General features: G+C 37.2%; 6 protein-coding genes across 12 annotated transcripts; 3 read left to right on the top strand and 3 right to left on the bottom strand.

Annotated features, from left to right (window-relative positions):
- Positions 1-10,488: 10,488 nt before the first annotated feature.
- Positions 10,489-11,784, bottom strand: LOC132104985 (forkhead box protein B1-like). Its single transcript, XM_059510415.1, has one exon. The coding sequence runs from the start codon at positions 11,450-11,452 to the stop codon at positions 10,571-10,573; it is 882 nt and encodes a 293-aa protein (XP_059366398.1). The 5' UTR covers positions 11,453-11,784; the 3' UTR covers positions 10,489-10,570.
- A 16,812-nt stretch (positions 11,785-28,596) lies between these two features.
- On the top strand, positions 28,597-30,179 carry LOC132097295 (transcription initiation factor IIA subunit 2). The gene is made up of 4 exons (XM_059502927.1): positions 28,597-28,806; positions 29,405-29,509; positions 29,628-29,754; positions 29,853-30,179. Exons 1-4 carry the CDS (start codon positions 28,735-28,737, stop codon positions 29,876-29,878), a joined length of 330 nt encoding a protein of 109 aa, XP_059358910.1. The 5' UTR covers positions 28,597-28,734; the 3' UTR covers positions 29,879-30,179.
- A 167-nt stretch (positions 30,180-30,346) lies between these two features.
- On the top strand, positions 30,347-48,475 carry LOC132104964 (transient receptor potential cation channel subfamily M member 1-like). 2 transcript variants are annotated; one of them, XM_059510414.1, is made up of 27 exons: positions 30,353-31,201; positions 34,224-34,300; positions 34,817-35,015; positions 35,156-35,369; positions 35,527-35,651; positions 35,790-35,961; positions 36,317-36,491; positions 36,739-36,862; positions 38,231-38,303; positions 38,515-38,615; positions 38,760-38,933; positions 39,105-39,239; positions 39,553-39,603; positions 39,849-39,989; positions 40,373-40,402; positions 40,500-40,792; positions 41,490-41,718; positions 41,809-41,940; positions 42,464-42,601; positions 42,703-42,831; positions 42,920-43,171; positions 43,275-43,449; positions 44,328-44,348; positions 44,448-44,592; positions 44,694-44,896; positions 44,985-45,117; positions 46,993-48,475. In XM_059510414.1, the coding sequence occupies exons 1-27, from the start codon at positions 31,112-31,114 to the stop codon at positions 48,194-48,196; spliced, it is 4,935 nt and encodes a 1,644-aa protein (XP_059366397.1). In that variant the 5' UTR covers positions 30,353-31,111; the 3' UTR covers positions 48,197-48,475. The 2 variants fall into 2 exon arrangements, 1 of the variants encoding a protein (XP_059366397.1); XR_009423695.1 differs by lacking the exons at positions 44,694-44,896; positions 44,985-45,117; positions 46,993-48,475 and adding an exon at positions 43,549-43,668 and having other exon boundaries at positions 30,347-31,201; positions 44,448-44,564.
- A 106-nt stretch (positions 48,476-48,581) lies between these two features.
- On the bottom strand, positions 48,582-54,255 carry LOC132105001 (ras-related protein Rab-8B-like). The gene is made up of 8 exons (XM_059510416.1): positions 54,005-54,255; positions 52,215-52,275; positions 51,897-51,957; positions 51,722-51,799; positions 51,541-51,630; positions 51,337-51,402; positions 51,154-51,204; positions 48,582-50,887 (listed from the first exon to the last, which is right to left on the bottom strand). Exons 1-8 carry the CDS (start codon positions 54,126-54,128, stop codon positions 50,795-50,797), a joined length of 624 nt encoding a protein of 207 aa, XP_059366399.1. The 5' UTR covers positions 54,129-54,255; the 3' UTR covers positions 48,582-50,794.
- Positions 54,256-56,435: 2,180 nt separating this feature from the next.
- Positions 56,436-59,346, bottom strand: LOC132097285 (uncharacterized). The gene is made up of 6 exons (XM_059502917.1): positions 59,104-59,346; positions 58,838-58,927; positions 58,438-58,627; positions 57,848-58,039; positions 57,059-57,712; positions 56,436-56,970 (listed from the first exon to the last, which is right to left on the bottom strand). Exons 1-6 carry the CDS (start codon positions 59,328-59,330, stop codon positions 56,926-56,928), a joined length of 1,398 nt encoding a protein of 465 aa, XP_059358900.1. The 5' UTR covers positions 59,331-59,346; the 3' UTR covers positions 56,436-56,925.
- A 3,220-nt stretch (positions 59,347-62,566) lies between these two features.
- On the top strand, positions 62,567-67,180 carry LOC132104898 (death-associated protein kinase 3-like). 6 transcript variants are annotated; one of them, XM_059510409.1, is made up of 12 exons: positions 62,567-62,803; positions 62,947-63,086; positions 63,240-63,270; positions 63,499-63,566; positions 63,850-64,071; positions 64,209-64,347; positions 64,523-64,652; positions 65,692-65,740; positions 65,845-65,871; positions 65,974-66,126; positions 66,258-66,303; positions 66,424-67,180. In XM_059510409.1, exons 4-12 carry the CDS (start codon positions 63,505-63,507, stop codon positions 67,048-67,050), a joined length of 1,455 nt encoding a protein of 484 aa, XP_059366392.1. In that variant the 5' UTR covers positions 62,567-62,803; positions 62,947-63,086; positions 63,240-63,270; positions 63,499-63,504; the 3' UTR covers positions 67,051-67,180. The 6 variants fall into 6 exon arrangements, with proteins under 6 accessions (XP_059366392.1, XP_059366393.1, XP_059366391.1 ...); XM_059510410.1 differs by having other exon boundaries at positions 63,240-63,301; XM_059510408.1 differs by lacking the exon at positions 62,947-63,086 and having other exon boundaries at positions 63,240-63,301.
- Positions 67,181-70,954: the final 3,774 nt, after the last annotated feature.

Genomic DNA, 70,954 nt, shown 5'->3' with positions numbered 1-70,954 from the left:
TGTATGGATAAATAAAACACTGAGACATTTTTCAAAATATCTTCTTGTGTGTTCCACAAAAGTAGGAAATTCATACAGGTTTGGTCTGGGCGAGCAAATAATGACAATTATTGAGTGAACTTTCACTTTAGGTTCATCAGATATGCTTATATGACATAAAATGAAGGCTCTATTAACCTTCATATATAGCAATATAAAGATAAATATTAGATAACTCATAATTTTACAATATTAACTCATGAATCTTAATTAACATTCCATACAATTAAATCATAATAAATGAACCTCTTCCACGCTTTCTTTTTCTTATTTTGGCTTAGTTTTGGTCACTCATTAACCCATTAAGTATTAATAAATATGCTTTATCACATTATGCAATTAGAATAGTTTTACATGATAATGGGCTTCAGCCTCATTCTGTTCAGAGGATAATGCTGACTTGCATTTTTCGCTTTGAGCATCTTTAATTAATTATAGAATTTCTTTCATGGATGGTACAATGTTCACCTAAGCATTTCCTGAGATGTTATTCTGTTTGTTGTGGCAATACTGTTCTGTAAAAAAAAAAACAAAGGATGAAAAAGTAATTAAGTTCAGTAATAAAATCTCAAGCATCCACGCAACATTAAATGCCCATCCAACTCCATCAATTACTCCAAGTGCTCTCTCTTTCTCTCTCTCTCTCTCTCTCTCTCTCTCTCTCTCTCACACACACACACACACACACACACACACACACACACGCTTTATCCACCTGAGATCAGCGCAGGCTTTGTGTGGATATGAGGAGTCATCTCACTCGTATAGTCAGCACTGTTTTAATACACAATATCATTCAATAAAATTCTATAAGCATTACCAACAGTACCTTAAAATATCATCCTAGTTTTAAACATGCAGTTGGAGTTCATGAAAACTAAAAAATTATGAAAGCATCAAGACATGTCTAAATCTAAAATTTGCATAATATTCTGTCTGCTGAGACAGCTCCATATGCCCAATTTTTGAAGGAAGAATAGATGTATCCCTTTTTCTATTCATAAAAGAATCCAGAGAAAAAAATCTATCACTGTTATTTGTTAACCAAGCAAGTGCTAAAATAGAAATGCTGGATACATATCCAAATGCTAATGATATATAAAATAGGGCTGAGACTATCTTACAAATAAAAAAGCTTATTGTTTTTTTTTTTTTTCTTATTTAAAAAATGTGATAAAAAAAATGTGATTTTTTTTTTAAACAATGCAATTTAGCGTAATCTACAGTGTAACCAGCAATCATTAACTTTAAGTAACCTATTGTAATCGAGCTGATTTAGTGATTTAGTTTAATTCAAATCTGTTCATTTTATTTTTAGGTTACCTGACAAATGGTTTTTACAGGGTAAATGGTAAGAAAAATTAATAAAACTATATGTATCACATGTGTATAGGCTATATGTATTTGTATTCATTGTAGAATGTTGAGTGTCTAATGAATGCAGTCCCAGAGCAGTTCAGTGTGAGCTTTACAGCCGACAGTAAAACATTTCAGTGCTGAAGAAATTTGGCTCTTTTTGAAATACTGGCCCCGTGTTGTCATGGATGACATACGGTTATTTTTCGTGAGGCTGAGACATATTTTATCATAATCAGTATATGACGCGAGAGTGGGGCCTTGCACACATCATTGGCTTTTCTTGCTTAGTTAGATGGTGAAGGTCAGAGTTCTTAGCCTTTATGGTTGTTTAACTTTAAAGAATTATGGTATGTAATGAACACACCCCATTTATTTTCTCCTCAGTTGAAGGTTAGTTTCTCGTAAGTACAAAGGGGTTTACTTTACAACAAAAATAGAATACTTTCACATTTAAGAAAATATTAAATGTGAGTCTTTATTTAATTATTTTCAGTCAATTTATATCCTTATGACATTTACTTACATATTAACTTGATCAAAAACATAACATTTAATAATGATGATACCCAGAAAATCAAATATCATTGACAGAATGTGTTTAAATATTTTATATATTCATATTAATGCATCAGTGGTTTATAAAATAAGACCCAGCAGTCTGCTTGTTCTGGCTCAGCTGCAGGAAATAGTTTACCTTCTTTGTTATGCTCCCTTACTTCGTTGTAACATGACATCTGTAAACCATTGATCATCAGTTTTGCATAGATTACTGAAAAAAACATAGTTTATTGGTAAATGAACACAAGCTCAGATAGTCTAATCTGATTCCAGAGAAGATCATTTGTGTCAAGTCACAAAGCAGGGATACACAAAGTTTATCATATTCTAAATGTATGCAAACACATTTTTATCATACATTTCTGTAAAGACTGAGAAACCTTTACTACTTTGCTTTTGATCCACACTTAAACTCCAACATACAGCTGGTAAAAGATAGTTATAAGGAATTTACATACTTGTATACTTCAAAGCTACCTGTGAATAAAAGCTACCCGTTGTTCCTTTCAAACGCAAACTTGGGAAATTAAAAGTGCTTCTCAAGCACATTAGACCACCAAGCTCTGAATTACCACTCCAACACACAATGTGATGTTGACACCGCCCCTTCTTCAGTCCTGTGGAGCTCTAGGGTGTTGAAGACTTTCTCTTTCTCAGTAAGAGGCTTTACTCCCGTCTTATCTTACCCTTGTAACTGTCTCTTGTTGTTCTGAGTTGGGGTCTTTCTGGGTGTTTTAATGAGTCAGGACTGGGCACCGTAGCCCTGAAGAAAAAAATCTGACATTTCAGGTTGATGACCACAGTACAGTGTACGGAAATAAATATTCAACATGCTTACAGTACCTAAAATACAAGGGGCTAAAATTATGGTTCTTTTGGACTGATTTTCAACTGTCTATTATTGAGTTTTTAATAGCCAAAAAAAAGGTATCTTTGGGGAGACAGTATTTTATGATTTTAAATATAGTCTCAGAACGTATTTAGATACCTAAACTACTCTTTAAAATGTTTGAATGTTATGCATTCGCTATCAAAATATCAAGTGGTGTTTATTTTAAATAAATAGAAATAGCATGTGCGCACTTTTAAAGCGTGTGTGTTTATTCTGTTACTCTTCTCTGTCAGTTGATGTGAACTGACTTTAAACATCCACTAAATTACCTTTGGGATCGGTTGCTGAAATATACATTGAAAAATAGCTCTGAGAAAAGCTATTGCATTTATTTTATTTTTTTATCTAATGCAACAACTTTCAGGACAAAATTGTTCCACAGTGGAAATAAATTCACAAAAATGCAAGATATTCTTTTAACAGGGCAATTGTTAAAAAAATGAATGCAATTTATTTTTAAACTGAGAATTGATCAATGGCCAGACTTCCCACTAATGATCAGAAATGTAAACTTTAAAAGTCCTATGACATGAAAATTTCACTTTCTGCGGTTTTTTAACATTAATATGACTTCCCTTAGCATGTATGTGGTCCCCAAGTTTCTAAAAATTTTAATCGGTGTAAATCGAGATTTTACTATCTTTCTCTGCCTTTGAGAAAACAGAAGCTCAAACGGTCTGATCTGGAATCTCCTCTTTGTGACGTTGTAAAGAGAAATGTTACCTCCCCTTTCTCTGCTTTGCCCGCCCAAATATTTACATATAATTCAGTCTCAATGTCAGGACAGGCGTTACAAACAGACTTTTATGATATGGATTCGACAGCACCGGCACAAACAGTGAGTAACAGTGTTCATTAATGCCTGATCTGTGATCAGTGATTTCTGATGTGTAGTTAATCATTCAAGTTCACACAGACTTTCTTTCTAAATCGTTTAATACTGTTTATGCATCAGTGAATCAAGCCAGTGACTAAACGATCAACTTCACGTTGTTTCTCTTAGTAGCATGAAACAAATCTGTTATTTAAATTGTGATTTAACTACAGAGAGCGATCAAAGAACGCTCCCTTTTTTTCGGAGCTCTCACACATCGCGAGTATATCTGCACACTTGCCCAAACTGCCGTTACAATGAATGACGCTGTTATGCTGCACAACAAAGCTCTTACTGTATTCATGTGCTTGCTGTTAGTTGTGGTGAAAGCATTTTGTGAGAGAAAACGTGTTGCAATAATGACGAGATGACTGCATTCACGCGATAAACAGACTCTGTCTACTCAATGCTCATCACTGCAGCCTTTCATGTGATGGGAAAAGATCGAAAAAATTATTATATAATCAACAAATCCACGATTTGTTAATCTCGACAGCTGTAGTATATATATTTGAGAGGGGTCCACATGTAATACGCATTTCAAATGCAAAGATGTCAGCCAATCACAACAGTTGTCGTTTCCTCGGAGTCTCACAGCAGACACGCCCCTTAAAAACAGAGCATTGAAGCCAGAGGGCTAATATCAGGATATAAAAAAATGCTTTTTATTTCTAAATTTTAAATGTAAAAATCATACTAACAATATAAGTACACCTAAGGAAACATTAAAAAGCATTTAAAGAAAAGGAAATAAGTCATGGGACCTTTAATAATGAACGTGTAATTAAATCGCCAGAACTATATTCAAACACTGTGCCATGAATCAGACGGGTTATGAGTTCTGAGAGCTTTGTTTGTTGTAATGGAACTTTACCAGGAGGGAATCTGTTGTCACAGCAATCAGCTGCCATGGCTTGAATAAATCATTCTATTCAGCTACAGCCCGTTCTGTTTGATTTGCTTTGACTTAAATATTACAGCACACATCGAGGTACAGTTGCCCTTTGTGTGGATCCATCTGTACGTCTCAGAATTTCTAGGAAAAAATTAAGTCTGGTGTTTGTTTGAGTTAAAAAATCGGTCCTAGACTCCAAATGTATATCTTGCTGTCAGGAATTGCTAACAATAGTTGTTAATTTAACAGTTAAATAAAAATCTACAGAATTTATTATTTAAATGTGAAATTTGTTTATTTAAATGTATATTTATTAAAATAGTGAAATAAGACTGAAATAAGAATAAAGACTCAACCAGACATTGAATATTAATGAATATTTCACATAATTTTTGCATATATTTCTAACATGATTAACATGATTTTGCATGTCTGCTAAATGAAATAAACACATTCTGCTCTTTAACTAGTTATTAGTGTGATATTGACTAGTTCTCTTTTTTGCTCTTGTAAAAACCAAGTCGGTTTCCCTCATCCACTGTGTGATAATTGGCTGAAGGGTAAAAGGGAGCAATCAAATTGACCCTTATTTAGAAAGAGTGCTTTTATGGAGGCTTGAGTAATTCACTCTCACAGACTAACTGTTTTCTACATAATCAGCCCACCCTCTTTCTTGAGGCCACACACCTGTGGAAGACCACACCGGTCCCTGGCCATCCAGGTGTCAGTCACATTATCATTAGGGTTCTGCGTGTTCAAGTACCATCTCATGTATGAGGTAAAGTCAGATCACCACATTTACAGAGACATAACGTTTGCATTTTGAAGACTTAAAAGTTAACACAACATTTAGTGTCTTCTGTATAGACGGTGTCAGCATCATTTTAAGCCAACAATCAGCACAGGTTAGCTAAAAATGGAAGTAATAGTTGTCTTTGCAATTGTTCCAAAGAACCAGAAAGGATATGAAATGCGAGTAATTTCATGGTAGTTCAAAGTACACTATTCATTACTAATTATCTTCTCATTGATTTTGAAAATAAACTGACAATAAAACAAAGTTAACATGAACAAAACACAGCGGAGTTAATTAAAGGTTTGGGGTTCGATTCCCTGGGAACACATGATATGTAAAAAATTGATATCCTGAATACACTGTAAGTCACTTTGGATAAAAGCGTCCGCTAAATGCATAAATTTAATCCCAATTACAAAAGGTCAGTTATTAGCTCCTGACATTGGGAAGGACTTAACACAGATCAAAGAAGTGTAGAAGTGTAGAAGAAAAAAGTACTCTTCCTTCTTGTTAATACAACATTAGGAGAAGATTTTGTAGGAACCATTTCATAGCTGAAAGTAATTTGCTGCCTTGTTTACATATCTAATTTAAGATTTTGTTATTTGCAAGGTTGTATTATAATCATCTGAGTCTAAATTAAGTTTCATAATCTGATAGGTTTAGAAATAACTTTGGCCACCTTGTACTGAAAAAGGCTTTTAATACTCATAAAATCATAATTTGTGATAGACATGGTTGTGTTTCTTCTGGGATTCCTTAAAAATGTGACTGGAAGCTGGAAGCAGCACCTGACCCCAGCCCTCTATCTGTCCATCTCGCTCTGTGCACAGAAACATGCTGCCCTTTGTCACCTCAGGCGTGACTGCCCCTTTGAAGTGGCGTAGAGGTGTTAGTTTATGAGAAACAAGGAAGATTTCTCGGCCTAAATCAAGCTGTCAGTCAGCGGCTGCAGGGGAAACAGCAGAGCTCAGTCTGTCATTAGACACACATTTAAAACAACACAGCACCTGAGAGCTGGAGATGCCTTAGAGCTTTAGATAAGAAGCGCAGTTAAGGTGGGGTGTTAATCATTGCATTGTTTTCGTGAAACTGTGAACTGGTTGTTAGGAAAAAGTGACATCCTCAAGCTTTATCATGTCAAATTAGCCATCTGTTTATCCCCTTGCTAATAGTTGATTATTATACTGCCGATAATAGTTTCAGTGGAAAAGCAGACTGATATGGTATATTAATATTTCATAGAATTTTATTGTTGCATGATTCTTTCAGCATATATGTTCTCAGCATTGCACAAGAGCAGCAGCTGGTGGCCCCGTCATCTTCAGGGGGCTGTCATTCATCTGCTGTTATGAAGGTATGGCTCATTGGCGCCACCTTATCAGATCAGAATCTGACTTTGTATTAGTGAGTGTTCTGACACCAAACTCCTTGAGGGATTCTTCTTATTACAAGCTTCTTCTTTTCTAGCATGACCCAATAATGTGCACACCATTCAAAAGTTTGCGGTATGTAAGTTTTTTAATGGTTTTGAACGAGGAAATATTACTACAGTTTAAAATGACTATTGAAATATATGTTTAGTTTATTCCTGTGATGGGTAGGCTGAACTTTCAGCAGCCATTACTCCAGGCTTCAGTATCGCATGATCCTTCAGAAATAATTCTATCATGCTGATTTGGTGCTCAAAAAAAGAAAAAAAGAAAAAAAAAAAAAAAAAAAATATATATATATATATATATATATATATATATATATATATATATATATATATATATATTCTTATTATCAGTGTTACCTAGCAGTTTTAAGGAAACCATGATATATTTTGTAATCTTTGATGAATAGAAAGTTTAAAATAACAAGATTTATTTGAAAATTAATTTTTTGTAACAATGTAAAAGTTATTAATAAAGGTCTTTCCTTTTTGATCAATGTCATTCAATTTAATGTATAATCCTTACTAAATAAAAGTATTAAAGAAAAATCTTACTGACCCCAAACCTTTTAACTTTGCAGACTGCAAATTTAATGTGTTAAAAGTGAAGATTGAGTTTCAGGTTATTGTTCACTTGCCCGGTACTATTAATGATTATTCCTCTGAAAGAGGCATAAACTCTCAACTATTGTACTTTTTTAGTGTTTTTGGCATTGGGCATTCATCAACCACTTTTACATTGTGTGTTGTAAACTAAAAAACTTGCACACACAAAAAACTGCTGTTCCTCTCACTGGAGGTCTCTTGGTGAGACAAAGCAAACGCATTTACCCACTCACAACAGCAAATGCACAGACATGCAGGAGATTGATCACTTAGACCAGCATCGCTGTGTCAGCGCATCCAGTCGCCTGGCAACATGTTGAAAGGCCTGAAGTGCATTGACGGGACACAATAGTCCTGACCAGTGTTTGCTGGCTGATGTTTTATGGCTGACCAAACCGTCCTTGAAAGCTTGAGAATGTTTACTCACAGTACTTTCTTTGAAATCATTTTGTGATTAGTCATCTCTTCAGATGATGTAAGCAGAATGATTTAAGTCTACAAACATTGATAACAAAACTCAGTGTTTTATTCAACCTTTATAAGTTAATGAAATGTTGTAGATGAGTTTGACAGTATTTACTTTTAGTATTAGTATAAGTCCAGAAAAATCTTAAGTCCAGGGGTCATTGGATGACCATTTAGCTGTTGTCATTTGAGCTATTGACAGCCCCAGTGGTGTCATTTGTCTCACAGTCTCTGCTTAGTAGCATGAATTAAAAGTTGACACGGTGATTTCATGCACACACAGTCTTTTGGCTGGGTCTTCCTTGCACTTGTGGCTGCTTGGCTTGGCTCGAATAATCTTGCACTGTGCATCCTGAACAAGAATCATTGTCAGGAGAGAAATCAGGCACACAACGGTGCTGTATTTTTTCATGCTCATTCATTTTTATTTACATAACTTATATTTAAAAGATTCTTGCAATCTATACATTTCGGATAAATAAGGAAGTTATTGAAGGGTGGTAACCGTCATTTTGGTTAAACAGGTCTTCAAAGACTTATAAATAGTCTGTTTATGTTGCGTGTGTGTGTGTGTTTGATTTTCACTCTCCAGGCTCCACAGCTTGTTGATTTATGGCCATATAAATATCCCTGCCATCCCCTGCCTGAGCATGTTCAGGTATTTTACTCATAAATATGTACGCCCCAAATTAATAACATAACAGAGAGAAATAAATAAGGCTATTAAGCTTACTGCATGTAAAATTTCCCTCCAAATAAGTTCTGTGAGTTGATGTCAAGCTTAAAGACATTGTTTTTTCTAAAGTTATTATGAATAACAGGTTCCCGTCCATTCCATCTTTTGTGTTCTGGGTTAAGGCTGCCTCATTACTCAGGACACTACCCACATGCATTAAGAAATGGATAAATTACACATGCAAATTACCTTGGATGTTTCACTATTTTAATGCATTATTTGAATTTAAATTGTGAATTAAATTATATATACTGAACAAACAACCTACTAACATTTAGTTTGTGAATGTTGTCTGAAATTTTTAATCAGCTTATTGATTAATTGAAATTATTAAAATAAATGTATAGAATAATAGCTGCTTTTTATTTTGATGGATACAAGTTCAAGTAAAAGTAAAAAATGCACGGTAAGTGAATGAAGATCTCTTGACATTTTGTATTTACAGTTCATAGATCATAAATAAAATTTATGTGGGCTCAAAATATTTGGAAACTTAAACCACACTTCAAAATGTAAAAAAATTATAAAAATTATATAATTATAAAAATTATATAAACTGCAAAAATATCAAACCAAGAAGCAACAAAGAAATAATTCTAAGTTAAGCTGTAGCCAGATTGTCATATTTTTGTGGATGAATGAAGTCAGTTCTCTTCAACTTCACGCTGGTGTCCTAGCAGAGTAACATTTATTTTGTGAAATGTTTTTCTTTTCTATTTTTCTTAAGGCACTTCTTAAATGCCACTTGGTCTGATATTTTGATATAATATTTGTTTGTATAATATATATATATATATATATATATATATATATATATATATATATATATATATATATATATATATATATATATATATATATATATATATATATATATATATAATTTAATTATATTTTTTATTACATTATTAATTGAGGAAATGTGCAAGAGCAGCTTTGTTAATATTGCACATCACTTACTTAAAATATGAATCTCGATTCAAAATTAAAATAAAGTTCTTCCTTTCATCTCTAACCAAAGACCTTGATTGGGCCCAACATGTTCCTTTCAATTTACAATTTCCTTTAATGTTGTTATTATGTGGTTGGTTTATTTTTTTCCATACATTGAAACGCATATCTTAACCTGTAATATTAACAATAGCCTACAGTAGCCTATCTAGCAACTCCATTATACAATTTAAAATGACATACAGTAAGTCTCAAGATATTTTAATGAGGTTTGATGACAAAGTTTATAATTTATTTCAGGTATACGTAAAAAGCAGCATGCAACATGTCAACATTATACAGAAAACTTTTATACAACAGCTTTGACTATATTTTCAACAAAGCGGCTAAATTAGACTTAGCATTGTTCACGGAACAACATCTCTTGCAGTAACGTCACACCAAAAGTGCATTCGAAGTATTTCAGTTTTTATATTTCTTCACTGCCACACGGAAAGGCGGCAGCATCTGTGCTTGTACAAGCGATTCTCATTCTTTTTCTGTTTCTTTACTGGTGTCGATGAGTCTTAACAGCTTTAAAATAGCCCAAAATTTTAAGTTACAAGTGAAATGATATACATGGAGAATGACCGTATTTTAATTCTGTTTAAAAAAAACTTTACTGTCCAAAAATCTTCACGCTCGTTCTTACATTTTCTGTGCATATTTCAATATGGATTCTTGACCTTTAATAATATGAGGTAGCTTAAATTCCTGACATATGCGACATAGACAAATTGAGCTATAAACAAACTTAACAGATTATTTATTTCCACTGTATTTTGAAATATTCGCTTTCTATCGTTTCACAGGTTTCTGATAAGATGTCAGATTTGTGTCTTGTCTTATAGGCTATAGTCAGTGCCAGTGAATCAGCGTGGATGTGTGTGTATCGGGAAAGTTTCAAATCCCTCTTAAAGTTTTAAGTGACCTCTTGACAGCGCACGGCGAGCGAATGGAGCAGCGAGGTCGGGCTCGGTGTGGCGGGGCTGCTCTGGCCGGGAGACGTCGGACTCAGGGACTGTGGAGAGCCGGAGAGGAACGCTGGAAGGTGCGCGTGCAGCGCCGGGATGGACGCTACCGAAGCTGGAGCGGGTTTGATTGGCACAGGGATCGCCGGTAAACTTTGCGCTCCATGACTCAGGGATTTGAGTGGTACTCCATAGGCGGTATACTCAGCGTCTATCACATTATTACTGTTATATATGTGGGGCCAAGCTGTGGTCAACTGATTGTGTATATTATAACCCGTGGATATGGACTGCATGGTGGAGAAAGCAAGGCTTCCTGGCATTTTGTAATCTCTGGCAATGATGTTTTCGATGGCAAAGGGGTGTTTGAAGGTGGAGGGCTGAGACACACTTAAGTTGTAGCTGGTCATCTGAGGTATAGAGGTCATTCTGAGTTTTGCTTGTTGCTGGAGGAAATGCGTCGCGTCAGAGCGTTTTTGCATGTGCTCGGAGGTGATCATCACTTTGAATCTCTTGCGGCGCCTCAAGAAGCTCCCGTTTTCAAACATTTCACCGCAGTTGGGATGGAGAGCCCAGAAGCTGCCTTTGCCCGGCTGGTCCGGTCTCCGTGGGATCTTGATGAAGCAGTCGTTGAAGGAAAGATTGTGGCGAAGGGAGTTTTGCCAGCGCTGCGTGTTTTCCCGATAATAAGGAAACCTGTCCATGATGAACTTGTATATTTCGCTGAGAGGGAGCATCTTCTCGGGGCAACTTTGAATGGCCATCGCGGTCAGCGAAATATACGAATACGACGGCTTCTGGTCGCTGTACGTGTTTCTTCCAGGACGAGGCATTTTCCCGAGTGAATTAGCCTACCTCGAGTTCACAGAGTCAGTGGATGAATAGCCTACGTTCAAAACACTTCGAGTTTGATGAAAATCGAACAATGATCCGAAGTGAAAAATCAGACATATTAAATATAGCCTAGCCTAAAACAGATGCTTCAGCTGACACTCACTTAATATCCATTCTTGTAAAAGGTTTTGAGCAAGTTAGGCCTATGCTGTGCGTTTCATTCGTTTGTTTTAGGAGTTTGTGATTTGCTGTCCATTATAAAGCCAATAAACTTCAGCACAGAATCAAAATCTCGAAGTCTTCTCTCATGGTCTCACCCGAAGTTCTCTGTCTGTGAGCGTCTGTTCCCCCTTTTCCCGTCTCTTCAAGAGCTCGCTGTGTTGTCACATGACAATCTTCCTCAGAAGGAGGGTCTTCTAAACTGTTTTCATTTACACCTCTTTCACGCGACCCGCTGAACCAATACTATTCATCTCTGCCTGAGAATAGAGCGCTGCAAGAGGCGACTGGATGTGAGATTTTGGCATCTGGCATGTGAACTTCACAGCATATGGACTCAGTTCAGGGGAATAAATAAGCCTAATGTCTTCTCAGTGGCTCTCCGGCTAAAGTTAAGGCTGCAGTGACTTTGAGGAAGAGACTTTTTCTGTCGCGTCAGCAACCACAATTAATATATTATCGACATCATTCTTCCGAATTTCTTCTCAAGCATAACATTTATTTTTTATTATTTCTAATTAATTATTCTAATTTCCTAATTAGACTCCTAATTAACTTTTAAAACATAGTCTATATTTATTCATTTATTTAAAATGTTGGCATAGATTACATTTACTTTACGAAAAAATTTTTTTACATAGGCTAGGCTATTTTTGTTGCAACATCTTTATTTTCATTCATTTATTTTATTTTTATTTAATCTGGCATTTCTCCTCAATTTTCAGATGCATTTTCTTCATCAGGCTCATTCAATCTCGTGATCTAAAACGTGCGACTTCGTAACTTTGGAACCGTTTTGTTTTTCTTCAATTTTAAGGCTATTAAACAAAGAAAATTCACTTTTAATTAGCAAATTTTTAGAGTGTAATGTTCTGTAGATATTATCATATTAACCTTGCATACAAGCGCATTTGTGCATAGGCTACAAACTGCCATACCTGCTGGAATCGAGCTACTTTATAAAGCCTATTTTAATAATTAAACTCGTTTATATTTAAAATGAGTTTGAATTAGCCTAAATCCATAAATGCCTTATTCCCAGGGTGAAGGTTTGTGATAGTCGATATCTTCACAATTTTGAGCATCAGCTTGAGGAGGATCACTGCTACATATTTTATAGCTATTTATTGTTATAAATAATTGTTATAATTAATAAATTAAATTAGTTTGTGATAATTAGTTATAAGCCATTTCATAATGGATTATTACAGATGCAAATGTATTTTATTGTAGGCTATTAATTAATTAACTAACAACAGAGGTTAAAGGGACTGACTTTATTCAGGTCATCAATAAATCGAAGAATATGTTTTAGGGAAGCATATTTTATGACATGTAAAAAACAGTTTGATTGCCATGCAAAGAGGGTTGTTTTGTAATTTAAATATTATTTTTTATTGTAAGTCTTCACTGTAAAAAAGAAATATAGTGGTGGGATATACAGAATCTGCAGTCGTGGAGAAGTGCTGGCATTACAACGGAAAGAGTATGTGCAAGTCTTAAACCGAAGCAGATGAGTCATAACTGGTTTGAGGAGGGATGACGTCAAGGCTCTTTGATTGGAGGATGAACTTCCAAATCATAAACCAAATTATGGAGTTCTTTTATCTTTTTATTTGATTTGAGAAAAAAATTCTAAAGACCCCATAAAACATGAAAAGGCATATTCATCCACAGTTGGTAATTCCATAAATATTATATGTATATGAAGAAAAAATAAATGTCAAATATTTTCCAACCTCCAATTTTCTTTATAACTTATTAATATTAAAAATTTTAAATTAAGTAAACTTAATTAGCTTATAGCTTTAATTGACAAGTGAAAATTTAATCTGTATGATTACTATTGTCTTTAAATGTTGTCATCAATACATTTGGAAAGGCATAGACAGATGGAGGAAGGAAACACTGAATTATCCATAATGTTAACCCTCGACCAGGGGCGTCGGACTGGGGGTAAAACCAGTACTGATTACCAGGGCCCCAAAGGAAGAGAGGGCCCTTGAAAAGTCTAGAATATATATTTTCGGGCGGTGGGGGGGCATTAGCACTGCCTATACATGGGGCCCGGGATCTTGTGCAGCGCCCCTGCCCTCGACCACTACAGCACAGGGTGAGACTGGAAGCAGGTTGACACTGTATGCCGTAATGAATGATATTTAGCCTAATGGAGAATATATGACACATCTGTGTCTGATAGATGAGACTGGCCTGTAAATACAACTCACTGATGACACCATGTTGTCTCAACCTCAGCCAGCACAAGGCCGCAGATATTCTTTATTATAGCTTTTTGTGCTTGGTTTTGTGTTTGTATTCTGTTCTTTACTGCATTTACTGATCTCTTAATATATATTTTAAAATTTCTTGATCTGAAAGATACTGTAAAACATGTTCAAATATAACTTGAATTAAAGAGTGAATTGACTTACAATCAGGGGCGCTGCACAAGATCCCAAGAAATGTATTCCTGTGATGGCAAAACTAAATTTAATCAGAAATGAACAATGTAAAGGTCTTATAGAAAACTCAAGGACTACAAATTTTTGAACAATAGTGTGGGTGTGTGTGTGTGTGTGTGTGTGTGTGTGTGTGTGTGTGTGTGTGTGTGTGAAGAAGCCCCTCCTTGATTTTGTTCTTTATAAAAATGATAGGACGTGAATTTATTGCTTTTGACTGTTTTGTTGTTGTTGTTGTTGTTTTGTTTGTTTTTGACAGACCTATTTAAGATCACCAGAGTAGATTACACCAAATGTACGTTAGACTATTAAATCAAATGATTAAATCCAACTATTTAATGAGATGATTTTTGATTAAATAGCTGGATTTAAGATTTGTGTGCACGCTGTCAGTGAGTTCATAGATTCTTTGTCATTTAAAATTAAAGAACAGAGTTGTCAGTTTCCTTCAAGTATACAGCACAGAGTTATTGTAATTAGATTTTAAAGTGGATTATTGACTTCTCAGCTTTTATTTTATTCTCAAGAGTCACAGATCATACCCCCAATGGTGTTTGTTTCTGGCCTCTTGTTTATTAAACTTCAAGCGTGTCTGCTTAGATGTGTGTGTTTATGTATGAACATGTCTATGCGCATACATCACACTCTCTGATAGGAGTCGTTGCGAGTGGCTCTGAAGTGCCATGGTTGATGATGAGCATGTTTCATGCAAGGATGCAGCTCTTCCTCTTCTTGAGATGACTTGCATTTCTGGTCCTGTTGCAGGAACATCTTCTCTAAGATGGTAATGTAGTATTGTGCCACTGTGTGCACAAAATGTAGTGGTAATGTGTGACCATGCAAAGGTTTTTCATTACAAAGAGCCTTTTCCTGCATTTTGCCATTATGACATTTCATTCTGTCATTTGGTCAAAAGTGCTGCAGATGTCATTGTTGATTTTGTTAAATGAAAACTATTGGAAATAGATTTCAATAACTGAAATGAAGCTGAATTCAAATTAAAAAATATATATAAATGTTATATGAAAAGCATAAAAAGTGCTAAATTAAACTGAATAAAATATAATTAATATGAAAACTGAAAATATAAAAATAAAAGTTAATTCAAAAATCTTAATAATTAATAATGAACAAATCTGACAAATCAGATTTTATTTGAAAATATTTTTGGCACAGTATGCTATGTGGTGTAATTATTTTATTAAATATTCAGAAGTCTTGATTTTGGTCTCTTTTGAGGTCACAAAAATGCTCTGTATTTCAGGAACTGACACAACCATGAGGTTATCTCATCCATATACCGTTTTTTCTGTAATTTATCTTCTTATGTTTAAAAGCCTTTAAAATCATATTTATTTATTTTATTTTAAAACTAAACTTATACATTTATTAAGCATGTGTAATTTATATAGTGGAGCTGAAAACATTTAATGGGAAATAGAGATACATTGTGCTGAGTATAAGCCATTGTGAATGCAATAGCAGCAACAGTTCTCCCTCCCTTCCACTTGGAGGGCATCATGAATATTAAATAAATAATTGCATTGTGAATTAAATGATGTCAGGAGAGTTAAAGCAGTTACACTCTGATCAAAGAGTCTTAATCAGGAGTCAAGTCTGTCTGAGGGTATAGCTCCCTCAGTAATATGCTAATTAGATGTTTCTTTCAGAAACCATACTGGGCGGAGCTATTCTAATGAAGAAGATTCAGAGTTGCAGCCTTTTCACTTACACTTGCATATTCATTACAGTAAAAGCACTACGCAAATGTGGTAGTGTGGTAATGCGCTGTTAATTTATTCTTATTTATCAGAGCAGATTTCAGATTTATTAGAACACTTGTAAAATGGACCACTCTCATTATGGCAATGTCTCAGCTAGACCACTTATCTTGATGTTCATTTGTGTCATTGCCCAGGTTGGAATCGTACGCTGTTTTTGGTATTTGATCAATAGTAAATGTGCTTTATGATAATACAAATCTCAGTGCAATCCAAGTATTTGTTCCTTTTTGTAATCACGGAAATTGCTGATAGATAATAGGTTTGTTCTATTTAAAAAAAAAAAAAAGTTAGTAAATTTGTTCAAATTTCACAATTATGCATCATGTGTTGGCTTTAACCCTAGACTTCTAAATTATCAGCATGAAAAAGTTTACTGTTTTAAACAACTTGCTGCCTTCTGTTGTCTGATTGATATATACTTTTTAGCAAGTAAAATGCCTTCAAGGAAATAAAGTACAATTCTAAAAACACCCTTTTGATGTGAAATCTTGATGATTTTATAATGTGATTTTTTGTTTGTTTCTTTGTTTTTGTTAGTAATATTTCAAGATGAACACTTGATGGACTGAAGCAGGTTTGGTTTCATACATACATTATAATTTTTTTTTCTAATCATGTTGAATGTGAGTATCAAACACATCTAGCTTTTTCTGAATGTTATTTTATTTCTTATTATATGTTGGTCATCACTGACTTGCATTTCATTATATGCTTTGCCTCCCACAATAAAAACTACAGAGCTTTGATTATAAAACTTACCATTTAAATATCATCTTACTAAAACATATTATTGGAATATATGAAGTGACAAATATATGCATTTCACACTGTAAAAAATTTAAACCTCTCCAACTCAAATTGTCTAGTGACTGGTTACATAAATTTTTTTCAATTGGCCTAATTGAATTTATTAAATTAAATTCACACTAATTCAGTTTGGCCAATTGAAACATTAAGATGTGATCAGTCAATTGTAAAATCTGAGTTGGAGTAGTCTGAATTTCTTTTACAGTGCGTGTTAGTTGTGTGTTTTATTTTATGTAGATCTTAATTGTTCTTAATTTTTGGCCATAGAAATATCAGCAGCTGCACCAAATGTAATATTTTTGCTCGGTTTTGGCCTCTGAATAACAAGGAGGTGTATTTTCCTCTTTGAATATGAGCTCCATGTTATATATAAATATGTTTTTCTGAATATTATTTCATATATTATTATTTTATTTGATTTAATATGTTTTACAGGGTTAACTATTTTGATTTCAGGTAAAATAATAATAATAATAATTAGAATTTTAAGGACAGTGTTATAAAAAACACTGAAGGCTTATTATAAATATAAAAAGCCACAAAAGGCTTATTATAAATATAAAACATTTTTCTTAAAAATTTTTGGATCTAAATGAAATGATAACCACCTTATGCTATCAAGTATTTGTGAGTGGTTAATACAAGATGTTGTGTATTCTTATCCCGCCTCCACTGATGACCCACGCTTTCTTAAGTACACACATAAATACACTGTGCTATCTCTCCATCATTGCCCCCCCCCCCCACACACACACACACACACCTCCTCCTACCACCCTCTCTTCACCTGCCATATTAGCAGGGTGGATTTATGACATCGTTAGCTTAAAATATTAGTTATGCTGGGACAGACCATGACTTTTATTAATTAGATTAATCTAGAGGCCCTTACGCAGAGTGTGATTAACTCTGCATGCCTCAGAGAAACATATCTGTCCCCTTGCTAAGGCTCTGACATGAGTGTCACAGCATGACCTCTGTATCCTTCTTATTAATTATCCAAACCTGGACCTCTTTAAGGGTTAATCTTCAGGGTCTGAAAGAAAATATCATTACTAACCTGATGTTTTCAGAGCTAAAGAACTTCAAGCAAAGAAAAAAAATCTGCTACAAAAGCACGTATAAGCACATTACAGACGTCGTCCATTCTTTGTCATAATCATGCTGTCTGCATGAAATCGCTTGAGCAACAGAACCAGTCCACAGTCGAGCCATAGAGAGAGAAAGGGAGGCACAAACCGAGGTGATGGATACACCATCGTGAACAGGAATAAGTGCATTTGTGTGCTTGATAAAGACGTGAGTGTAGCGAGAGGTGGAAGCTGAAGGTGATTAAAGGAGGGAGAAGCTCCACTCCAACTTGTCTTGTGTCTTGCGTGTCTTATGATATCTTATCATTAGTTCCCCTGACAGTGATTTAGCAGCTGCTATTCTCTTTCATTGCCAGGGAACAATGTTTAAAAGTAACCTTCTTTTAATAATCGTGGCCATTTATAACCTACGCTAGTGTCAGAGTCGAGTGGAGGTAGTCAGTAGTTTTGTGGCATGTGTGTGTGTGTGTGTGCGTGCGTGCGTGCGTGCGTGTGTGTGTGTGTGTGATTTTAGAGGCCTAAAGGTATCAGAGGGCTTGGTTCAGATAAAAGTGTCATCGGGCCTTCAAGAGAATATCTGAACCCTTACATTCATTCATAAACAGTCCAGGCATCATCAGCTGAGAGTGGATTATCAGACTTTAGAGATCTTCTAGCACAGGGTGTTCAATCGGACATGTGGGGCCACAGTTGGGTATTTTAACATTTTAATAGTGACAAATAAAAACCTTTTTTCATTGAGTACAAATTCAATTGCTAATGAAGTGACAGTTAAGACATTTATAGTGTTATAAATGACTTTATTTCAAAGAAATCCTGTTCTTTTTAAGAAAGAGTATCCTAAAAAAACGTGTATCACAGTTTCCAAAAAATTAAAATAAATGTTTCTTGAGCACCATGCAGGATCTTGTGACACTGAAGTATGATAAATATGTAGCTTAGCCATCACAGAAATAAATTATTTTTTAAATATATAAGATGTTTTACAATTTTTGTACAATTTTTTTACAATTTGACATTGTAAAAATATTTCACAATATTGCAGTTTTTTTATTGTATATTAATCAAATAAATGTAGCCTTAGAAAGTTCTTTACAAAACACACTAACACACTTAAATCTTAAAAATTAACATAATTTAATACAATATAATCACATATTTACAGATATTTTAAATATTGCATATATTTATGTGAATTTAGCTTTTCATTTCTTACTTTTAAAGTAAAGTAGAATTTTTGTTAAATGATTTGAAAATATTAGCGCATTTGTATTGTGTCTCAGATGCAATATAAATATACAACGATAAATACAAATATGCAAATCAATTGTAACTGATAATATTTCTCTTATAATAATTAGTAGAAGAAAGATATGACATTAACCTAATACAAAGAAATTATAAAAAATATTTTTTCAGGAATAAAATAATATTTCAATCATTTATTTTGGCTTTATTGACATATAAAAAGCTGATAATTTAATTTTAGAAACATGTTGTCCAGTATCAAATGTACTGTTTGTCTCCCACAGTATAAATTTGTCTGTTTACATGAATATATATAGCTTATACAAGCCATAGTTCTATAAATATCTTTTATGATTTAGGAAGGGCTCCCTCGTAAGGAGATCCTCATATTTGGGAGCCCCTGGCATAAAAAAAATTGAAAACCCAGTTTGTGTGTTCGCTGTCATCTATATGCATGAGCTTTCAGAGATCGTTGTGTGCTTGTGTGTGGTATATGTCTTGTATGAGATCAGGAGCTCTTCTATAGTGTACAGATAAGGTTAATCATGAGCCACTTTGACAGCACTCATTTTTCCTCAGCCATGTTGTTCTCCAGGTGTCTGTGTTCTGAGCTGCTTCTGCATTCACTTTGTGTGCGTGTGTGTTCCTGCCTGCATTTTCAGGAAAGATGAATGAGACTGTACTGGATTTGTGTGTTGTTGGTGTGAATGTGTTGACATTTCGTCAATACAGTATTGGCATTCCGGTTAAGTGGAGGATTAGGCAGATAAATTGTAGTAAATGGTTTGTTTGCTGTTGTGCCCACCATAAATCAGGTAGCACCATTTAAACACACACACATACAAGGTTTAGGAGGCGCAATTCAAGTTATTACTTTAAAATGGCAGAAAGGCCAGTTCTGTAGTACCAAAGGCCATGAAGATGTCAAATACATCAGATCTGTACAGCATTTAAATTCATTGTATGTGCTAAAGTAGAGAAAGTGCAAGGTTCAATGCAAGTGTCACGATCGGTGTCACAGAAAACACAGAAGAGGGAACCAATCGCAGGTAAGTCATTTATTAAAGGGTAATCCAAAAGGGGTAAACAGTCCAGGCAGGGTCAAAACCAGAATATCCAAATCCAAACATAAACAAGACACGAACACAAGGCAAGGACAAGAGCTGACGGACATGAGTTTCAAACATTAAACAAGGACTCCGTCACACAGACTCAGACAGACCGGGTATAAATACACAGAAGGATAATGAGGGAACAGGAGACAGGTGGGGAACAATCAATTACTCAACAAGGAGGAAGGTGACCAAATAAGGGAACAGGAAGTGATAAGGTGACAGACACCGTGAGAAAGGGGGACATCTAGTGGAAACCCAGGGACACAACCCAGACACTGTGACAGTACCCCCCCTCTACGGAGCGGCTCCCAGACGCTCCACGACAGACACAAAACAGAGACCAGGAGGGAGGCGGACAGGTGGAGGCTCAGGGGGAGGGACGGAGGGCCAGAAAAGAAAAACATGGGGAACAGACACCGGAAGTGTGAAAACCAAACAGGGAGACCAGGAGGGAGGAGGACCGGAGGAGGTTCAGGGGGAGGGACGGAGGGCCAGACTGACAGAGAGGAACAGGGACAGGAGTGAACACAAGAACAAAAAAACAAAAAACAACATGAAGCCCCCCAGGGCGGAGCAGAAGACCACCACATCCTTGGGGTCGAGGCCAGAGTCCTCCAGGGCGGAGCGGAAGACCCCCACAACCGTGTGGTCAGGGCAGAAGGCCCCCAGGGCGGAGCAGAAGACCACCACAGCCATATGGTCAGGACCAGAGCCCCCCAAGGCGGAGCAGACCTCCGTGCGGCTGGATCAATGGGACAACGAAACTCTGGTAATCCCCTGGTGTCCTTAGTGGACTCCAGAAGATTGGTGCTGGCCTGACACTGCTCATGAAGATCATTGGTGACTTGCATTTGCTCATGAAGATCATTGGTGACTTGCCTTTGTTCATGAAGATCAATGGTGACTTGCCTTTGTTCATGAAGATCAGAGGTGACTTGCCTTTGTTCATGAAGATCAGAGGTGACTTGCCTTTGTTCATGAAGATCAGAGGTGACTTGCCTTTGTTCATGAAGATCAGAGGTGACTAGACTCAGTCCTTGAAGGTCACCGGTGACTAGACTCGGGAGGATCAGCGGTGACCAGCCCTGACTCGGGAGGATCAGCGGTGACCAGCCCTGACTCGGGAGGATCAGCGGTGACCAGCCCTGACTCGGGAGGATCAGCGGTGACCAGCCCTGACTCGGGAGAGTTCACTGGCACCAGCCCTGACTCGGGAGAGTTCACTGGCACCTGACTCGACTCGGGAGAGTTCACTGGCACTGGCACCTGACTCGACTCGGGAGAGTTCACTGGCACTGGCACCTGACTCGACTCGGGAGAGTTCACTGGCACTGGCACCTGACTCGACTCGGGAGAGTTCACTGGCACCTGACTCGACTCGGGAGAGTTCACTGGCACCTGACTCGACTCGGGAGAGTTCACTGGCACCTGACTCGACTCGGGAGAGTTCACTGGCACTGGCACCTGACTCGACTCGGGAGAGTTCACTGGCACTGGCACCTGACTCGACTCGGGAGAGTTCACTGGCACCTGACTCGACTCGGGAGAGTTCACTGGCACTGGCACCTGACTCGACTCGGGAGAGTTCACTGGCACCTGACTCGACTCGGGAGAGTTCACTGGCACCTGACTCGACTCGGGAGAGTTCACTGGCACCTGACTCGACTCGGGAGAGTTCACTGGCACCTGACTCGACCTGACTCGACTCGGGAGAGTTCACTGGCACCTGACTCGACTCCGGGGGGTCCACTGGGACCTGACTCGACTCCGGGGGGTCCACTGGGACCTGACTCGACTCCGGGGGGTCCACTGGGACCGGACTCGACTCCGGGGGGTCCACTGGGACCGGTTCACTGGCACTGGCACCAGCCCTGACTCGGGAGAGTTCACTGGCACCTGACTCGACTCGGGAGAGTTCACTGGCACTGGCACCTGACTCGACTCGGGAGAGTTCACTGGCACTGGCACCTGACTCGACTCGGGAGAGTTCACTGGCACTGGCACCTGACTCGACTCGGGAGAGTTCACTGGCACCTGACTCGACTCGGGAGAGTTCACTGGCACCTGACTCGACTCGGGAGAGTTCACTGGCACCTGACTCGACTCGGGAGAGTTCACTGGCACCTGACTCGACTCGGGAGAGTTCACTGGCACTGGCACCTGACTCGACTCGGGAGAGTTCACTGGCACTGGCACCTGACTCGACTCGGGAGAGTTCACTGGCACTGGCACCTGACTCGACTCGGGAGAGTTCACTGGCACCTGACTCGACTCGGGAGAGTTCACTGGCACTGGCACCTGACTCGACTCGGGAGAGTTCACTGGCACCTGACTCGACTCGGGAGAGTTCACTGGCACCTGACTCGACTCGGGAGAGTTCACTGGCACCTGACTCGACCTGACTCGACTCGGGAGAGTTCACTGGCACCTGACTCGACTCCGGGGGGTCCACTGGGACCTGACTCGACTCCGGGGGGTCCACTGGGACCTGACTCGACTCCGGGGGGTCCACTGGGACCTGACTCGACTCCGGGGGGTCCACTGGGACCGGACTCGACTCCGGGGGGTCCACTGGGACCGGACTCGACTCCGGGGGGTCCACTGGGACCGGACTCGACTCCGGGGGGTCCACTGGGACCGGACTCGACTCCGGGGGGTCAGCTGAGACTCTCATCCTGTGCTGTGGCGCTAGGCTGACGGCCATCTTGGGCTGTGGCGCTGAACCGGTGGCCAAAGTGGGCATTGGCGCTGGGCTGGCGGCCATCTTGTACTGTGGCGCTGGACCGGTGGCCAATTTGGGCATTGGCGCTGGACTAGCGGCCATCTTGTGCTGTGGCGCTTGGCTGGTAGCCATCCTGGGCAGTGGTGCTGGACTGGTGGCCATCTTGGGTTGTGGCGCTTGGCTGGTTGCTATCCTGGGCAGTGGTGCTGGGCTGACGACCACCCCGCCGGAAGAGACAGAAGTGGCTGGGGCATCCCACCGAAGCCGATGCTGCAGGTAGCGCACAAATTCCCAGAATTCCAGTGTCTCTAACTGCGCCATCTCCTCCTGAGACACTGGATCATCCAGCCCGCCATTAAAATAGTCCTTGAGGGCTGCATCGTTGTAGCCCATGCCCTCGGCCAGGGACCAGAACACCTGAGCCAGGGCCCCCACTTCATTGCCCTCTTGGCGGAGGGCGATCAACCGAAGGTACTTGGTTCGCCGCTCCGCCATCTTGACTGGGGAACGGAAAAACGACATACCGCTGGTTCCCTGTGTGACGGAGTCCTTCTGTCACGATCGGTGTTACAGAAAACACAGGAGAGGGAACCAATCGCAGGTAAGTCATTTATTAAAGGGTAATCCAAAAGGGGTAAACAGTCCAGGCAGGGTCAAAACCAGAATATCCATATCCAAATCCAAACATAAACAAGACACGAACACAAGACAAGGACAAGAGCTGACGGACATCAAACATTAAACAAGGACTCCGTCACACAGACTCAGGCAGACCGGGTATAAATACACAGAAGGATAATGAGGGAACAGGAGACAGGTGGGGAACAATCAATTACTCAGCAAGGAGGAAGGTGACCAAATAAGGGAACAGGAAGTGATAAGGTGACAGACACCGTGAGAAAGGGGGACATCTAGTGGAAACCCAGGGACATAACCCAGACACTGTGACAGCAAGTGTGAAATCTAAAATTCTCATGATTTAACAGAACCTCCAACTTCACACAATGTGTAGTTCTGTAAAAATATTGGACTTCATCTGTCTATGCTCTGCTTAATCTCATCATGGAATATATGGAATATATGACACTAATGAAATGTGTTCTCTGTTCAGCAGAGGTTGAACAAATCGTGAATCAAGAGATAATTAGAATTATTTATGAAAATTCTTTATTCTTTATGACACTGTAAATTAAATGGATATCAGTAACTTATCTCACCTGCATTTTTGGTCCCCAAATAAAAAAAAATTAATGCAATGGTTATCAGAACTTAAATTATATATATATATATATATTTTTTTTTTAAGGTTTTTATAAATAATGTTTTTTTTTTTTTTGGTTCTTGGCTTTGGATTGTTTGGAAATTGGAAATTGCCAATGAAGTAATGAAAATACTTTTTTGTGATCAAATGTTTATTGAAGGAAAAAGAACAACAAGATATTAAGCATTTTAAAATCATAAGTAATGAAAATACTGTATGTAGATGTTTAGTGATTGTTTATCAGCAGCCAGTGCATTTTCATAACCTTGAATGTGTGTACTTGTACTTGATGACACTTTTTTGTGTTAGTTTATTTGCCTACTATTTATTTTTATACACAGGTCAGTGTTTCATTGTGTGGTGTGTATATAATAATATGTGTAGATGGCGCACAGATGGATTATCTGCATTGATTATCTGCGTGTATCATTAATTATCTAGGAAGTGCTCTCAAGGTCACAGGGCTGGAAATTTAATTATGCAGCCACTTTATTAAGTGGCTCATTTAAAAATGCTCAATTGAACTAATTAATTTGGGGGGCAGTATTCCCACAGGAAATTATTATTTTTGCTCCTCCCTCCAGATTAAGGGTGTGTGTAAACGTAAATGAACGTGTGTAGACAGTATTTCATTTCTTGTATGAGTTGACAGCTGCTTTATTGGTGGGTGGTGGACTTCTTATTTGATGGCATGGTACTCACATCTACAGTACCATGCATACTGTACATGTAACCAGGATTTTATAATATTCATAATATTATAGTGCATTTCATAAAGTGTTTGTTCTGGTTAAAATAAAAAAAAACTGCAATTTGCATAGAAAGAACAGTATTTATTGACAATCAAGAGCATGCAGAAATGAGGTTTATTATCTATACCTAATGCTGCAAAAGAAAACAATTTTATGTGTATAAAGATATTTGGCATTGTGTAACAACTAGTCCTGAATAACAATAAATTCAGTAGAAGACAAGAAAGATAAAATAATTTTTTTTAATACATTACTTGAATACTTTAAAGAAAGAACTTTTATTTGGTCAGGGTGCATTCATTTGAACAAAAGTAGAAGTAAAGACAGTTTTCAGTATATTAGAATGATTTCTGAAGGATCATGTGGCACAGAAGAAAAACGAATCAAAGTAAAAAGTAATGGCTGCTGAAAAACTGACACAGAATCACAGGAATAAATTACATTTTTAAAATGTATTATAACAGAAAACAGTTTTTTAAAATTGTAATAATATTTCACAATATTACAGCTTTTACTCTAATTTTTTATCAAATAAATGCAGCCTTACTTTTTTTTAAAAAACATAAAAAAATATTTACTTACCTTAAACTTTTAAACAATAGTGTAAACATTTCAAATCAATAAACAACTGGTGTGGATATATACCATATTATTGTTTATGTTATATTATGTTATAATTTTTGTTGATAGTTTGATTGTTTATTTACATTATACTAATCAGTCAATGGGGGCGGGTGGGGGGGGGGTAGTTCAATTGATTTTTATTAAATATTATAATTACTCAATTTATTCTACTAAATAAAATTAACCATTGTCACTAAACTAATTCTAATTCTAAACTATATATAGACTATTCTTTTTAATGCCATGCCATCACAGTAGCAGAATGAGGTACAATAAACCCATGGCACTGAATAAAGGCAGAGAAGGATAATCTGTCCTGCTCCAGCAGTGGGGGAGGATGCTGCACTCATCTTCACTGCGACTGTTGAGGAGAAGCTTTGGTCTGGTGGTCTGATGGGCAGTCATCTGAAACATGGAAATATATAGCTGAAAACACTGTCCATCAAAGACAATGAGCTGTCACTGGAGTCTTGATTTTTTTTTTTCTATTTGAACTAAACAGGATATATATTTTTCAATAAAATAGAGGCCTTTCATAAAGGTTTTCTTGGTCTTCCCCAAGATGCCATATTAAAATAATATCAGCCGCTGTTAGAAAGTTTTTATTTTATCTTTTATTTACGGTACATTTACAGTACAGTATTGATATATATTTTAGTAGTATTAAATGTATTAAATGTGATTGCATGAGTTAATTTTGCTCTACATCACCTGACATCTTTTTGTTTATTAGTATTAATAGCATCAGAATCAGTTTCATTCATAATGCTGGAGCTGTTTGAGAAAATATCCAGTTTGTGGTTAATCATGCTGTCATACAAAAATTAATTAAGCTTATTCCAGTCTCTGGGGCATTGTTGTGTTAATTGTTCTCATTGACTTGTGTAATTATTTGTTTGCTGATCACATTTGCATACTCTTGAAAATCCTGCTGATGAATGGTGTAATGATTAGTGATAAGCTGCGCTGTCTGTAACAGAGAGAGACTCTTAATGAAAATCAGCTTAACTAATGACTAGAGATGAAGTATCACAGTACACTGCCTTGTGTATCACAGGAATGAGTCGCATTGACCCAACCTCTGGTCCATAGGTCAGAGGTCAAAAGAGGGTGAAAGTTCCCAGTAAACAACATGGGTTACTGAGGTCATGTAGGACCTAGCAATTTGGACCTTCAAAAACGGACTATCTATCTATCTATCTATCTATCTATCTATCTATCTATCTATCTATCTATCTATCTATCTATCTATCTATCTATCTATCTATCTATCTATCTATCTATCTATCTATTTATCTATCTATCTATTGTTAACATCTAAATCCTAATGAATATATCACAAATAATATCTTTCTTGAAAGAAATCTAAAAATGTAAAAAAAAAAATAAAAAAAAACTACAACGTTATTTAATAAATGTATTGTCTGTTGACCACTGAGACAATTACAGAAACAACATTTTTAAGAGAGATACATTTTTTCTTAATCTTGCTTATTTAACAATGTCTTTGCAGTCCCATTGAAAAGAGTCTTTACAGAGCAAAACAAGAGTTGCTGAAACAATCATCATCCAGCAAAAGTGTGATACTAAATAAATGTTGGAATATTCTGCATGGCAACAAAAAACTAAACAAATGCATCAGACTGAGGGGAAAAGCAAAAAATGTCCAGCATAAATGAAGTACGAATAAATCTGTGCTGTATGGTGGTGTTTACTGATAATTCAGTTTGACACAGTAATTAAATGAAGGAAGCATGCAGCTCCCATTTCTGCCAGCCTCTTCGTATCCATCATCGTTTCAAACCCTTCATCCTCCACTGCACACAAACACATGCTCAAGAGGAGATGAATAAGCTAAACGAATGCCATTTTTCCAACACAGATAAGACCAGAACCATTGATCATTGTTGATGGTTTAGTTTGTGTCGAGCCCACATTCTCTTATTGTATCCAAATAATTGCAAACCATTTTTTCATCTATTTACCAGGTGCCTTATTTGCATTCTCTTAAAAATGAAATCATTACAAGGATGTGTCATTTCAAATATCTCTATAAACACTTCCATTCATTATCAACATCAGTTTATTACGCTAAAGCGCAGTGAGTATTTTACCAAATTTCTTCCAAACTATGATTTATCAGTGCTTTTCTCTGTGTAGATGCTTATTCCAGCATCTGCTGGCATCTTCATTTGTCTGTGTAAAGTGTTGACGAAGAGCTGTATTTAGGCTCAGCTTCTGCTTTTGGTTGGCTCTGGTTGGATCAAACCCTTAAGTCTTCAATGAATTTAGTTAATTAACTTGAGTTGATTTATTAAAATGTTAAAACTTGAATTACAAAGTTGAAATGTGCAGATATTACAGATATTACAGCCCACAGATGATGCTCAGAAAATTTAAATGAGCTCTGTTTAATATCTTTGAAAATCACAGGAGTTTTCTATCATAGTCTTTGTAATTTCTTTCCCATAAGTTAATTAATAAATTTATTTTTGCTAAAACAGTGTATGAATACATCATTTAAAAAATTCCATGACAGTTTTATATGTGACCTTCTTATAAAAAAAGAAGAAAATATGAAATCTGTTAGTCTTAATAAAATCAGTAAAAAGTAAAAATAAATAAATAAATAAATAAAAAATAAAAATCTATGTAAATTAATTCAGAAATGTGCAGTTAACAGCGTCTTACATAAGAACAAACGGGACATTCATGCAAAAGGTAAAATATAATGGCTGGATTTTTCATCTGCTGCCATCTGCTGCAAGAAAATGTCACAAGTCCCTGTGCTAAAATTATTATTTTCTCCCTCACTTAACATTGACGGAAAATAAAGAGTGGCCACACATATCTATCTCTTCGTTGTACTCAAAGTTTAAGTCTAATGAAAAACATTTATAACAAACAACAGAAAAATATTGTTTTAGGAATGGGACACATTTTTCTTAATATAATTCTTCGTATTTCATGTTAAAGAGGAATTGAACGAACCCCTGTACTGTACGTACAGTATGTTGATTTGTGTCCTCCTGCCTTCATGCTCGAAGATGTATGTCCCTCGCGAGTTTCCGTAGCGCGATCGCTCTAAGTTTGGATTTTGAGGAAGTGCTCAGCCAGCGGGCAAATCACAAAGCATCAGCGAAGACCCGACGGTTGTTTTAAACAGAACGGCGTACAGCGTTCGCACTGAAACCACACTATGGCATATCAACTCTACAGAAACACGACACTCGGGAACAGTCTACAGGAGAGTCTCGATGAACTTATTCAGGTAAAAGTGTTGAATCACAGTGAAGTTAACTAGCTCGATTGCTAGCCAGCGTAGAATGATGTGATGGATAAATAACGTTACAGATAACGGAATAAAAACGATTACAGGCGTCTACCTTCAGTGGTTTATTAAATCACAGGGTTAACGTTACATTCTATGAACTGCTCTGATCTTGATTAGTGATGTGTCGGATTATTAAAGTTAGATGAGTGTTAGCTAACGCCAGGTGTGTTTGTGATTGAGCTGCTCTTTATCAGAACACGTTATGAATGATCTGTTACAGCGATGGATAAACGAACTGTTTTAGGGTTTCTTAGATGTTTACGTGAAATAGTTTTCACGTTAGCGCAGACTGCCATAACACTCAGTTATCCCTGTCTGTGATAAATAATAACAATCATACATGCAGACTTTGTATGTACTTGATTATGTCTCATAATATTAACCCTAATTTAAGATGGGATTCTTGAATCAGTCCACTCAAGAGACCAGAAAACATACTCAAAATAAAATAAACTGTGAAGCTTAATAGTGTTAAATATGTATGAATTATTTTATTAACAGAACACATTCAACTGTATTTTCCCTCCTTCCACAGACTCAACAGATCACACCACAGTTAGCCCTCCAAGTCCTTTTACAGTTTGACAAAGCTATCAACACAGCACTGGCCAACCGGGTCCGCAACAGGGTCAATTTTAGGGTAAGCCAACATGATCTACAATAACATTAAGAAGTTACTTGGCTAACTGTCTAGCTAAGTCTTGAACTTGACACTGTTGTGATGCACTAAGAATCACTGCTCTTTGTTTTATCCACAGGGATCTCTGAACACGTACAGATTCTGCGATAACGTTTGGACATTTGTTTTAAATGACGTTGAGTTCCGAGAGGTGACCGATTTGGTCAAGGTGGACAAAGTAAAAATCGTAGCATGTGATGGCAAAAGTAAGTAATCTGATTCACTTTGCAGATTTTATATGGTATAGTTTCATGGTTTTGGTGTTTGCGATGCAGTGCTGCTAATTTAACCGTTTCTCTTATAGACACTGGGTCTAATGCAGCTGAGTGAAATCAAGGTGGAGAGAGAAAGAGAAGTGAACTTAATATGCTGGCTGATGAGAAGAATTGAAGACGAGGCACACAGCGGTGGGGACCGTGTATATATAATTTATTACAGGAAACAGTTCTCTAGCCTTCATACGTCAACCTGCTCAGTGGAAGACTGACAAACATATGGAGCACATAAGGCCTTGGACGTCACATTACATTTTTCTTGTTATAAATAAATTTATATAATTTTCATAGAAATGGCAATGCTTTTCAGTTTGTTACTATTTAGCTTATTCTCTAATAAAATTGTTTTAAATTTTTTTTGTAGTGAATCTTTTTTTTATCCTTTTTTTGTGGGCTTTTACCTTCAAATGAACAGGATAAATAACTGTATGTGGAAATGACCCAAATTGTTTTCAGTATCTCGCTGCATACACACACACACACACACACACACATACACACACACACACACACACACACAAACACCACTGAATGTACACTAGGTGCCTGTCCACCTCTTCAAATATTTTTTACAGTTTAACTCTCATTAAATCTGACCCTATAACCTTAAATGTATAAAAACCATAAAATTAAGATGGAGCGTGTAAGGTTTGCTCATAATTCAGTGATTCTGAACATTAAATCAAGTGTAAATGCTATCAGCAATGTAATCTGAAGAATTATGTCTTTTTATTTATTATGTTGTCTATCAGCTGCAGAAGCAGAGCAAACAGGTATTGGCTGCATTTTCATTTTGAGCCACACGTAAACTATTTTATTATTTGATAATCTTGTGTTTTAACTGATAATGATGAGGAACAGTTGTATTAATAATAGATTTTGTCAGCTGATCCCATCACCTGAACATTGCTACATGAGTGATTATGCTGCACGGTCATAGCTAAGCCCTGCATTTCGGTTTAATACTTCCCAAGTCATGACCTAACCATGTGTGTTTTTTTTTATTTAGCATTAGAGCCATTTTTGTTTGACTTTTACCCAGATTTACCTCCAATCACCATTTATTAAATCTCCTGCATTAAAGCGCATCACTCATAGGGCAACTCCATTAAGCCTGATTACATACATACAGTTGGGGAAGGGGGTCTTTGTGTCAGCATCATACTATTTCCGTCTTGCTGTGGAATGCTGGAGCTGGACATCACCCTTTTCAGTTGGTCATTTTGTCTGCTGGTCACAGAGTCTGGAAGGCTGGGCGGTGATGGCTGGACTTTAGGAGCTAATAAAAATGGATAACAGGGGCTTTGGAGGGAAAAAGGGTAAAGAGGGGTCTTTTAAGCGTGCATCTATTAAACGCACATCATCTGGCTCTCAGAAGGTAAGAGACATCAACCAGCATTGAATACCCCCAAATCTCCACCTGCTGCATTTGATTAGTTTGTTTTGAGTTGATGAAGACAAATGCATGTACTGAATTATATTTGGGAGCAGAGCCAACAAGATATTCTGGTAGCTTTAAAAAAAAAAATTGTAAGTGGTTGTGAGCCCATAGAATCATTCCCACCTTTTACCGGACCGACTATGTCTTCACTTGGTGATAGCTAATTAACTGAAGGGACATTATTGTATGCAGTTCATTTTGAATTTGTTTAGGATTGGACATGTTTGAAGATTCAACCAATTTCTGCACTGCAAAAAAGCAGTATAACATTTTAAAGTTGCAGGTTTGTTTAATGTTAACAAAAACTGGGGTCTCTCTTGGTTAACTTTTTTACACTGGCATTAATTTTGTACGTGTGTAAACTTATTTGAGGAATGCATTGATTCCAGTGCCTGTCTTGATCTGTGAGTGTTCACTCATGCACATGCACACATACAAAACCTGTTGTCAGCATTGTCCTCTAATCTTTGATAATGGCCCAGTAAAGAGCACTGGCCCGGGTAGCTTAAACCCCTGTTCTCTCTAAGTCTCAATCTTATGTGATTAATGCAGAGTTCTGTGGAACGAGTCCAAACTCAAGTGGACAAAAACACACATAGTGGGCTTACAATGGACCTGAAATAGTTTCAAATCAGCTTGTGTTTTCAAGGGAATGGAATATGGTGTTCTAGAGTTCATGAAAAATCCAGCAATGTCATAATTCACTTGACCTTCCAACTCTGTAAACTGTCTAAACTAAAATGTTCCATCTTTGTCTTGTATACAAACTGCATTTTCCTTTATCAAATTCAAACATGCTCATAATCAACATTTGCAGCTGAACATGTTCTGTGACAATGTTTGTTAATTCTGTGTTCGTTAAAAAGCACCTTTAATCATCTGTAATAATGTTAGAATATAATAACACCCAAAAGCACGTTATGAAGAAAATCATAATCAGCCCTTCTGAAATTGAATGGTTTATGGATTCTCTCAAGATCCCAGATCCCTTTTACAAAATCCACTGGAAATGAATCCCGTTGCACTGTAGAATATGTGTAATTATTTCTTTCTTGTAAACAGTGTGGAAATATTAGTCTTCTTTCCTATTGGCCTACAGAGTTGATTTGCTTAGATGAGGATTACCTGAGTTGAGCTTCTCACAGAGCTCCTTTATGTAGCTGCTCACGGGGTAGACGTGTTAATTTGAGAGCTTTGAGAGACTAAATTGTAATTATGGATCAGTGGAAGCAGATTTTTCTGGTTTTCTCTTTCTGTTTAATTTTCAAGTACTTTGTCTGGGCACAATGTTGGCTATGAGGCTATGCGTATGTGTAGATTAAACACACACAAAAAATGATCATGTATAGAAATAATCACTATTTAGATAATGTATAAGGCAATTTCTCCACCAAAAATAATGTAATTTATTTGTACTTTTTCTTCTCTTTTTTTTTACTGTCATCTGCAGTATATCATATTTTTGTCTAATATCATATACATATACATAAAACATTTTTTTTTGCCAAAAAGACAAATTCCAAAATGATAGTTTGTGCAGTTTCAGAGAGTGGTTTGTGTGATTGTGTGGCTTCACCTTCCACATGGCAAATTCCACATGTGTGTTTCTATGACTAAACCCTTTAGGATTTGGGAGAAATTAAGCTCTAAAATCCAAAATTGTCAAAAGCTTTCGACAGATGTCTAATCACAAATTTCATATGTACTTTGGAAAGAGCCAGATCATGTTTTAGCCATACTGCTCTTTGTGAATGAGAGCGCTTGTGCTTTATTGCTGTATACCTGTGCGATGCTTCTTTATACGGTGCAGCTACAGGAACAGACCGTTTTCTAGAACACCTTTCTGAAACAGGTTAAATCTCGGTTACTGTCTCCAATATAAATCCTGAATTACCGACAGCACTTTAGTAAGGACTTGAGCCAAGTTTATCTTTCATATGATCACTATCTTTCCCAGTTTACCTCAACACACAGTATTAAAACACACAGTAAGTGTGGAGGGGCTAATGGGAGAGATTAGCATGTTGAGCCCCTCGTCTCAGAGTAGGCTTTAGTTTGTGGTGTTCCAGTGGATTGGTCATGAGGTTCTAGCAGGATTATCTTCAGCAGTGGTCATGGGACTCTGAGACTGAGGTCCAGCACACGTGATCCATAACTCTGCTCTATAAAAGAAGGCCACAGTCAGTTGAAGGCAGGCTGGAGGAAGACTTCGTAACAAGCCTGCCATTATGGAAGCCTTTTGTCTTTGTCTTTCTCTTCAAGAGTGCTTCAAGTGCTATTCTAGCAAGTCAGTTTGAGCTCAAGAGATAATGTCAATGGTGGTTTATACCTCAAATATTTGTTGGTGGAATATTGTCAGCTAGTTTAAAGCAAAAGGTGCAGCGTGCTTTTGGGTATTATTTATGTGCTGTAACGTATTCCTCCAGGCTTGGTTTTGTTCCATTATAGACTATTTTTGCCTCCACTGCAGGATTTCTTGCTCTTATAGGAATTTTCCTTTCTAGTGTTGTGTTTGGCTTGCTATTGGAGCATGGAATGTTGGGGATGTTTTTGCAATTCATATTTTTATCAAATATATGAATAGAAAATAAATAACTGTGAGTGGAAAAGTATTACTACATGTGACAGTGCATTGACCTAGAAGGGTTCAGTTGACTTCATCATTTTAATATGTCTAAAGTGATTTCATTTACCCTGAGTGCTTAACAGCTGTTGTCAAAACCCTAAACACACACACTCATACTTGTGCACTGTATAGGTATAGGTAAGCTATATATAATCACAATAGTTTTACAAATTGTACTTTCTTTCCACAATGTAAGTCAGAAATAAACAGATAAGCTAACAAAACAGCTTGTTTAGTTTTGGATTGCGAAAGAGATTTAAGAAATGTTTTTGACATTCTACTTTAAATGACTGAGAATGAGTGAACCTAATTCTCCTGTTTTGTGTCTTGCAGGCTCAGAGGACATGGATTGAAAGGACATTTCTAAAAAGGGAGTGCATTCACATATTCCCCAGCAGAGAGCCCAACAAGTGAGTTACAGTGTTGTTATTGTTAACTAAAACTAAAACCGAAGCTATTACAAATCATTTTTGTTAATTGAAATAAAATACAAATATCAGATGAAAAAAAATCTAAATAGAAATATTGTGCAAAATTAGAAATGTTGTATAGCAGCTTACAGAAATAAAATAAGTTGAAATACTAAAATGACTAAAACCTGAAATAAAATTAAAGCCAAATAGAATTATTAAAGAGATATTAAAAAAATGAAAACGAATAAAAATGATAAAAGCACAACAATATTACTAATATTAAAATGAAAACACAGGTCAGTAATATTTAATTTAGTCTCACTGTAATTTGAGAAAAACAAGCTGATTTACTCATTTACTCAAGTACTTTTAGATTAACTAATTACTACGAGAAATCAAGTTTAGTGCAACATGATAGTCTTTTGGCACTCAAGTCAATTTAATTAAACTTAAAATAAAGAGGTGTGCTATGGCGGTTAAAGTTGGCTTCTTCCTTTTTGCCAACTGTTGTAGGTGCTGTTGCGGTCAGCTGGTAAACCAACATGTGGCTATTCTTCCTGGTTTCACCAATAAGAGCGCAGAGGAAGGCCAGGGGGTGCAGACCGAGCCTCCACAAGAGAAATGGTCGGTTGCAAAGCATACGCAAGCCACGCCCACTGACGCATACGGCATCATTGAATTCCAAGGAGGAGGTCATGTCAACAAAGCCATGGTATTTTTCAGCTAATCATGTGATTTGTTTGTTTTTCTTTGCACAAAAATGTGCTCATACAGTTTGGGAGTCATCCTAAAAATTGTCCTGAACATTTGATCATATAATTTTCCTCTCCTCTCTTCCTTGTTTGTTATCAGTATATCCGTGTGTCCTATGACACGAAGCCTGATAATCTTCTCCATCTGATGTTGAAAGACTGGCAATTGGAGCTACCCACCCTGCTCATCTCTGTGCACGGAGGCCTACAGAACTTTGACTTGCAACCCAAACTCAAACAAGTGTTTGGAAAGGGCCTGATAAAAGCAGCAGTTACAACTGGGGCCTGGATTTTCACTGGAGGAGTTAGTACAGGTGGGTGTTTGACAAGTGACTTCACTTAAATGGGACACCTGTTCCTGCTTCAGATACTGAATCATCTGCTTTCCTGTTGAGCAAAAAACTGCGAATGACTCCACCACATGACACACTAATAATTGAATGTTTATTCCCTCTTTTTCACATTACACAGGAGTGATTCGGCATGTAGGAGATGCACTGAAAGACCACTCCTCCAAGTCTCGTGGGAAGGTGTGCGCCATCGGAATTGCACCATGGGGTATTGTGGAAAATAAAGAGGATCTGATCGGACGAGATGTAAGCCATTCGGGTCATTGCACAGGAACGCATGTACTCGTTTTTAATCAACATAAGTGACTGTTTGAGGTTTGCCTTCTGTAAGGTTTTTAAGTAATGTATCACCACTCAGTCTGAGTGTTTTTTTGCTTTGACCAGGTGACGCGACCCTACCAAACCATGTCTAACCCTCTCAGCAAACTTTCTGTGCTTAACAACAGCCATTCCCACTTCATTCTGGCTGACAACGGCACTCACGGAAAGTATGGTGCGGAGGTCCGACTGCGCAGGCAGCTGGAGAAACACATCTCTCTGCAGAAGATCAACACACGTAAGTCAACTTTTAGAAAACTTTTAGCAGTCAAAACAGCTTTTTGAAGTAAGTTCAACTATTTTAATGAATCCATCAAGACAAAAGGAGATGAAACACTGTCGAAACACTGTTGGAGTCCATGAATGTTGGACTAGTGATGAAAACCTAGTCTGTGACCTCCTGGGTTTCCCTTTGTCATCCTATGCCTGGAGTCCTGATGAGGCTGGGACAGCAAAGGGAGGTCCAGATGTCATTCCATACTGCAGTCAGAACCACCACCTTAATCAAACTCAAAAGAATCTTTTCATGTCTAATCGCTGTTTATTTTGTGCATATTTGTACATGAGTGTGTCTTATGTGTGTGTTTGTACAGGTCTGGGTCAGGGGGTCCCTTTGGTGTGTCTGATTCTTGAAGGAGGGCCGAATGTAATCTCCATTGTGTTGGAGAGTCTGCGTGAGGACCCTCCTGTACCCGTGGTAGTGTGCGACGGCAGCGGACGAGCATCAGATATCATTTCATTCGCTCACAAATACTCTGAAGAGGATGGGTGAGGAAAACATTGATCATTCAGTGATTATTAATGAATTTTAAAGGTGCAGTTCTGCAAATGCTTTTTTATGAGACATATTCACTACGTGACAGGAGTTTTTTTTAATTTACTGATATGTTATTGTGCTGTTGAAAAAAAGAACATACTGTATTTGTGACATTAAAGGCCCCTTTACACTAAATCAGCAGTCTCACTGTTTCTGAAAACTCCTTCTTTTGGTCTCCATTACATTGTTTTGGTGCAGGTTGGTTAATGACAGCATTAGAGAACAACTTCTAGTAACCATACAGAAGACATTCAACTACAACCGGAATCAGGCACAGCAGATTTATCTCATGGTGATGGAGTGCATGAAGAAAAGAGAGCTGGTGAGTTAAACATTGGTTGGGGTGGCAAGAAAACAGAGTGAAGACAACTTCTCACTCTTTTTTTTCTTTCAATATTTTTTTTGCCATAGTAGAACATATACTGTATATGTAAGAGAAACATTTTGTTTTATATTGTGTTATATTTCGCAGATATGATAATAAACATGACTGTTATTCATTTGGTCTCATTTGCCTTTTTCACATTATATGTTGTTCTTATTATTTTCCACAATTTGCCATTGCATTTCCATGTCATCCCACTCAGTGTTTTGTCCTTCATGAAAATATAGACATGAGATTAAATGATTTCCAAAGCATAGGGATGCTGAGGTATGTTCCTCAAAACCGTGTGCAGAACAAATGCTTTAGTAATGGGAAACTTAGAAAACATGTCAATAAACATGTTTGTGCGTCTTGGCTGTTTTCGGTAGCAAGTTGTAGTCAGATTTTACTTTTTGAAATTTCTGAAGTTCATAAAAAAATAAAAAATAAAATAAAACATCACTGTTGCTGTGAATATGTTATCTTTAGGAGCCTTGTAAAAAAAAAAGTTTGCACAATGTAATATATAAATGCATGTTTTAAACACAATGCATGATTACTCACTTCCCCCTCTGGTGATCAAATCATTATGATCTCTCTATTGCTCACATTTGTCTAATCATTTCTTTTCTTTCAACATACACATAAAGACCAAATACATAATACATTTCTGTCCAACCATGAAAATAAAAAACAGTTTGGAAAAATAAATAGACAAATACTATAATTGTTTATTTCATATTTTTATTTATCATTAAGGATTGTGACCATGTAGGTTGATATCTGCTTGTCCTTCATATAGTTAAACTACTGCTCAGTGGTTTGGGGTCAGTAAGATTATTTTAAATGCAAAAATGTATTTATACAGTAGATGATCAAAAGTGCAGTAAGGACTTTCACATTTTCAAATGCTGTTCTTTTAAACTTTCTATTTATCAAAAAATTCTGAAAAAATGTGTCAGTTTCCACAAAAAGATTAATAAAAATAAATTAAGCAGCAGACCTGCTTATTGTTTAGACCTGTTTTCAGTACTGATAATAATAAGAAATTAGAATATGATTTCTGAGGGATGATGTGACTGAAGCAGTGGACTGCTGGAAAGGCAGCTTTGCCATCACGGGAATAAATGACCTTTTAAAATATGTATTTTTGATCAAATAAATGCAGCCTTGGTCAACATAAGAGACGTCTTTCAAAAGAAAGAATGAACTGTCCCCAAACTTTTGAACATTAGTGTGTGTATATAATTCATAATTTGTATACTACATATTGTATACTGTGTTATTACAGGCATTCCACAGTTTTTACTCTTTGTGCTGTCACAGATCACAGTTTTCCGCACAGCCTCAGAGGGTCAGCAGGATATTGAGATGGCCATCTTAACCGCTCTGCTGAAAGGTGACCTCTTGTTCAGACCATGGTCACACAGTTTAGGATAAATTCTTATATTAAAATGTTACTTCCCTGAAAAGTACTTTGTTCGTATCAGAATAGTAATATTATTTATATCAATATTTATTACAAGATATATTTTATCTATGATTGCCTTAACAATCTACAACATTTGGTTTGACATTAATGGCATATTCTGTTTCTTTGGGTTTATCAGGCACAAATGCTTCAGCTCCAGACCAGCTGAGTCTGGCTTTGGCCTGGAACCGTGTGGATATTGCTCACAATCAGATCTTCGTCCATGGACAACACTGGCCTGTATGTGATAACACGCACAGCTGGGTTAATGAACATAGTACAGAGATTGCCTATATAAACTCAGCAATCACCGATAGAACGTTGAATAATAAGAAAGTTAAAAAGTATGTTATTAAATACATATTTACATATCTATATCATCAGTCTGCTGGGTCCCTGCCCAGCTCATCCACAACCCAGCAGGATAAACCAAAGAGCCCCATCAGCACCCGTGCCAGCAAGCGTAAACCTGCTAGGGCCAAGAGGGGCAAAGGTGCCAAATCTAAGCCTGAGCCTCCAGAGGAGACAGACCCAAGAAAACTAGAACTGCTTAACTGGGTGAGAGTTATTCTTTAGTAATGCTGTGTTAGTAAGCATTTGCTTTACTCACTGCTGAACACACTGCTGGAGGTGTATATATTTTCAAGTAATTCTGTTTATATGTGTGTGTATGTTCTTGCTGGTCAATTCAATTTCATGTGTGTCTGTGTGTGTTGATGTGTAAAATAGGTTAATTCTCTGGAGCAGGCCATGATGGACGCACTTGTGCTTGACAGAGTGGATTTTGTGAAGCTCCTTATTGAAAATGGCGTCAACATCCACCATTTCCTGACAATCCCGCGACTGGAAGAGCTCTATAACACAGTTGGCACACATTCACATAGTATTATGTAATATTAGAGGGCCATGTATGTTCGCTGTGTTTTACAGTGTTTTAGCATTTTCTGTCTTAATGATAAAACCAATGATGAATCTGACCCACATGTCCAGTTAGTAGAGCTTTCACTGCTGTCCTCTCCTCTCTTTCCATGCAATATGGATTGAAAATGTTGTTTGTGTTCAGTATAATCTGTTGTTGGAAAGAAAGCACTTAGCCCACAAACATCTGTGTGTTTTATAGGAGAAGAAGCTTAATGGGTGTATATGGGTTTTATAATGTTTTTTTTTTTTTTTTCAGAAATTAGGGCCGACCAACACACTGCACTTTGTGGTCAGAGATGTAAAAAAGGTAAAGTTCATTATTCAGAATTTATGCTATGATCTTTCTTATCTTTGAGATTATCATGAGTTAAACATACACTGTATTTTTCTGTAATTGTATGGCCCTTTGTTCTAAAGAATAAGACTTTAATCTTCTTAACAGTGTGTGAATGCATGTGAGTGTTTGGATTTATGTGTTTGATTGCAAGAGCATTGCATAAATAGGCTTATTTCACTCTAGTTTCAGTAGTTTCATGACATTATTGTTTCCAGGGAAACCTACCGCCAGATTACCAGATCACTCTGATTGACATTGGGCTGGTTCTGGAGTACCTCATGGGAGGAGCGTATCGGTGTCACTATACTAGGAAAAGTTTCCGCACACTCTATAATAACCTCTTTGGACTGAAAAGAGTGAGTTGCCACCAACCCCTTATACCCTTATATATTCATGCATAAATGAAAATACAAAGTCATTTTTTCCTCCTGCAAACACATTATACCTAGCATATCAGCTTAGCTTAAAAATAATGTCATAGTGGCCAACCAAGATTTTTCCAGTGGCCATAAAACTCCAATGACTTGTCAATTAATGGGCCGATTAGTTGTCCTTGTTTGGTCTATGGTCTAGCAAAAATACAGATAATTATTAATAGTGATATGTTTCTCAGCTTCCACACTTTTGGGAAATTAAGAAAAAAAATACAATCAATTAACCAATTATATACCAATGTGTCTAAATAATCAAATATGCTCAAACACATCTGATTCGTTGTGTTCTTTCTGTTCTCTTTTAGCCCAAAGCGTTGAAACTTCTGGGAATGGAGGTAATCCACAAAAAAAACCCAGACAACAGAAATTTGACTGGTAACTAAAACCTGCAGTATTTACAGAGACCCAATCACTCCGTTTTGTATTTGACAGGACGATGACCCAAGACCTAAAGGCAAAAAGAAGACAAAGAAGAAGAAAGAGGAAGAAATCGATATTGACGTTGATGACCCAGAGGTCAGTCGATTCCAGTACCCCTTCCATGAGCTGATGGTGTGGGCTGTTCTCTTGAAGCGCCAGAGGATGGCGCTATTTCTCTGGCAGAGGGGAGAAGAGGCCATGGCCAAAGCTCTGGTGGCGTGTAAACTCTATAAAGCCATGGCGCACGAATCCTCACGGAGTGAACTAGTGGACGACATCTCGCAGGATCTGGACAATAATTCAAAGTGCGCAATTATATTACATTACATAATAGTATTGTATAGTTAGACTAGGATTATTTGAAACGTTCTTGTGCACACCAGTGCTGCATTTATTTGTTCAAAATATAGTAAAACAGCAGTATCGTCGAATATTACTAAACTTGTCTTTTTTTCTTATATTATTTTAATTGTAATTTATTCCCTTCATAGCAAAGCAGTATCTACAGCAGCCGTAATTACAGGCTTCATTAACACATGATCCTTCTGAAATCATGCTAATATGCTGATCTAAACCTTTATGCTGTTTAAACCCTTTGTGGAAACCATGATTATTATTATTTTTTCCCAGATTTTTTGATGAATGGAAAGTTCAAAAGTCATCTTTCTTTTTTAGCATCTTTACTGTCACCCTTGATCAATTAATGCATCCTTGCTGTATAAAAGTATTGATTTCTCTCTTTTTTTGAAAATCTTACTGACTATGCAGTATACAATATGTAGTATACAAATTATGAATTATATACATACACTACTGCACAAAATTTTGAACAGTAGTATAATCATTTATTCATATTTTTTTTAGGAAGGTCGAAACAGTATTAGGTTACATGTGACTGAATAGACTAGACTAGAAAAGAATAGCTTTTAGCTTTAGTTTCCAAATCAAGCTGTCACAGTGTCACCTCTCATAAAGCCTCTCTCTCCTCCCTCTCACAATCAGGGAATTTGGTCAGTTAGCGTATGAGCTGCTAGATCAGTCCTATAAGCATGATGAACAGGTGGCCATGAAGCTGTTGACGTACGAGCTGAAGAACTGGAGTAACTCCACCTGTCTGAAACTGGCTGTAGCTGCCAAACACAGAGACTTTATAGCCCACACCTGCAGCCAGATGCTGCTCACCGACATGTGGATGGGCTGCCTGCGGGTGGGCAAGAGCAATGGACTCAAGGTCTGCAATACAACATAAACACCACATTAATAAGTCTCTGACTCTAAATATTACATAATTACATTTTCATCATTTAATTTATATTCCCAGGTAATCCTTGGAATCATCTTTCCTCCAGCCATTCTTCTCCTAGACTTCCGAACTGGAGATGATCTGTCTTACCAAAACTCCAAAGACAAGGAAGAGCTCAAAGACAAAGAGGATGAAAACAAATCTGGCAAGGTAAAAATATGCGCACTACTGTTTAAAAGTTTGAGGTCACTGCGATTTTTTTTCAAAGAAATTAATACTTTTATTTTGCAAGGATAAATTAAATTGATCTAAATACATCTAATTCAAATTAATTCTATTCTTACTTTAACTTTATATTCATCAAATAATTATCACAGAAAATACTAAGCAGCAAGATGTTTTTCAAAACAGAAATGTTTCTTAAGCACTAAATCACATATTATAATGATTTCTGAAGGATCATGTGACATGTTGAAAATTCAGCTTTGCTATGACTGGAATAAATTACATTTTTTAATATATTACAATGGATTTTTTTTTTTTTTAATAATTTTCCACAATATTACAGTTTTTCTGTATTTTTGATTAAATAAATGCACCATTGGTGACTAAAAACCCCCCAAACATTTGAATGGAGTACATATGTTCTACCGTGGCTTTCTTAACTTTCCATGGTTCTTTATGAGGTGAAAGTGAGTATAATTATGAGTAATGAGTGAGTAATTATTTTCAGGATGGCACCATGAGCATGGATGGAGCATCTAAGAAAGGTGATGAGGAAGATGATAAAAAGAAACAGAAACGAGTGCCTATTGGGAAGAAGATTTACTATTTCTATAATGCTCCATTTACTAAGTTCTGGTTCAATACGGTATGTGTAATACTTAAAAAAAACACACATCAAAGTCAAGACACATGTTATACACATTTTTTAAATCATAAACTGCAAAAACATAACGGTTATCTACTCAGACTGCCTACCTGGTATACCTGCTGTTGTATAATTACATCATCCTGGTGAAAATGGAGAGATGGCCATCATTACAGGAATGGATTGTCATCTCCTACATCATCACTCTTGGACTAGAGAAAGTGCGACAGGTGAATAACACCAACACAAAAATGTGTTGCTATATTGGTATATTTATGTGTTTCTTTTCCTTCATTGGACACATGTGCTTGTGTGTAGATCCTGATGTCAGAACCAGGAAAGCTGAAACAGAAGATAAACGTATGGCTTGAGGAGTACTGGAACATCACTGACCTGGCTGCCATCACCATGTTCCTCATGGGACTGTTACTGAGATTGCAGAATGAGCCTTACATGGGCTACGGACGTGTCATCTACTGTGTAGACATCATCTTCTGGTACATTCGTGTCCTCGACATCTTTGGAGTTAACAAGTATTTGGGACCGTATGTCATGATGATTGGTAAAATGGTGAGAACTAACAGGAAAAATAATTATATATTAATAGCTCAAAAGCTTTTGTATTCTCTTTTCCTAACAATAATAATATTTTTATGTATGTATGTGTGCGCAGATGATTGACATGCTGTACTTTGTGGTGATCATGCTGGTGGTTCTCATGAGTTTCGGCGTGTCACGTCAGGCCATCCTGCACCCAGACGAGGAGCCGACGTGGCGCCTGGCGAGGAATATCTTCTACATGCCCTACTGGATGATCTATGGAGAAGTGTTTGCTGACTCGATAGACCGTAAGACTAGAATTCATAGTAAGATCCTGTTTCCTGATTCATGTGTGAATGGTACATCTCATCTTCATTCCACCCTCTCTGTATCTGTGAACTATACAGAAAGATTTGTGTAGAAACTCCTGACCATGTGACCATTCACACTTCCATGGCATTCGCCCCTACCGAATCATCTGTGATGGACTGAGTGTGTGACAGTGCTGGTCTTTTCCTGCCCTGCTTGTGAGTTTTGTGAGGCATTTCTGTCTTGTAGCTGTTGATTTTTTCCAAAATGTATTATTCTAATTTGCAAGCTGCTAAATGAATAAATGTTAATGAAAAAAAAAAATATTAGGTACTATTTTACTTTTAAAATTAAATACGTATAAATAAATAAATACAAATACTGTTTTTTTTAATGATAACACAGAATATATAAAAATGCATGGTTGTAGTTGTACAGAAATATGTAAAAAGAGGTGTAATGAAAGAATACATAATTTATTGTGCAAATGTCATCCTGTTCAAAAGTCTAGGGTCATATTTTGGAAAAACAAAGACTCTTCTCACCAAGACTGCTTTGGTTTGATTAATATTAATACAGTTTAAAATATTTTTAATAAAAAAATATTGTACATTTTTTTATCTTTGTCACTTTTGATCAATTGAATGCATCCTTACTTAATAGAATAATTTCTTTAAAAAAAAAAGAATTTTGAATGGTATTGTATCTTTCCTTTCTTCACTTAAAATGTAAAGTGGACAAAAATCTTTAACAAAATATTTAACTACCTTTAATAATATACTGTTTAGATGGCTGGCTGATTGTGAAGTTACAAATATTTGTTTAGTTCACCATAATCTTTATCTGTGCCTTTCTCTTTCTTTTTACATACTCTCAGTCTATGCAATGGAGATTAATCGTGAGTGTAACATTTTTCAGCTATACCCACAATTAATTGGAATTATCAAACACTGTAGAGTCATCATGGTTGCATCATAACTTCTGTTATATATGGCAGCACCCTGTGGTGAAAACATGTATGATGAAGATGGCAGGAAGCTCCCACCATGCATACCAGGGGCCTGGCTCACACCTGCCATCATGGCCTGTTACTTACTGGTTGCCAACATTCTACTGGTCAACCTGCTCATTGCTGTATTCAAGTGAGTCAAAGAGTAAACACATAGTACTATAGCACACTTTATATGTTCTCATAGATCCATTATCAGCAGTATAACACTGAGAATACTCCTTGCTTTCACAGTAACACTTTCTTTGAAGTGAAATCTATTTCCAACCAAGTGTGGAAGTTCCAACGCTACCAGCTCATTATGACCTTTCACGACCGACCAGTGCTTCCTCCGCCCCTCATCATCTTTAGCCACATATACATTGTGTTGAAGCGCTTGTGCTGTCGCTGCAGGAAGAAACAGGAAGGGGAGCTGGATGAGAGAGACCGCGGACTGAGTTAGTACTCCTGCTTCTTATTTTTAATGCTTCATTACATCATCAATGTTTTAGCAACCTATTTTAAAACATATTTTTATTTTTTCAGAGTTGACTCTGAGTCCAGAGGAACTGAAGAATCTGTATGAGTTTGAGGAACAGTGTGTGGCAGAGTACTTCAGGGAGAAGGAGGATGAGGCGCAGTCTTCCAACGATGAGCGAATCCGAATTACTTCCCAGAGGTAATGAGTGAAAAACAGCAACTGCACCTGCAAATGTCATTTTGGGGCTCAACAATAAGGATGTTCTCCTGTGGTTCTGAATGATCCATTTTTATAGTTAGCAATGCATTTTTCTCTAAAATGTTATTATTATTTTTTTTTACTTATTCATTGTTTTTTTGTAGAGAAAAATAACATTTCAGATCGATTCCCATTGAAGTACATGTGGTAAATATGGATTTCCTCTTGATGGTTAATTAAACTTAATTCAACATATAATACATTCAAAATGTAAAAAATGTAATCCTCTCCACTCTAATTCTGCATATTTGTAGTTAGAATTCTTTAATCCAACTAAAAAATGAAGAATGCAACACATGAGCTTGCAGTTCCTATCTTCTGCATTCCCGTGCGCTAGAATGGAAGTGAGTGTGATGAAAATTGTAGTGTGACTACATTTTAAAAATATATGTCTGTATTTTTTTTTTCAATTAGGGGGTCCAAAAACCTGAGCAGTAGAATGGAAAAAACGTTTTACTTTAGCTTTTAAGAATGCCATAATGTGCAGGACACTGCAAAAGAATGCAGTGGAATGCAAAAAATGTGTTCTCTGTGAACAGGTCCTTACTGATGCTTTCTATGAGGTTCCATTTGTGCCAAAAATATGTCGACGTGCTGACTCTCTATGTTATGTGTCATCTCAACTTACTCCTGTCATCTGTCCTTGTCGTTTGACTGTGTCGTCTTGCGTGTGAATGCTGCATGCCTCATGACTATGCTTCGTTTCCCTCTGTCGTTACTATGTGTCGTCTTCCATGTCGTTTCTATGCGTCGTTTCCCTCTGTCGTTACTATGTGTCATCTTCCATGTCGTTACTATGTGTACGGTGTACATTTTAGGACATCCTCAGACCTCAGTCATTAAATCAAAAGGCGTCATGCCTCAGACTAAAAGGCTTCAGTCATCAGACAAAACGACATCGCGCCTCAGACTGAAAAGCTTCAGGTCTCAGGAAAAACGACATCAGGTGTCAGGTCTCATACAATTAGACATCTGACGAAACGGACTCAGGTGGAGTATCGCGTTGCCCCGCCCCATGTGACGTCACACGCACGCCGTTCAGAGGAAGTGGTGTATAATGGTTGATTGATGGCAAAAGGAGGTAAGCAGTGTCTGATATATTATATTTTAACAGTTTTATTCAAATGTTACACTAATTAAGTTATATAGGGAAGAGGACATGCATTTTGAGAGTCATGAATGCACGTTTAAAAAGTTAGCCATATTGCAACCAGCAGGCCTTTATTTTGGCAAAGTAGTAAAATTACCGTCTGAGGATGTCCTAAAATGTACACCGTACTCATAGTAACGACAGAGGGCAAATGACGCATAGCAACGACATGGAAGACGACACAGTAATGACAGAGGGAAATGATGCATAGTCATGACGCATGCAGCATTCACACGCAAGACGACACAGTCAAACGACAAGGACAGTTGACAGGAGTAAGTTGAGATGACGCATAACATAGACAGTCAGCACGTCGACATAATTTTGGCACAAATGGAACCTCATAGCTTTCAAGACAGATAACATTGTCTAGATGGCAAGTTAGCAGAATTTACAACCACAATGTAGAATACATCAGAGAAAAAACAAACATTTAAGTTTAAAAGGAATAGAAAATGAATGCACAGGATCGATCGATGAATAAAAAAAGTTTAGAGGCCATGCATCACTGACCTGAAAAAGCATGCAACATTTCTGTCATCTGTTTGGAAACTCTAGCACACTGGCTTTGGGTCAGTGAGCCATCCTTATTGTTGAGCCCGTCATTTAGAATAACCTCTGAGGTTAAAACAAAAAACAACCATTTGGAAAAACTGTTGTTGCAGGGTTGAGAACATGTCCATGCGCCTAGAGGAGGTGAATGAACGAGAGCACTCAATGAAAGCCTCTGTGCAGACAATAGACCTGCGCTTGGCTCAGCTAGAGGAGTTCTCCGGCCGCATGATGCATGCACTGGAGCGGCTGACTGGCATCGACCACTCCGAGCTTGTCCGCGCTCGATCTGGGAGCTCAATGGCCATGGACCAATCTGGCCTGCTTCGCCGTGGTAGCATTAACAGCGCTGATGGCTTCAGTTTGTACCGCTGCCACCTGGATGCAGAGGACCGCAGTGAGGAGATGTCAGGGGACAGAAAGGGCCATTCAGAGAGACGCAGCAGTATTGGCAGCAGCGACCTCCTCCTAAGCCCACAACAAGTTTCTTCCTATGGTCCCACGCTGAATGTGGTGCCCCTCCAGCCGAGGACATGCTCCAGCTCCAGTGTGGACATCCTCATCTCACCTTGTGAGTCACAAGACAGAGGCCAGAACTCTCAATCCCCAAAACTCACCTCCACTCAGCACCCTAAAGACCCACTAGCTCTTCTAGAAGCTGGAATAGACATAGTGGTTTCACATCCTCTGGAAAGGGCACAATCCCTGAGGCAGTACCCAACTGAAGCTCAAAGTAACCTGCTTTCATATGAGAACAGATCCCAAAGCAGTACTTTGTACGTCTCGATGGCACAGTCGAGGTTGGGCAATCCTGGGAATACGTGGGCTTCGGAGCCCCATGGCCTACAGGATCAAGCAAGCAGATCACCAACGTTAAGTCGCTGGCCTCCACGCTATGATGACAAAGTTCATCCCTCCCCATTTGGACTTTCACCCAAGAGATCTTTAGAGAAATCAAGACAGAGAGATGAAGAAGGAGATTCTAAGGAGAGCAAGAGGACAAATATGCAACAAGGGGAAAGTGAGGAGAAGAAAGACGAGGATGAGATGGTGGCAAATAGCAAAAGTGCCACAAAAGAGAGAGGAGAAGAGAAGCAAGAGGAGCTGACCGACTCTGATCACTTGTATGTATCAGAGGACAGGATGTACCCCTCACTCAGATCTAAGAGTCTGAACACTAACCCACGAAAGGTGAAGGCCACAGGGAACCTCCTGGAGAAACCTCGAGCAGCCAGTAGTGTGAAAGACCTTGCTGGGGCCTTTGAAGTCAACACCAATGACAGATCCTCCAGAGAGAGGACAGGCACACAGACATGAGCACTCGTGCTGGAATGCTGCGGCAAGATAAATCCCAGTAGTGCTAGCTTAAAGAAGTTGATTTTCATTGTTTTCCAATATGGAAAACATCTAACTAACACTAGTTATGCTTGTGCATTGACATCTTAGCTAGCAGGCATATTTTCATGTGTTTATATTTATGAGGTACATAATTTTAGTGATAAAACCTGGTATGCAAAAAGGGAAATCAGGGTCTACCTCAATGCTGTAGATATTTAGTATGCCTTTTTTTTCCAAATAAAGGGAAATTTAACTTCAGTTATGCTGTTTATTATTCAACAGCTTCACATCTTTCCAAATACCTTATAATATACTATTTCTTATGGTAAAGAATCATAAAAAAAATAAACCGGGCACATGTAAATAACTTAGAAAAGATATTTTAATCTTTTTTTTTACATAATCAGTTAACTCTGACATATTACAGACAACAAAATCAAGGAAGACATGTTATTAAATAGGACATTAAAGCTTCCATTGAATGGTCAGTAAGACTTTATGCTCATGTGGGAGTGCTGTCAATGTTTCATTGAAAAATATGCAAATGTGCCTGCATGCATATTCAAAACATGACTACTCGGCCATTAAAGGGATAGTTTACCCAAAATGATAATTCTGTCATCATATGCTCATGTCATTTCAAACCTGTATGACTTTCTGCAAAACACAAATTAATATATTTAAATGGCTGCTGGTAACCAAACCACTGACTTTCCATCGTATGGAGAAAAAAAGCACATATTTCTCGTCTCAAAAATATTTCCTTTCGTGTTCCACAGAACAGAGAAAGCCAGGTTTGGACTGACCTGAGGGTGAATTAATTTTCATTTTCATTTCTGGGTAAACTGACACTTTAGGTGGAAATGGCACGCCTCACGAAAATGAGCAGGGATTCTTTCAAACAGATGCACGATGGCAACAAAACTCAATTGTACACTATTAAACAGAAGTAGAATCATTCATTCATTCTTCGGCGTAACTTGGGTGAATCAATCTATGTTGATTCTCCGTTTCAGTTTGAATTTTGTGTTCTGAATTTATAACAGGCCCATGGAATCTGTAATTGAAAAATCTGCAGATTTACACAGAATTGGAACATTTGTCATGCACCAAGGTAATAAGAGTGTAGTGCTCTCAGCTCTGGTTAACACATTTGACCATGTTTAAATCCTTTCAGCAGAATTCCATGTATTTTCCCCCCAAATAAAATCAGCTATAAAAGTATGCAGATTCCATTGGGCCTGGTAATAGCCCAGTAAACTCAGAGGACACTTGAACACATTCAAGCTATAACAATCTTGCACTCTTTTTTTTAAGTGGCGGACATCACAAGCAGGACTTTAAGTGGTTTATGAAGTGAGGTGGTACTACGAGAGACCCACACACACAGATAACAGTGCACGACTTGAAAGAAAATACTGTTGCAGTGGTGCTGTAAACACTTCACAACTTCACACTCAGAGCCTTATAAAAAAGGGAATTTAAAAAAAAACGTACAGAATACTGACAGCATTTAAATGTCATAAGTTTTAACAAATAAATCAATCTCAAATAAGCACAGGTTAACATGATTTAGGAGCTGCATATGCAGTGATGAGTAAGAGATGCTTAATGTCAATAGAGTATAAAAATATAATACCATTAGTAAATCTAATACTGTATATACTCATATACAGGGCCTAGCTGGCTGCTGCTTCAACAAGCAATAGGAAACGGGTCCTAGCCCTCTCTATTTATTCTTCTGTCTTTCTTTTTCAAGCTCAATATATAATATATGAGAGATTACAAACAAAAAAGAAAGTATCCATCACAGCTTCGATATATTTTTACTTTGGTCTCTGTTAAAATTAAGATTAGTATGGTACAGTTGGGGAAAGGGGGAAGACTAAGACCTGTGAATATTGCTTTCTATTCCACAGTTTTTTTGCGGCTTTGGAAGAGTAACTAAAACAAAATTAAGTACATATAAAATGGTGACTTTAAATATAACAAAACATAACATTCAACAATAACAGAAACAAATATATATATAAATATATATATTGCATGTCCTTCGGTTTGACCAATATTTAATTCTCAAACCATAAGGTTCTTCAGGTGTTACTCCAGGTCCACAATCTTTATTGCCAAAAACTGCATATTAGCAGGAGTTCGATATATTGTAATCTCTTCATATATTTTCCTTCATTAAATGGTGCTTTAACAAACCCTTTAAAATCAACATACCTGTAAATTAACTATATGAAATTAATTATTTTGAGGATAACAAAAGGTTCTCAAAATTCAAATCAGGCTACGCTAAAATGGGATTGACCCAGGTGGTTAATGGGTAGATTGTAGGATGTTTTAGTTTAAAAGGAATGTTTTGGAAACAGCACAAGTGTCTTTAATCTAGTACACTATCTTCAGGCCTTCAATTGGTATAGATGAGGCAGGCTAAAGTCCGGAGCTCTCAGCAGCAGCTAAGAGCTAAAAAACCAGAGGTACTGTAAACCCTCACACAGTCACACGCGCTGAGCTCAAACACACTTAGAGAAATGAAATCATTCATACACTGAGGCTGCTGAAGTTGCCGGGTTAGAGCAGAGTACAGCGGAAGAAGCTTGGCTTCTTGGACCGACTCTCTGTGATTTTCACTGCTCCTCCTCCTCCTGAAGGGTTATTCTCATTCTAAACACAAAGATACAAGCAAACAAGAAAGCCAGTTAGGATTAGTGTTACACTTAAAGACACATTTATTATACTTACATTTATTTATTATTTATACACAAGTTTATCACAAACTTTTTTTAAATAACTTGACTGTTAGTATCCCACAATAAGGACATTTTAATAATATTAACATCTATATCCTAAGTGATTAGTACTAAGCTAAACAATTTTCTTGGATAAGATTATAAACATTTTCTATATGATCGTAACATGAACATTCTCACCATTTTTCTGTTTAATCTGGTCATGATGTCTCTAGCAAGAGTGACAAAGGCCTAGCATTGAAGAAAACAGATACGACATTAGATTAGATCAATAAAGGAATGTAAATCTTGCTCAATAAAATTCATTTAAATGGTTCAACATCAGACAATTAATACTTTACAAAAAAATAACATTTCCCTCACCTCTTCCACATTTGTGCTGGATTTTGCACTGGTTTCCAAGAACTTGATTCCATAATCAATAGCTAGCTGTAGAAAAAAAAAAGAGGAAATGTTTAAATAAACACATCAGCATTTTTACAGACTAGCTTGTTCTGTTTCTGAACCAAGACTTGTTTAATAAAATAGATTATCAGTCATTTAAAAATGAATTTTAATGATGCATACCTTTTCTCCTCTTTCTTTTGAAACTTGTCTCTTGTCGTTCATGTCACATTTGTTACCCAATATCATTCGTTCCACATCTGATGATGCATGCTGATAAAACAGACACAGGGAAAATGAATCTCACTTTAAATGAAATTAAAACGTAATGCTTATTTTCTCCAGCACTGTTTCTAATTCTCACCTCCTCAATGTTCCTGATCCAGTTCTTGATGTTCTCAAATGATTTCTCATTTGTGATATCATACACCAGCATAATTCCCTGTGAAAATAGCAGAAAAGAAACACATTAGCTCTCTGTATGTAAAGTAAGCATATCTAGCATTATTTACTCAAAGGAATAAAACATTATGTCTTACCATTGCTCCTCTATAATAAGCAGTGGTGATGGTTCTGAACCTCTCTTGTCCGGCTGTATCCCTTTAGGACAAATGTAAAACACACTTTAAATATTGTTTGTAAACGATTATAATTTATACCAGACATGCTCCAAATTTTAACTACAAAAGGCCTAAAAATCAAACTGGATTGAGGGCTGTGGGCCTAATGTAAGTGTTGCATAATATCCAACAATATTATCTTAAAAGTTTAAAATCATATTCAATAATATTGTATATATTTAAATGCAAAAGTAAAATCTCTGCTTTATACAGTATAATGCAGACTTATACTCTCACCAGATCTGAAGCTTGATCTTCTTCCCATCCAGCTCAATTGTTCTGATTTTAAAGTCAATTCCTGCAACAATAAAGTTTAGAAACAAGTGATGTGAAACACTTCATCATCTCAAGACCTAGAGTTTGCACAACAGAAATCAGTCCCATCATGACACAGTGTGAAACTGACTCATCTCAGAACACGTCACAAAGCTTTCTGCTGAAAAAGGGACTGAAACATCAACATGATTTCAAGGCGTAACCAAGGAGATGGAATGAGTAGAAAGGTCAGAGTGGTGTAACATATGTCTGTCTGACCGACTAAATAGCTGCAGAGGTGCAAAAGGTTTAGCACATGCGTATAAAAACATTCAGTTGCATTCAGTAGTAACAGAACGTGGTCCCTGATTATGTCAATAATTAGAAAACTTGGCAGCGGTGGCATGCACAGACCTCCGCAGAAGCAGGGGAGAAGTGGAATGATGAGGGCACAATCAGGGTCTTGGGGGGGGGGGGGGTGCTAAAAGGGCCACTGTATTGAGGCATTCAATTTTGTCACCAGTGAAAGCTCTGGCGGGACATGGGACGGGAAGTGACAGAGCAGTAATGTTCATGGCAATAGGGGAAGTCTGTGGCATAACATTGACAAAAGGTCAAGGAACTCTTGCACAGGAAGTGACATGTTGGACCACAGTAGAGAAAGGCCTACCTAAAGTTGTGTCAAAAACATCCCAAGAAGTACAGTGGTCAAAAAACTAGCCTGGTGACCTCGTCCATGTAGGTTTGTACAATTTCTTTGTGAAATCTATGTATTTGCACATTCTGATTTTGATGGTTTCATATTCGGGAATAACTCTACGGGTCTGTATATAAGACCTATAACATTTAGAATTTAGAAAATATAAAGTTGGTATGAAATACATTTGAATTTCATGCCAACGTTAAAGTCCGCATGAAACCAAAAATGACTTTATTTACTTTACTAGGGCACATTGCTAGTCTTGATGTAAACAATTAATCCGTGCAAGTTAATCCCTCTGAAAAAAATAGTTTGTCTTCATAATCTTTAATCAAAATCTGAACTTTTACTTCCGCTCTGGAATGGCATTTCTTCTCTGATGACGTCAGTTTGACGGCATGGGCAGAGTATCCATAAACACACCCCTCCAACAGTTAGACTACAGAGAGAGGAGGAGCGCAAACATAAAACCATGCCCTCTATTCAGTATACCGTTTCAGATGGAAATACGTCGCTACACTGAAATAAAGTCTGCAGCAACTTCCGGTTCAAGCGGACTTTAAAGTTACGTACATGAGAACCGGTGTAACATCACTGTTGTAAGCAATCAGATGTAGATGAGATAAGTCACTCGTGACAGCACCCAAACCCACTTTTTACTCTTCCCCAGGTACACTGCTCACTCTGGCGCTCTTGAACTCTTGTTTAGTGGTGAAACGTGAATCAAAACATGTCTTTCACCACAGAAACGAAAGTGCCGCTAGCACACAGCTAATCAGATTGCAATCATGCTAGCTCTACAAACACAACATATTGTCACGTCCTATTGAAATCACAGATTAAAGTACATTTCAAGTGATTCTGACAAAATCGGTCATTTTATACGTTTGTCATTTTAAACGCTAGTAAAACGTGTCGATGAATAGCTGAGTGTCACTTCCACGGCCTCTTCCTGTCACTACAACAGACAGTCACATGTATCACAATAACAGCTTATTTCTCCCCCCGCAGGGCTACATAAGAGGCATCCCTGTACTGAACACATGCATACACAGCCCAGAGCTGAACTGACCTATAGTGGAGATGAAGGTGGTGTTGAACGCGTCCTCACTGAAACGAAACAGCAGACACGTCTTGCCCACTCCGCTGTCTCCGATGAGCAGCAGTTTGAACAGATAATCGTACGTCTTCGCCATGTTTTCAGTTCCTTCTGTCTGACTACCTTGGTTTGGCTCGGTAGCAGAGTAACGCTCTTCGGCTAACGGTACATAAAAGACGCGGTTGAGCTTGTGTTTCCGACTTTGCTCGCAGACAGAAGTAAGCGAGGAAGAGGCGGGCGTGTCCGCCGTGACGTCATCGCAGAAGGGGAAGCTTTGGCAAATCAAAAACTTTTGACTTAAAAAGTCCCATACAGAGGAGAAGCACTGTCTATGAGGAGAAGCGGGGGAAATCCTAATGCAATATTTATTAGGTAAAAGTCGAAATTATGATAGGTAATAGGTCATAATTATAAGATAAAAGGTACAAAGGATGAGAAAAGTCATAATTATGACAATCAAAAGTTTTAATTTTAAAATTATTACGTTTTATCTCACAGTTTTGACCATTAATCTCAAAATTATGACTATTTTTCTATTTATTTATTTTCATATTTTTTTATTTCTCTTTTCCTTTATGTTGTATATGTTAAACAAAGCCTACTGTATTTTGTAATTCATCAGGTTTATTGATTGTAATTTGATTGTCAGTTAGAAAAGCGACAGAATGTACTAATGTTTGCGATTTTGCTTCATGGCTGTCATTCTCTTTTGAACCCTTTCAATAGAATGATTCATTCGAAGATTTGTTCGGTGAATACATTTTTAATATTTAAGCAAGTGTGCGTTCGGTGCTTCGGCAAAAAAAAAAATTCATAGGATGCAGGCGCTCTTCCGTACTCTTTTGGAAGTTTCCAAAAGAGACAGTAAAAGTGCTCAGATGCATGTCCGGGTCACGGGCTGTAATGAAACGAAGCAGCGTCATTACTAGAGTAGACCACTGAGTAGACTGTTACTTTCACACTCATCTGGGGAATACCGAATTTTTGATCCAAGTGGTATTAGTTATCTTTGTCATAATTACCACATCTTTGTCAGGTTTCTGAATCATACATTATGATTATCATTATAGGGACAAACTATTTGTTCATCCCAAAATTCCCTTTATTTGAATTTAACGCAATTTTATTTACTTTTTTATGACAACGAAGACTACAGTTTATGGTAACATTAAGCGTCGTAACTGGTAAACTAGGATAAACTAGAAATCAACTGAACTGTTTGTAAACAATGAAATTTAGCAATCGGGAAAAATGTACAGTGGACACATTGAATTTTGTTTGTACAATGTCGCCTGCTGCTGGAGGAGACTGAAACTTCTCCACCGCGTTACTGGCTCTGGAGCTACGAAGGACCTGATAAGTGCATCTCCAGTTGCGTCAGTGTTTGCATGTAATCTTGAAATGTAAAATAGTGATAACAGCAGATTAGATCCTCTGGCCTGTCTGGAGACAAACAAACATAGTTTGTTTCACTGGTTAAGAAACTGAGGTTGGTACATATGTGTGACCATTCTAATAGTTCTGTCTTAGGCTGAGATAATTGCTCATTATTTGTCAGTCTCCCTCTAGTTCAGATATAGCTGACATAAAGAAAGTTTGATTTCTTCTGTTTTTAACTTAATGGGTAACTTCATAAGATGTCCCCCAACTTAGTACCGCTAGACAAATGGCTCACATATAACATATCTTTTTATTAAAAGCTGTTTGCCTTTAACAGTCTTGATCACTTTCAATTTCTGAAATTGTTGGACCATGTCTTGAATAACCTGTGTACATAAAGTTTTCCTCAGTGAATTGAAGAGTAGTCTGGTTGTCCAGAGGGAAATAAAGTAAGCAGGCTTGGATGAAGATGGAAAGCTCTCACTTCTTCACTTTGAGAACATGATCTTCAACACACTTGATTTCATCATGTGAGTACTGTACAATTAAAAGTATAAACGTGTGTAATTATCGTGAAATAAAGCACAAGATTTTTTATAAATCTGAAACCGTGAAGCCTCTGAAAGACTGTTTTTTGCTGTTAGCTTGATTTTCAAGCTTGCTGGCAAAAAAAATGCAAGCACAGTTTATTACATAGCACAAGGCTGTTAGGAAACCTCCAAAAGCCGACCAATCCATCATGAGGTTGTAAATGGATCAATATTTAGAGTCCAAACCATGTGGAAATATCTCAGTGGCTTAGAGATACGAGTATCACCATCCATTAAGTCAGCTATTATCCAAATGGCAATGGATCACGTAATATACAGTGGAGGGCAAAATATAGGCATAGACAGAAGGTCTATAGTAGGTCTGCATTCTAAACTGTTTTCTACAGTGTTCAATATGGACATAAAACGGGAGCAGATCACTTTGAAGAAGATAGAAGGCAGAATGCAATCAATACTAACCTCATACAGATCACTTATTGTATAATGTCTCCATGCTTTATTCAGTTATGCTGTGCAGTATTATGGGTTCAGATGTGCAGAGAAAGACTGTTGTATCATACAAATAGTGTGGATTGCTGAATTGGGGTTGCATAAACTCTATGTTTAAACATGACAGTCTGTGAACACTATACTAATTACAAAATAGTGAATTACACTGGACTGATCTACACTGAAAGATAAAGTCCTGGGAAAATAGTGGTACATTCAGTGATAACAATAGATATAATCAGAGCAGGTGTCCAAATACATTTTCAAAATATGTTTTATCATAACCATCTCATTGTACCTTTGTATTTGCATAAAAATTTTCAGTATTTTGTTTCTGTAGAAACCATGCTATACTGAAGTTATATACAACAACATGAAAATTATGACTTAATATATATCTAAAAATTAATCGTGTAGCAAAACAATAAAACATCAAATGAAATATTTTTCTCAGCTTTTACATTCACCAGATGACTATTGCTTCTTATTCTCCAGTCGAAGTTTCCACCACTTATGATTCTGTAAATAATAACAGTTCTTAAATTTTTATGCAAAATAATCAGTATAGGAATGATGTATATTTGTTTGCTATTATATCAGGTCTCACCTTCTTTCCCAAGATGCTCTGTGAGTTTGGATGCATCTCATCCAAACTCTCGTATGTGTTGCTGTCAGTCACTCGGATGTCCTCATAGGTGTTGCTCTCAGCTATGTGTTCATAGGTATTACTGTCACGTTGTTCAGGTATGTCTTGATAGGGTATTTCTGCTAAAAGGATGCTGTCGATGAGCTTTATACGGTTGTCATACTCTTGCCCGGGCTGGTCCTGCTGCCCAGCGCACACCACAGATGCGGTCTGGTAGAGTGGGTTGAGCTGCAGGGCTTCTTTGTCAGTATATGGCACTCGGTCACCACCACTATGGTGTTTTTTCAAGTCGAGGACAGCATAAGAGCAGGAGGCTGTTTTGGGTGGAACTAAAGGAGGTCGTTGAAGGTTGGAGGCCATAATGTTACAAGAATTAGAGGTTGAAGACTGATTGTTTTCTTCGTGGAGAGGCAATGTTAATTGAGAGTTGTAGCGCTCTGTGTCCAAGGTATCACTTTTCCTGCCATTTATGCTCTCATCACCACCTGACCTTCCAGATGTCCTTGATTCTGAAAAGCTGTGTTGTTCTTGTGATGGATTTGTACCAGGAAAACCAGCGCTTAAGGAATTCCGAAGTCGTGTATTCTTCTTTGGCACTGGTGGAACTTTTGTACCCTAATGATTTATACAACACATACATGAATTTCAAAACAAGATGTGTAAAAAAATAAATAAAAAAAAGTTTTACAATCTAGAATTAGCCCTGGTTAGCAGAAAGATAGTAGCCAAGGAGGCAGCAGACTTAGTTACCTGGGAAAGGATGTTCCTGTCAACAGAGGTGGAGATTGCGAGTTTCCGGCCACTTTTAGAATACAGAACAGGAGGCGTGCCATGCCGGACATTGCTAGTTTGTTCCCATAAACTTCTTAGAGCCTTAACGCTAACACCCGCTTTAAATCTGGGTTTATGTTGAACCACGTCATAAAGCTCGTTTTTGGTGTCCTTGATGGATGACAAATAGGACATAGATTGTAAAACATTTCCTACTGTGCTGGTATTTTCTCTTTGTTTTCATCTATTTAAAGGTAAACATGGTATTTTTTGTATTTTGATGTTGTGCTGGCCAATATTCCCAACACTCACAGTTAACCATATTTTTTTCCCCCAAGAGCAAATCTGCCAAACAACAAGGGATTACTAACTTAAATTGTGTGAGATTTGCTTGGTCATGTGATCAGCTTCAAATAAAACCACTTTTATTAGGCTACTAATTAATTATAAATGGATTCTTCGTCTAATGTGATTGAACATGATTTTAAAAGTACAATTAATTTCTTTATATTAAACCTTTTAAATTAAGAATAATTACTGAGCGCATCTTTAAAAAGAATGATTGATACCTCTTCAACAGAGTCCATGTCCACGTCTGTGTCGTACGAAGTTAGGTACTCTCCAAAAGGCTGGATCGGTGTGGTTTTAAAGTGATTGATCAGCTCTGTGAGACTGTTATGAGTGGTAGAATCACCAGAGACGACGAACAGGCCAGTATCAGTTGGATTTATCACAAAGTGACGACAACGATCCTGTCCTCTGTCAACATAAAGCATTAGAGAAATGAAACAACTCAAAAAACAGCAGCTTCAGACTGTTTTTAAAGGTTAGAACCATTAGCTAGTTAATTTTACCTCACCCTGGGGGTTTTAACATAATATAGTATTTACTTAAAATGACTAAATTGACAAAAATGACAAACAAATGAGATCTTATGGTAGTGCTAACCAAAAAAAATGTTATTCTTACTTGTATGAAAGAATATATGCAATGGATTTTTCACTTAGTCTGATAAGGAAGCAACCAACATTCTTGTCTTGGAGCTGATCTTCTGCTTCTCTGCAAACAGCAACAGTTACCACAGTGCACCAGTGTGCAACTGCCTCAGTTTACAATCATGAACATTGCCATCTCAGTTGTCATAAAAGAAAACAGACCGTATTAAATATGTTCAGATGGTTTTACTTCTCATGGTGAAACAGTTATCAAACCTCTTATCTCTCAATAGTTCTTACTGTCTGGAGATGAAGCCTTGGAACCAAGGTGGAAAACTTCCATCACACAGAATGAGCACAGCCTGAGTCTCCACAAACCACTTGAGGATGTGCTCCCTCTGTTGTTCTCTGGCCATGGTGAGATCTCCCCCCACTCCCTCCATTCTTTCCATCTGCTTCTCATTTAAATTCTCAGATATCTTCATCCTCTTGTACAAGGCTGCCTCTATTTGCTCCATTGTGAGCATCTCCCTCCGTGCACAAATGCACTGCACACATCCAATAAAGTCTACTCTCCACTTTCAAACATTCATAGCATCACTCACGCAAGGCAACAGGAAACAGGCACGCCTCATTTGCTTAGTTTCCTCATACGTAAATGTGTGATCTTGCAAATGTAAAAGGTTCTATTGTTTGGGTTTATCTGCCCGTAGTCAATAAAGACTTGCTGGTTCAGTGTGATTTTGTTGCACTATCTTTAGAAGGTACTTCCGTCTGAGTTTTAGACTTGTATAAATATCAAAGACTAAAAAAGTGGTTTGGATTTGGAAAACTGATTGGATCAGGAACTATAACCACTGCACATTTTGTTTAAACTGTATTAACATTTAAAAAAATGAATATGCTCATCTGGGAAAAAAGTTTCAGAGACTTATTATTATTAATAGATTTTTTGTCGTTCAGAATACCAGTGTCACTCTGGGCATAAAAGACAATGTGATACGAACATGGATGTTTTATTTACATTTTAGGCCTCACAATTTGCATGTCAGCTAAATATGTACCTCCACAGTTTTATGTGGAATTTTCATTTAATGTTTTAGATTAAATTAAGATAAAATAATCATCGGTCAGGAATTAGTCTTGAATTTTGAAGAAGCGCAATTTATGCTCTTCTATGAAGAACGTTTTAAATGTTTGAAATAAAACAAATAATTTTTCTTTTCTTTTTTGATGGGACAGAGTCAAAAATGTCTATGTGGTTAAACTGCCAAAATAAATGTATACATTTCTGATTAAATTGGTTGTGGCAAAAAAAAAAAGTATGTCGGTTTCTATTCTACTTTAAAAACGATGGGTTAAAAACAACCATTTCTGGGTCATTTGTCAACCCAGCACTGGGTGAATATTGGACAGAACGCAACTGGGTTATTTTAACCCAGCTTGTTAGGTTTTATACATTAACCCATTTGCTGAGTTGTTTTTTACATAGTGCTGGGTCATTCAATCTATTGAGTTTTTTTCATTTGAAATAATAAAAATGCACTCTAAAAATCTGTTTTTTAAATATAGGACAAGAACAGTTCATATAAAAAAAATTTTCAATAGCAAAGAATGATTTTATAGGCATAAAATGCCTCTCTCTGGGCTAAACAGGCAGTGCTGTTAAAGCAGGTTTTGTTCTTCTTCTATAGAGGCAGGGTTTAGCCACACTGTTACATCATGAAGTGGCACATCCAACAACCTGTCATTTTGACCGACTGGCTTCAATACACTTGTATATTATATTCATTCATTACACACAGACTGATATATTTTAAATGTTTATTTCTTTTAATTTTGATGATTATAACTGACAACTAAGGAAAATCCAAAATTCAGTATCTCAGAAAATTAGAATATTACTTACGACCAATACAAAGAAAGGATTTTTAGAAATATTGGTCAACTGAAAAGTATTAACATGAAAAGTATGAGCATGTACAGCACTCAATACTTAGTTGGGGCTCCTTTTGCCTGAATTACTGCAGCAATGCGGCGTGGCATGGAGTCGATCAGTCTGTGGCACTGCTCAGGTGTTATGAGAGCCCAGGTCAGCTCTTCTGCATTGTTGGGTCTCCTCTTCAAAACACCCCATATATTTTCTATGAGGTTAAGGTCAGGTGAGTTTGCTGGCCAGTTAAGAACAGGGATACCATGGTCCTTAAACCAGGTACTGGTAGCTTTGGCACTGTGTGCAGGTGCCAAGTCCTGTTGGAAAATGAAATCTGCATCTCCATAAAGTTGGTCAGCAGCAGGAAGCATGAAGTGCTCTAAAACTTCCTGGTATACGGCTGCGTTGACCTTGGATCTCAGAAAACACAGTGGACCAACACCAGCAGATGACATGACACCCCAAACCATCACTGACTGTGGAAACTTTACACTGGACCTCAAGCAACGTGGATTGTGTGCCTCTCCTCTCTTCCTCCAGACTCTGGGACCCTGATATCCAAAGGAAATGCAAAATTTACTTTCATCATAGAACATAACTTTGGACCACTCAGCAGCAGTCCAGTCCTTTTTGTCTTTACTGTAGACGCTTCTGACGCTGTCTGTTGTACAAGAGTGGCTTGACACAAGGAATGTGACAGCTGAAACCCATGTCTTGCATACGTCTGTGCGTAGTGGTTCTTGAAGCACTGTCTCCAGCTGCAGTCCACTCTTTGTGAATCTCCCCCACTTTTTTGAATGGGTTTTGTTTCACAATCCTCTCCAGAGTGCGGTTATCCCTACTGCTTGTACACTTTTTTTCTACCACCCTTCTTTTTCCCTTTACCTCTCTATTAATGTACTTGGACACAGAGCTCTGTGAACATCCAGCCTCTTTTGCAATGACCTTTAGTGTCTTGCCCTCCTTGTGCAAGGTGTCAATGGTCGTCTTTTGGACAACTGTCAAATCAGCAGTCTTCCCCATGATTGTGTAGCCGACAGAACTAGACTGAGAGACCATTTAAAGGCCTTTGCATGTGTTTTGAGTTAATTAGCTGATTAGAGTGTGGCACCAGGTGTCTTTAATATTGAACCTTTTCACAATATTCACATTTTCTGAGATACTGAATTTGGGATTTTCCTTAGTTGTCAGTTATAATCATTAAAATTAAAAGAAATAAACATTTCTTTTAATTTCAGTCTTTGTGTAATGAATGAATATAATATACAAGTTTAACTTTTTTAATGGTATTAGTGAAATCAACTTTTTGATGATATTCTAATTATATGACCAGCATCTGTATAAACTGTTTTAAAAACTAACAATAAAAGTTTTGAGTTCTTAAACTTACAGGATGTTTTTTTTTATAGAACAATTACCTCTCTGTCAAAAGATCAAGGGAAATGTAATTTCTCAGTTCATGATCCCTTTATGCACTAGTCTAGTGGATTCACAGCGCCAGCTCGATAGGTCGAGATAAAATACCAAAAAGTCACGTGGTGAGAGGCTGTAATCCACTGTGCTTAAACGTGCTTCTGGCGGTCAGCAAAATTGAAACCGAACTATTCAATATAGGTGCTATCCAGCACCTGGGAAGAAATATTACAAATAACCCAATAAATGTACCCAACAAGTTGAACCCAGCATGTTTAGAGTAAATTTACTCAGAAGTATTTGCATGTGTTTTATTACCTTATTACAAAAACTACAAACAACTGTTTGTCACGTTGATAAGCTTGAACACATATCAGCAGTAAACAGAGTGGAGAACGGATTGATCATTCTGACTGAAACTGTGACCCACAGACAGCGACTGAAGTCCAACTTGGATATAATTCAGAAGAGTCCTCTATGTTGTGTTATTTTTTATTCGTGGGTCATGCCTGTTCGTGTGCTGTCGAGTTCAACAGCTGGCGTATCCACTTTTAGAAACACGCTGCTGGGACTCGGGCGCTCTTCTAATGGTCTGTGAAGAAAGTCGCGTGATCGCTTGAAAGGATTCAGAAACATATTTGTTGATGATGACAGGTACGTGCTCTTTGATTTTAATAAATACACTAGACATGGGATTTTCAAACAAACTCTTTGGGTTAATCTTTAAGTTACCGCTGTGGGAGAGTGACTGGAGTAGGCTATTTTGGTGTTGTTTTTATTTTTATTTTTTATTACAGTTAGGCTACGTCAGCTCGTGCGTGTGTAACTTTCGGAAATTAAAAACAAATGAAGGGAGTGCATTACACCGTCTTTTTGGAGATCTGGTACTAGACCTACCGCCGGGATGAACAGTAATTAATACGGTCGTGTTTGACAGGTAAAAAGCATGGGTAAAATGTGCTTCTTTTTCGAGTGAAGCATTGAATTCACGTTAGAAGTGTTACAACATGGGAAGCATATCTTGTTATAAGAGACTTTTTCCATTGTGCATTTTGTGAATTTTCTATTTTTTTCCCCCTCTATGTTCTAGACACCTTGGATAAATTTTAGGCTATATATAGGTGAGGCCTCGTCCTTATCCTGCACACTTTGGTAAGATCTAAATTGGTCCCACCATCATGAATGAAATATTTAGGTCAAATCAAACTATAAACAGTGTATAGTATATGCATTAAATAGGGGTTTTAACTGATATGTTGTTTTATACATAGAGGTTGTATAAAACAATAATAAAAAAATTGTGTGTACTTTTTTTTATGAATCTAATAATAAACTTTTTTTTTTATAAGATCACAATGGCTGTGTTCAAGCAGCAGCAGGTCGAGACTTTCTATGAGATTGGAGAGGAAGTTGGGAGGTAAGAATTTGTTTGCTTGGTGGTTTATCATGTGCTTGCTAAATGTTTCAAAACAAAATGATACAAATTACACAGCTGCATTCATATGGGTGCTATATAGAGGGGCAATGGGTCATTCACCTGACACCAAATCTTTTATCTAATATATATATAATATTATATAATAAACAACATATCTTTTAAGTGTCTATATTATAAACAGCATAAAGACTTAAATAATGCATTATGTTGTGTTGATTTAGTCAGTGTATGTGTGTTTTATCACTGTTCATGTGTTTTTCAGTGGGCAGTTTGCAATTGTTAAGCAGTGTCGTGAAAAGAGTTCGGGCCGGGATTTTGCTGCCAAGTTCATAAAGAAGCGTCAGAGTATTGCTAGCCGGCGAGGTGTGCTCCGAGAAGAGATTGAGCGAGAGGTCAACATCCTACAGCAGATACACCATCCCAATATTGTCATGTTACATGATGTGTTTGAGAACAAGACAGATGTGGTGTTGATTTTGGAGCTGTGAGTAGAGCTTGTATTGATGCTTGTACAAATGATATTGCTACATATGTTTGGGCTTAGATCATATTTAATGTGCATATTTTATTCAATTGTTCACCTACCTATTCTTACTGAGAGGAGTTTATGTATTTTTGTAGGGTGTCTGGAGGAGAGCTTTTCGACTTTCTGGCAGAGAAAGAGTCTTTAAGTGAGGAGGAAGCCACACAGTTTATTAAACAGATTCTAGAGGGCGTGCACTATTTGCACACAAGGAATATTGCTCATTTTGACCTGAAGGTACAGTACACCCACTGGCCTCATAACACTGCCTTAGAACATTACAGTACAACACATTTGCGTTGACAGATGTGGAGTGCTGCAGAATGCTCTGTCAGAAGACAGAAGAACAGTGTGCCTTTGTGTGCATATGAATGTGAGTGTGCTTGTGTGTAATTTATTTTCCGGTTTGCAGCCTGAAAACATCATGCTTCTGGATAAGAACGCCCCACTGCCCCGAATCAAACTCATTGATTTTGGCTTGGCCCACAAGATTGCCGAAGGGGTTGAATTTAAAAACATCTTTGGAACACCAGAGTTTGTTGGTATGATACATGTTCTGTTTAAACCCCAAAGCCTGCAAACACTCAGGGGCCATTCACACAGAACATGTTTTAATACAAGGGTCTTGAGTGCTGCATTTTTTTAAATGCCATGTCATGCGCAAGAAGAAGCAAAAGACGTGAGTGCAGTGGTCAAACATGATGGTCTAGCATGTTGACAGAAAAATAACAGAAAAGCAGCGAAGTGGATTGTAAAAACGTGTTCTGTGTGAATGACTCCTAGCAAACTTTTTGAATGCTTAAAGAAATAGTTTGCTCAAAAATGCACATTTGCTGAATATTCAGGGAAATATAGCATTACATCACTTGCTCACCAATGAATCCTCTGCAGTGAATAGGTGCTGTCAGAATGAGAGTTCAAACAGAAACATCACAATAACACACAAGTAATCAACACGACTCCAGTCTATCAATTAATGTCTTGTGAATTGAGAAGCTGTGTTCGTAAGAAACAAACCCATCAAGTCGTTTTAACTTCAAACCGTTAATTCTGGCCAAAATACGTGTCGATAATGCATTATAATGCTTCCTCCAATAAAAAAAAAAAGTCCATACCCTGTTGTCCTCTCACTTAAAAATTTACTGACATATTAGTTTAGAACTTTTTTGGAAAGTTTTTGCTTGTAAATGGTGCTTGAGCTATGCATATTTCTCTCCTGATTCAGATGGAGTACACAATATCATGGATAAAGACACTGAAGTTGAATACATTAATGCTGGATTTGTTTCTTACAAAACATGCAGCTCTTTGCTTTTTGTTAAATGATTGACTGGAGTCATGTTGGTTACTTGTGGAGTATTGTGATGGTTTTACCAGCTGATTGTGCTGAGCAAGTAATCTAAAGTTATATTTCATCAAATCTGTTCCAATGAATAAAACTCATTTTTACAGTATAAACACTCATATACTGTACATCCTGGATGGTCTGAGGGTCAGTACATTTTCCACAAATTAAAATTTTTGGGTGAACTATCCTTTGAATGATTTATTCCTCGTCTCATATTGTTTTCCTGTTTTCAGCTCCAGAGATTGTGAATTATGAACCACTGGGACTGGAAGCAGATATGTGGTAAGATCAGTTTTGAACGTACATTAAATGTAAATATCTCAATTATTTGAGTTTATGAGATTTTCTTATTTTAAACAATTAAATGAAATGCTTTACTTTTATAGGAGTGTTGGTGTTATAACATATATTCTGTAAGTAAGCAAAAACATAATTTCTTCAAGCCTAAAAATGTAGTATCTGATATCAAATATCGAAATATTAGAATATGTTGCTAATACGCTTTCTGAATGAAGGTTGAGTGGGGCATCTCCTTTCTTAGGAGAAACCAAGCAAGACACTCTGGGAAACATCTCAGCCATGAACTATGAGTTTGACGATGAATTCTTTGGCCACACCAGTGAGCTTGCCAAGAATTTTATACGACAACTGCTGGAAAAGGACACCAAGTAATTGCAGAGGGCAGAGATAATCTAAAGTCATGTGTGTTTGAGTGTGAGCTTTGTGTTTGTGACCATGCAAAGTATGGTGCTTTTTGCAAGAAAATGGCATAAATTACAATCTTAATAATGTATTTCAGAAAGAGACTCACAATTCAAGATGCCTTGAATCACCCCTGGATTAAGGTTTGTAATCAGCTTGTGATTGTATGCCTGAAAGACATTTATTGGCATTCATTTTTTTCACTTTCTTTTACTCAATCCTTACATATCGCTCTCTTTCTAAACCCGTTTGTCTGTTGGCAGTCTAACGAGCATAAAGAAGAACGCAGTAAAGCACCAGATAGGAAGAGAGAACGTAGGCAGCTGAAGACAAAGCGTCTCAAAGAGTATACCATCAAGTCCCACTCCAGCATGCCTCCTAACAACACCTACATCAACTTTGAACGCTTCGCACAGGTGGAGGAGGACGTGTCGGCCATGGAGGGCTCTTTCTGTCAGCTGGCGTCGGCTCACGACTCCATGCAGGAAGACATTGACACATTAGTGTCCATCTACAATGAGAAAGAGATGTGGTACAAAGAAGAAAGCGAAAACATCAGACACGAGTTGTCCCAGCTCCGTTATGAGTTTCGTAAAGTTGAAGCCCAGAGGCGGGGTGTTCACGAAGACATGAGGAGTGTGGATGCCAGCGTTAGCCGAGTGAGCGAGCGATATAAGGAGAGGCAGACTCGTTATGAGGCCTTGCAAAAGGAGTTGTGTGCCGAGCTGCAATGGGTACAGGAAGTGGTGGGTTCATTCCAGGTCACCTTCCCAAACTGTAGCTTTAGCACTGTGTTTAATACTGATGTCAATGAAGCACTGCAAGAGTTGCTTAATAGATCCTGTGGAGGAGACCTGCTGACAGCCAGCAATCTGGACCAGCAGAGATGACACATTAATAACCCACCACTAACTGATCACACATCATTATATTAACACGGGCGAGTTAACTGTGTTGAAGATAATGTGTTGGGGAATATATACCTAAATAAAAGCAGTTAAATAAACAGGTTAAATAAAATTAATGTTTTTCAATGGGTTATTTCATCTCAAGTGTAAAGTTGGTTACCTCTTGGTATTGCAAAACCACATATATATATATATATATATATATATATATATATATATATATATATATATATATATATATATATATATATATATACATATATATATATATATATATACATATATATATATATATATATATACATATATATATATATATATATATACATACATATATACACACACACACACACACACCACACAAACCCATTTGATTCTAACAGATTACTTTTACTAAGTAAAAAATGTAAACGGTGCTACAAAGCTATTTTTTCTATTTTGTCTTTTTTTCACTTTTATCTAGTATCAATATGAAACAAATCTGATTGCTTCGAGTTATAAAATCACAAAGCAAAATCCTTTTTGATTTAATATTATGTATTAGGTGTATTTAAAATTATGGTGCTTCTTTTATTTATTTTATCTGATCACAACATATTGTCCGCTTTTGGTTATTTGTGTACCAGATCAGATTAGGGAAATAAGTTTGAAATGGCAAATGGCAAGCTTCTTTAATTCAACTCTGCTAATTTAGTGAAGGTACCTCAGTTTCATATTCAGTTATTATTTTTTTCCATTGCTGTCTACTGTAGTGCTTCAAGGCAATGTATGTTTATTTGGAATATGTGTTTGAGTTTGTTGTATTTAAAATATATTAATATTAATATATTAATATAATTTTAAATAAATGGCCCCGGATAAGTAGGGTACTGTCAGGAGGAGCCAGGCAAAGCCATGACAGGAGGGTTTCACATTTACATGAGACACACATCAGGTGAGATGCTCTGTCTCTGAGTTCTCCAGCTCTCTACAATCTGATACAAATCATTGTAATCACATATTGGACCATTACTTTAAGGTCAACATTTGGTCAATATATGCATTTAGTCTTCAAATTTTGAATATTGGACTTGTGCGGCGAGTGAATTGGACTGTTTTCAACTGTTTGAGAGGCTTCTGGGCTTGGTGGGCCTGCCACTCCTATCTCAGTACATCTTGGTAAGATTGTGGAATCATGCCTCCTAAAAGTAGTAAACAACCATCAGAGGATGATACAGTTGTAACTATGGGTGTGTTGACCCAAATGATGGATCAGCAGAGAGAATTTTATAAGGAAATGTTAAAACAACAACAGGACAACTTCAAGAGCTTCATTCAAATCATTATGGATGGAAATGCGAAAAGGTTGGATGGTGTAATTAGAGATGTACAAGAACTAAAAACTAGTCTGCAGTTCACACAAGGTATCATGGATGAGATGAAAGCTAAGAAGAATGACATTGACATAAAAATTAGATCATTTGAGAGCAGCATTTTAAAATCAAAGCAGGAATTGGAGGATCTGTTTGAGAAGCTGGATCACACTGAAAATCAGTTAAGGAGATCTAATCTACTAATTGATGGGATTGCGGAGGAAAAAGGCTAAACAATCAGTGGATTAGAAATGAAGATTCAACAAATGCGGTCTAATAATTTGGGTCTGGATAGTTCTACAATTGAGATGGAAAGGGTCCACCGGATTGGCCAATTCCATGAGGGAAGAAAGCCAAGAAAAATTGTTGTGAAGCTTCTTAGATTTAAAGACCGACAGCGCATCCTTTCCTCCACCACGAAATTAAAGGGTACAAACATTTATATCAATGAAGACTTTTCTGATTTGGTGCAGCAGAGGAGACGTGAACTGCTGCCAAAACTGAAAGAGGCAAGAGAGAAAGGTGAAAGAGCCAGCTTAAGGTATGATAAGGTTATAATTTGGCCGGCAAATGGACAAATGCAAGCATCTGAATAACTGCTCATGACCTTTATTTAGATTCTTATCCTGATGTTTTTGTTTTGATGTTTTAATCTTATTAATATGACAAATTTACTTTCAAACTTGCCTAAGAAAGGTTTAGTTTTAGCTCATTTGAACATTTGTAGTCTCAGAAATAAGGTTCATGAAATTATAAACATCTGTTCCAATGGGATTCATGTATTGGCCTTATCAGAAACACACTATATAGACCGCAGTTTTGATAATTCACAGCTAGCTGTTGAGGGGTATAGACTATTTAGAAAAGATAGAAATCAAAATGGTGGAGGTGTTGCATTCTATATTAGCGAAAATATTGCAGTCACTCCAAGGGAAGATTTGATGGGCAGCGATATTGAAATGATATGGTTACAGTTAAATATTCAGTTTAACAAACCCGTTTTAGTGGGCTGCTGTTACCGACCTCCCAGTTCAAATGTGGATTACTTGGAAAAGATATGTGATAACATTGAGAAGGCATCTGCTCAAACCAAAGATATCTTTCTTTTGGGGGATTTCAACATTGATTGGTTTTCAAAGAATTGTTATTTACGTAGAAAGATGATTTCTATAACTAATGCTTCTAACCTTAAGCAGATTGTTACACAACCCACAAGAATTTCTTGAATGGTAAATTTAAATCAACATGCATTGACCACATTTTTACAAATGTGTATGAGTTGTGTTCACATGTCATCTCAGTTGGAGTAGGATGCAGTGATCATAATTTAATCACCACAACAAAGAAAACTAAATTGCCTAAATTTGGTGCAAGGATTGTCTATCGTAGGTCTTATAAAACGTTCGATCCTAATGCGTTTGTGGAAGATGTTGAAAGGTCCACTTGGTCGGCGGTTTGTGACGAGGAGGATGTTAATGCTTCTTTACGCATTTTTATGGATAGATTTGTGAAAATAGTTGACAAACATGCACCTATTAGAAAAAGGTCGATAAAAAGCAATAATGCTCCTTGGTTAGATGCAGAGCTAAAATCTATAATGAGGGAAAGGGATAATGCCAAAGCTGAAACTCTAAAATCTAAAAGTGATATGGATGAAAGGTATTATTGTAAGTTGAGAAATAAAGTGACAAAGTTAAATAGATTAAAAAAGAAAATATAGTTTAGCCAAAAGATTAGTAACTCATCAAATAATAGCAAGCAATTGTGGAAAGTTATAAATGAAATAATGTGTAAAAAAACCAAAATGTTCTAATATGTATTTGGAAACAGCAGCAGAAATAATCACTAAACCTTTGGATATAGCAAATCATTTGAATGACTTTTTTTTTATAAAGAAAACTGCAAATTTAAGATCTAGTATGTTATCATACCCTAAGGATTCACCTTGTAGTAATGTGAAGAACATTATGAGGAATAAATCTTGTTCATTGACATTTGGTACAGTTAAAGAGGAAATTGTTGAAAAGATGTTGCTCTCTCTCCCGGAGGAAAAAACTTCAGGTATAGATCACTTGGATGGCAAAATTTTTAAAACTGTTGCTAATATCTTATGCAAGCCTATCAGTCACATTTTTAATAGATCTGTGATAAGTTGGGTGTTTCCGGAAATTTGGAAACAGTCTAAAATTATACCTTTAGTGAAAGATGATAGATTAGGTCTCACTGAATCAAATTGTAGACCAATTAACATTCTACCTATATTGAGCAAAATATTTGAAAAGTTACTTTTTAATCAAATGATGCAGTACTTTGTATCAAATAATTTGCTCTCCAATTCACAGCATGCTTATAAGCCAGGACACTCACTAACACTGCATTGGTACAAATGGTAGACCAGTGGCTAACTTTTATGGATGACAAAAAGCTTGTGGGTGCTGTGCAGTTGGATTTTACAGCAGCTTTTGATGTTATTGACCATGACATTTTACTGTCTAAGCTTAAGTGCTATGGGTTTTCACATCAGTCTGTGTCCT

The sequence above is a fragment of the Carassius carassius genome, chromosome 2 (genome assembly GCF_963082965.1).
Source record: "Carassius carassius chromosome 2, fCarCar2.1, whole genome shotgun sequence".
NCBI classification, from domain to species: Eukaryota; Metazoa; Chordata; class Actinopteri; order Cypriniformes; family Cyprinidae; genus Carassius; species Carassius carassius.
Note: the sequence above shows the minus strand (reverse complement) of the source record. Positions and strands in the feature narration are given on the sequence as shown.

Bases quoted from the DNA above. Each gene is read 5' to 3' on its own strand.
- LOC132104985 (XM_059510415.1), bottom strand. From the start codon at position 11,452: ATGCCTCGTCCTGGAAGAAACACGTACAGCGACCAGAAGCCGTCGTAT.
- LOC132097285 (XM_059502917.1), bottom strand. From the start codon at position 59,330: ATGCTCACAATGGAGCAAATAGAGGCAGCCTTGTACAAGAGGATGAAG. The intron at 58,040-58,437 runs GTATCAATCATT...TCATCCATCAAG, and splicing joins ACATGGACTCTGTTGAAGAG to GACACCAAAAACGAGCTTTA. The intron at 57,713-57,847 runs GTAACTAAGTCT...ATAAATCATTAG, and splicing joins ACAGGAACATCCTTTCCCAG to GGTACAAAAGTTCCACCAGT.
- LOC132104898 (XM_059510412.1), top strand. From the start codon at position 63,505: ATGGCTGTGTTCAAGCAGCAGCAGGTCGAGACTTTCTATGAGATTGGA. The intron at 64,348-64,522 runs GTACAGTACACC...TCCGGTTTGCAG, and splicing joins TTGCTCATTTTGACCTGAAG to CCTGAAAACATCATGCTTCT. The intron at 66,304-66,423 runs GTTTGTAATCAG...GTCTGTTGGCAG, and splicing joins TGAATCACCCCTGGATTAAG to TCTAACGAGCATAAAGAAGA.
- LOC132104964 (XM_059510414.1), top strand. From the start codon at position 31,112: ATGGATAACAGGGGCTTTGGAGGGAAAAAGGGTAAAGAGGGGTCTTTT. The intron at 42,832-42,919 runs GTGAATAACACC...GCTTGTGTGTAG, and splicing joins GACTAGAGAAAGTGCGACAG to ATCCTGATGTCAGAACCAGG. The intron at 44,349-44,447 runs GTGAGTGTAACA...TATATATGGCAG, and splicing joins CTATGCAATGGAGATTAATC to CACCCTGTGGTGAAAACATG.
- LOC132097295 (XM_059502927.1), top strand. From the start codon at position 28,735: ATGGCATATCAACTCTACAGAAACACGACACTCGGGAACAGTCTACAG. The intron at 28,807-29,404 runs GTAAAAGTGTTG...CTCCTTCCACAG, and splicing joins GTCTCGATGAACTTATTCAG to ACTCAACAGATCACACCACA. The intron at 29,510-29,627 runs GTAAGCCAACAT...TTTTATCCACAG, and splicing joins GCAACAGGGTCAATTTTAGG to GGATCTCTGAACACGTACAG.
- LOC132105001 (XM_059510416.1), bottom strand. From the start codon at position 54,128: ATGGCGAAGACGTACGATTATCTGTTCAAACTGCTGCTCATCGGAGAC. The intron at 52,276-54,004 runs GTCAGTTCAGCT...TTATTGTTGCAG, and splicing joins CACCTTCATCTCCACTATAG to GAATTGACTTTAAAATCAGA. The intron at 51,958-52,214 runs GTGAGAGTATAA...TTTGTCCTAAAG, and splicing joins AAGATCAAGCTTCAGATCTG to GGATACAGCCGGACAAGAGA.